Raw genomic sequence first — 72,089 nt, 5'->3', positions numbered from 1 at the left:
GGTTGTCTCATGGTCCTGGCATCTCCAAAATGCTAGGTCCACTGCTGCAACTGGGCTGCTTTCACCAATAGCATCTCTTGGTAGGCTCTCTTCAGGGTGCCAGGCCTCAACTTCTCTCCATGACCCCTTCATGTCTTCAAAACCACTACCACCTGGGTGACTCTTACACATCAAGTTCAGCAGTCAACCTGAGGTCTGGAACACAGCTTCTCTGTGCTGACTCTGAGGAAACACTCCCAGAAAATTTCACCTCAGTGACGCTGGTCTCTTCTTAATCACTGCTATGTCTCAGCCCCAGCCGACCAGCATCAATTTGTTCCAGTAAAGCAAAGGTTTTACTTCAGTGGTTCTGGTCTCTTGTTAATCACAGCTGATTCTTCAGTCCCAGCTAACTGGAACCACAGATTCTCAACTCAATACCAAATGACCCTGACAGAGTCATTTACGTGACTCAAACTTCCCTCTGGAACTTCACAAGCCAGGCCTGCACTGTGTGCACTGCTCTCAACATTCTTATCTCCCAAGAGCCTACAGAACAGCCCACTGAACTCTCAACATTCAATGGCTTTTCTAGCCCAAAGTTCTGAAGCTCTTGCATAATCCTCCCAAAAACATGCTCAGGTCTGTCACAGGAATACCCCACTACACAGGGACCAATTTGCCTTAGGAGGACTATTGCTGTGGTGAAACACCATGACCAAAAGCAACTTCAGGAGGAAAAGGGTTGTTTCACTCATAGTTCCATATTATAGTTCATCATCAAAAGCAGTGAGGACAGGAACTCAAACAGGGTAGGAACCCAGAGTCAGGAGCTGATGCAGAGGCCATGGAGGGGTACTGCTTACTTGGCTTGCTCCTCATGGCTTGCTCAGCCTGATTTCTTATAGAACCCAGGACCATCAACCCAGGGATGACACCACCCACAATGGACTGACCACCAACCCAAGGATGACACCCCCCACCCATCAATCACTAATTTAAAAAATGCGTACAGGAGACGTATTCTCAATTGAGGTTCCCGTCTTTCAGTTAACTCTAGTTTGTGTGTCAAGTTGACATTAGACCAGGCAGCATAGTCTATGCCCATTTGCCCAAGCACATGAAAGGAGAGAGCTCCTCTTCTTTGCTCTTTATTATGGTACTCAGTAGAGGGTCAGTTATAAAAGTCACTCAAATATTTTATACAAGGTGAAATGAATGAGCAAATAAATATTGAGGAAGGTTGAGACTGAATTTTAAGAGATCCATTAGGAAACTATTATTGTTTCTCGGGAGTTCTTAGTGACCTAAAACAAGGAACTTACATTGTCATAAAATAAGACTTGATTAATGGTAGTGCACACAACACTCAAGAAACTAAGACAGGAGGATGGTAGGTTTGAGACAAGCCTGCCCTGTGGGATGACTCATCCCTAACGGGCTTGAGGGCCAGAGGGCCCAAACAAGTAAAAAAGGTACTTTCTGAGCGCCAGCCTGGGTCTGCCTGATGGTCTTAGCAACTGCAGCTGAAACATGATCTGGAGATAACCTGGACCAATGAGAGGCAGCCATGTCACACCAGCTGATGCATATTCATCAGACCTCCCCCAAGGGTGGGGTGGAGGGTATATAAGGCTTGCCTCTTCCTGAGTAAACTGAGCTTGTTTCGACATTCTCCCAGAGTCTGTGTGGTTTGACTCTGCGCCTACTTGGCCCCCACCCCCAAAGGGAACAACAGCAAGGACCCTGCTACACTGCCCTACATTGTAAGACCTGCTGAAGGGAGAAGAGGAGGAAGAAAAGAGAAGGGAACAGGAAGGAGAGGAAGATGAGGAGGAGGGAGGAGAGAACAGAACAGAAACAAAAGATGAAAATTATGTTGTACAGAAAAGTAAAGTGCTTTAAAGTAACTGAGAATTTTCTAATTTGACCAAAAGAGCTTTGGTTCCAAGTAGAAAAAGAGCTAATTACAGATAAAATATTATTTCTAAATGTTGGACATAGAAAATATGCAGATTATGCAAATAAGATAACATGTGACCCCTTTAAAGGGTGTTTATAGCATTTTCAAAGAATTTAAGCATAGCTTACTGAATGCTTTAATCAGCTTAATTAATGACTCAGTATCACAGCAATGAATACTGATTTACTAATAAATTACACCAAATATTTCCTTTTTCCTAAAAAGAAATTATTATGTCTGTACCTTAGTTGACAATCAGAACATTCTAGAGCTCAAAACAGGTTGGATTTTCAAGCATTATCTGCTTCCTCTGAGCCCACTTTTACTGTGCTGACCACTGCTCTAGACCCCCTCATGCTCTTAAAATCCCACTGAAGACAGCACCTTTGCCACCCAGTCTCTGACATGAGAATCCCGCCCACCATTCTGAGCAGTCCTACATACACAACCCAAGTCACCATCACAGCCAGTCAGGAAGGGGAGAAAGACCTTACTGCACTTGTCTAACCAGGAGTAGCTTGGCTGATATGTCCCCAGATCTCTCTGTGGAGAACTTTTGATGTTTCTAAAAAAAACAACAAACTCGTCACATTGAAGGAAAAATTTCTGTTAGTGAAAACATCAACAGTAAGAAAGATAACTAAACTGCCTAAGGACAGTGAGGTCACCACAGAGATCCCCCTGTCCCTACTGACCACTTTGAAGTGGTCACTATGAAGCAAAGGTTCAGGATAGCTGCAGAAGCATAAGCTTCAGAACTTTAGTCTCCAGGTGTTGTGGAACAGAATATTTGTTTAACTATATAAAGATATATTGCATTTGTTTGTGGAACAGAATAATTGTTTAACTGTGTAAAGATGTGTTGCTGTTTCACCTTGCCTGCCTAAGGTACCTGATTGGTCTAATAAAAAGCTAAACAACCAATAGCTAGGGATAGGCAGGGCTGGCAAACAAAGACAAAAGGAGAGCCAGCCAGCCAGGGGCCAGCCAGCCAGGGGCCAGACAAACATGGAGGAAGCAGGAAAGCCAGATGGACAGTATGTAGATGAGGTAAACAAGTCTAGGGGCAGCACATAGAATAATAGAAATGGGTTAGTTTAAATTAAAATAAAAAAAGAACTAGCTAGAAACAAGCCTAAGCTAAGGCTGAGCTTATAATTCATAATTAATAAAAAGTCTCCTTGTCGTGATTTGGGGGCTGGTGGTCCAAGAAAGCCTACTACATTTGGCACCCATGCATTTCTACATAGGGCCTAAGAAAGCTGGGGGGGGGGAGAAAAAGAAAAAAAATGACACAGCCTCCTAGTAGCCAGATGCTCATAGCATACAGAGATGTGGCTCTGCCATACAATGAACACTTGAGCAACCAGCACATTAAGTAGAAACAACAAGCTAAATAAAATTGCCTGCCACAGTGTGGGCACCAACTTCCTAAAGCTGGGGCCATTAATTGCAGCTCCTGGTTAAACACAGCTCTCAGTTAAACTTGACTCTCTGCCAGGCCCACAGGGCATAAAGCTTGGCCCTCACAGACCCAAGCAGGGTGGAGCCAGCCACAAGTGCAAAGCCATGAGAGTTTAAGGTTTGGCTCACAAGGTCAAAGGAAGCTACAGATGCACAGTAAAGCAGGTTCAGACCAAAAACCTCTAAACAGGTTACAGTGTGTTTAAAAATGTGCATAGGCTTAAGAAAGAAGAGAAAATGGGTATAGACAGTCATCGGAAAAAGTAGTTTAAAAAGAATAAAGTCTTTAAAGAGAGAATAAACTAATGTAAAGGGGAAAAGCCACATAAAGATGGGAAATATACAGGGAGTCTGGATCCTGTATGGTGTTGTGTTGACTTCGAATTTTTTGCTTGCTAATGAGCAAATAACAGCTGCTGAGAAACATTGGATTGTAAGAGGGACTGCTGAATTGAACCAGCCTAGATACTTTAGGTATGCCTTAACTTTAAAATGGAAGCCAGAAAATACATTGCATTGGAGGAGAGGTTATGCTTTTGTTTCCACAGGAAATGAAAGATTGTGGATTCCTTCAAGGTTAATAGAGATCAGGTTTGATCAGGGGAGATCTCCTGAAAATCTTGGCTACAGACATAAAGAAATAACCAGAATAACTACAAGACGGTAATGTATATACTGATTCCTCTGCATGGGAACAATTCTGAGAATGGATAGCCAATGTTACAACTAGTTTTCCCAGGACTTGACCATTGCCTCAATTTTCTCAGGGTCCCTTGGGGATGCTGTCCTCCCCCACCCCACCCTCACAGACAACAGGAAACTGTCTAGAGAACAGAATGCCCACATTCCCAAGAGGTTGGATGGGTGATTTTTTGATAATTCGGTGGGTTATGAATGTTTGTCATCATTTAGTGAGGGTATAGGAATATAGGGAAAAAAGACAACTATTAACCTCAAATATTTTACATTGGTATGGATTTTGATATATTGATACAAATTTAAATTTATTTTTGTTATACTGTATGTATGTGTCTACTCTTGTTTGGGGTTTTGTGCTTATGTAGCTCACTTAAAAATGTAATGTATAATTAAGAAATACAGGTTAGTAGTTAGTCATCTATAATAATCACACTTGTAGTCATATTAGGTACATTTTCAAGGTTAAGAAGATAAATTTTATATAGATAGGTGATCTTCAAATGCTTCAAAGACCTACAGAATACAGCATTAAGATGCTTAATAACCTAAGGCTTTTCATAGCAGTGAGACATGTCTGCTCCTGGCAGCACCAATCTACTTCATAAAAGGATGATGGGCATCAAAGAACCTCCATATGGAGTTTGCTTTCATTGTGGCAAAACTAGCCATTTGGGCAAGAAACTGTCCTTGCCTCGACTGCTGACAGTATGCTGTATGACCTGGACCAGCAGGAAACAAAGGAAAATGACTGCTGAACTTTGCCAAGACCAGACAGTCCTTCAAGATTCCTGCTTCACAGAAAAGTCTGCCAGACATTCTAGGCCTGTAGGCCAAAGATGGATACCCTAATGAAAGGAACTTTGGGTGACTGTCCAGGCAGCCAGATGTCTCTGTCATTTCTATAGTTTTAGAAGTGGCTTCACTGCATTTCCTGTTTACTCAGGTAATATTATATCCTTCTGGGGTCTTTGATGGAGTTGAAGACTGGATAGTTAAAGTTACAGTTTTTCTTTGTTATGATAAAAGGTAAATTAGGTACAAAACTTTGGACTCACCAAGATATAATAAATAATGGAGTATTTTCTCTGAATTTACCAAATATAAGTAGATTGGCTGTTGTAAATGTAATTCTTACTTGATAATTGTTCTTATTGTATATAGTTTTACTATGTTAAAGTTAAAACCTTTCCTTTGTATTTAGACAAAAATGGGGAAATGTTGTGGAATAGAGTATTTGTTTAACTATGTAAAAATGTGTTGCATTTGTTTATGTTGCATTTCTTTAGCTATGTGAAGATGCATTGCCGTTTCACCTTGCCTGCCTAAGACACCTGATTGGTCTAATAAAAAACTAAACAGCCAAACTAGCTAGGCAGAGGAGGGATAGACAGGGCAAGTGAGCAGAGAGAAAAGAGGAGCCAGACAACCAGCCAGCCAGGGGCCAGCCAGCCAGAAACCAGACAGACAGGCACAGAGGAAGCAGGAAAGCAGGATGGACAGTATGTGGATGAGGTAAACAAGCCTTGGGGCAGCACATAGATTAATAGAAATGAGTTAATTTGTTTTTTTGTTTTGTTTTTCAAGACAGGGTTTCTCTGTGTAGCTTTGCGCCTTTCCTGGAACTCACTTGGTAGACCAGGCTGGCCTCGAACTCACAGAGATCCACCTGCCTATGCCTCCCGAGTGCTGGGATTAAAGGCGTGCGCCACCACCGCCCAGCTAATTTGTTTTTTTAAAAGGTAGCTAGAAACATGCCTAAGCAAAGGCCAAGCATTCATAATTAATAACAAGTGTCCTTGTCATGATTTGGGGCTGGCAGTCCAAGAAAGCCTGCCACATCCAGGCAGACTCACAAACTTTGTTCTCTTTATGCAAAACCTTGTATTGAACCGGCAGTTGCTCCCAGTTCAGTGTGTTCTGTAACCTTCTTTGGTCCCTTTTCATCATGGCCCACATGACCTTCCTTCTCAGAATTTCTGAACCTAACTGGGCCACAGAATCCCTTGCAATCTGACAAAGCCTACACTACTCCAAACATCCATAAGCACACAAAAGACTTGGAGTTACAAAGCCCGTTTACTTGATAGTGAAATTATTGGACTTTTTCTATGTGTGATATAGTGATGGACTATTTTGTTAAAGTGAAGTGGGAAGGTGCCCAGTACATCTAACAACTACCATAATTTCAGAGTTGTAAATGCCACATTCACAACTTACTGTGGAGTGAAAATACCTGATATTTGTATTAATAAAATCCACAGGTGCAATAAGTGCTACTCTGTGGCTTACTGCTCAATATTTACAATAAATTATCCCTCACTTGACTTTTCACAGGTCACATTTGATCTTTAACGCATCTTACTTTCAATTTAGTGTATGATGCAAACTGCAAATCCAGCTCTGCTGGGCAGCAGTTGTCATGAACGCTGTAGGCACTGTGTAAGCATACCCTTCCCACCCAACGTGATGCACCACACACCCACAGCCCTGTGCATGCCTTCTCTTCTGTTTCTTTTTTCCCTTTTGTTCCAGGAAGCACATCACACGGTTTATTACAAAGCGCCTTTGACTACGTTCCTTCTTGTCATTGCTGTGTCCCAAAAAAGGTAACCAACCGTTCATGACTGTTTGCTTTGTGACAGTTTCTTGAGCTCTTGAGACAATCCAGTTGGGATTTATTGTCAACTGAAACTGCACACAGTGTATAGCCAAATAGAGGAGGACTTGGGCATTTTGTGTTGTTTTTATCTAAGTTGTTCTGTTACCAATAAAGCCTTGGGAGTCAGATATTGGGGTGAAAACCTAATAGATCAAAGAGGCAGCGGAGGAATGACCAGCTGAACTTCCCCTTTTTACCAGAGACCCAGCAAGCATGTCTCTCCACATGTCCCAGACCAAAAAAGACCATGAATCTCTAAGACCTTTCCAACTTCTTTATGTGCATCTCTCTATCCATATTCCTGGGTCATCTCTACTCTCTATGGCTAATTTTTGTCAACTAGTTGCTGGCTCTGCCCCCTGATCCAAGGTTAATTTTATTAACAGTCTCAGAATTTCACAGTGCAATCAAATGTGCCACAACAATTTTGACAATATGCAATCCCACCCATCCAGTCATTTGATTTAGTCTTATCTTTTTGTGTTCCATATTGCTTAATTCCTAGATCTATTCTATTTTCTTGCTATTCTGAATAACATCATTTTAATCATTTCAGAACTGGGTATTGTTGGCCTGTGTAAGTTGTATGTCATATTTGTGAGCTCAAATGGACTGTAGAACCCTGATAGGATTTCTTTGTTAACAATTCCTCCATCTACCAACGGTGGCTGTTTTGTCTCTGCCCTCCCCACTCTACACCTCATTTCTTTTTATTTGTGGTTGTGGTTGGTTGTTGTTTATTTTTCTCTTAATTACACTGGCTAGAAGCACAGGACAATGTTGGATCACTATTAAAACAATCAACCTTACGGATTCCTGGCTTTTTAAAGGAATGGTGTCTTTGTTGAAGACTGATTAAAATTTTCTTGTCTAATGTCCCTTATATCATCAACTTTCTTGGATGCTTCTTGGGATAAATATGATAAAATGCATCATGATTTTCACATGGAAATTAGCAAGTAATTTTTCTCCTTTAGTCTCTTAGTGTAATGTATTATTCTCAGTTTCAGACACTGATGTCGTCCCTGCCTTGCATAGATAAATCTTACTTGACTAGAATGTGTCATTCTATGTTTAGTGTCAGGTCTTTTTTTTGGGGGGGGGGTCCTATTTCATTTAGATCTTTCTTGTGTTTAATCATGTTCATAAGGAAAGCACATCTGTCATTTCTTTCCTCTACTGTATTATCGTGGTTCATAGTCTGCATCACTGCTATGTTAGTCTTAAAGTATGTGGGCGTTCTAAAATGGTTGTCTTATGTAAATTCCTCTTCACTTGTCAACATGATGGGCAATTGTCATTGTTTTCACTCTTAGTTTTGAACAGTTTGTATAAGATGAAGATGTTCTTGTTTCCGAAAACCTGACAGACATCACCAGTAAAACCACCTGGGTGTGGGGCCTTTGAAAGTCACCTGTAAAAACCTGTGGGTGTGGGGGCCTTTATTCTTGAGTAGTTTCCATTATAATATCAGATTACTTATTGGTCAATTTTTCTATTTCTTGTTGGGTTTTTTGTTTTTGCTTTCTGGTTTTTGTTTGTTTATTTGTCTGTTTTTAGACAGGGTCTCTGTCATGTATCTCAGGATGTCCTGGAACTAGATATGTAGGCCAGACTGGTCTCAAACTAACAGAGCTCTACCTCCCAAAAGCTGGAATAAAAAGTGTGCACCACCACACCTGGCCCAAGTTTTCTATTTCTTCTTGAAATAAATCTGACATACTTTTCCAGAAATTTAGTCTTTTCCTTTTCAACATTTTTTTTTTCAAGACAGGGTTTCTTTGTGTAGTTTTGGTGCCTGTCCTGGATCTCGCTCTGTAGACCAGGCTGGCCTCGAATTCACAGAGATCTGCCTGGCTCTGCCTCCTGAGTACTGGGATTAAAGGCGTGCACCACCACTGCCTGTCCTTTTCAACATTTTGATGAACATTTGTTTGTGGTATTCATTTAAAATGAGTTGTTTCTGCAACTGTGACTTCTGTCCTTTGAAAACGTTAGCCTCTCACTCTGTCTCCTCAGCACAGGGCAGAGACCTCTGGACGCGTTATGGTGTTACCGTGGAGATAAAACACTAGTGGATGGAAGGAATTTAAAACAATATACAAGCATCATACAAGTGTAACCACAGAAACAGCATGATGTACGTATTGGTGGCTGTTGTTCAAGTTACTAATCATTCCTTTAGATTTGCTTATTAGGAGAGATCACATGGTTTATTAATTTTGCCCCCGAGTTGACTTTTACTTTCCTTTCTTGTGGTGCTTTTTTCTTAGCATATTCAACTCATCCTTTCCAAATATAAGTTGAGCTATTAGCTTATTAGATTTTATCTGTGTTCTATAGAGTTCCGAATTTCTCTCCCAGGTCCATCTTCACTGTGGAAACAACATTACTGTTTCCCACACTCCTCCTCTGCTGTGTCTTTTACAAATTGTGCTCTGATCACCCTTTCTGGTGATCTTTTCACATAAAAGACGACTTTGTATTTTTATTGCAGTGTAGTCAGAGAACATGGTCTGCATGGTGTCGATCACTACTAAGCCTCCTTGGCGTTTGGCAGACAGTGGAACACAGGGCCCTGCGTGTGCTAGGCAAGTGTTCTGCCATGAAGCTTCACTCCCAGACTCTCCTGAAGCTTATGATGTTTCGTCCTTGCTAGAAAAGGGTTTGTACTCTCTGCTGAGGACCCAGGTATATGGGTGACATGCTCACGTGTATGTGTTGACTCAAGCATGTTACCTGTATTACTTACACCGGGTATCTATCTATACCAGCTTTGCTTAGTTCTCAAAAGAAATACATTACTATCTCATTACTTTGTTCAGTTCTGGTTTTTTGAGAGAGGGTCTCACTACGTAGACCAGGCTGGCCTCAAACTCAGAGATCCGCCTGTCTCTGCCTCTTGAGCACTGGGATTAAAGGCAGTCACCACCACACCTGGCCTTCACTACTATTTTTAACATACCCACTTTCTCCACAGCTTGTTGTCTTTTTCATTATATCTCCCTTTTTTAAAGATTTTTTTAATTATGCATATCTCTGTGTGTCTGTGGGCCTGTAAATGCTGGTGTCCATGGAGTCTAGATGAGGGTGCCAGATTCCCTGGAACTATAGCTACTGGCAGTTGTGAGATGCCATGTGGGTGCTGGGGACCAAACTGGGCCTTCTGTAAGAGCAGTGCGTGCTCTTAAACCAGAAGACATCTCTTCGGCCCTGATTGTGTATGTGTGCGTTTGTACACACGTGAGTGCAGGTGCTCACCAACACTAGGAGTACCAGACCTCCCTGGAGCTGGAGTTACACGTGCCTGTGAGCTGCCAGATGTCCGTGCTAGGAATCAAATTTGGGTCCTCTGCAATAACAGTGCAGGGCCATCTCTCCAGCCCCACAAGCGGTTCTTGTTCTAGTCTTAAATTCCACTGATTTGCTCTTTGGCTAGCTTCACTCTGGTACTCAACTTATGAAATTCTGAATTCTACCCTTTAGTCTTGTGCATTTAAAGCAGCAAGTTCTTCTAGCTTTTCTGGAATGTTCGTGGTTCTGATATGCTCTCATTTCCTCAAGGGTCCTTCCGGTGAGGGTCCTTCCGGTACTTAGTTCTCTAATGTATCGTTCCTTTCTATCTGGTATACACTGTTTATTTTCCTCCTGTGGCAGCATAATCTTTCTGTTCTCTAGTGTTTTCTTCCCATGGGAAATCCACCCCCTGGAGAACACTGTGTACCTCAAGGAGAGGAACAAAAGCCTAGACCGTAATTTCTCCCCTACGTTTAGGGACCTTAAATGGGGAAACTGCCACCTAGCGGACAGTGTTTAGCATTACAGTCTAGATTTGACCGCTTCCCACTGGCTTCCCACTGGCATTTCGTGCTCCAGGTAAGGTCGCTTCAGTAGAACCCCCACCCTTTTGTAGTAAGAGCTCTTGTGGTGTGGGGCAATGTGAAAACATCCGGTCTTTATCTGCTCCCGCCTGGTCCCCACCTGTCTCAGGTACCTGAGGTCACTCCCCGGGCCCCCCGGGTCCCCCCAGTTCCTGGATTTTTACTACAATTGTTCTTTGATGGCAGACAGTACCCGTCAAGGGCTGCTCAAGGCAGTGAGATGGAAAAGTGGCATGATTAGCAAGTGTCTCTGCTATTCCCTGCACTGTACACAGACCTCTGCTGCTCTGGCCACCACTGCTTTCCCCTCAGGGGCTCATCAACAGCTCTCTCTCTCTCTCTCTCTCTCGCTCTCTCTCTCTCTCTCTCTCTCTCTCTCTCTCTCTCTCTCTCTCTTTTTCTCTCTCTCAGATTTGCCACAATCTTTACAGCCTTCTGTGAGATTCAGTGTTCTTCCTTCTTTCTCCATGGCTCAGAGAACCTGTGGTGCATTCTAAGCAGGAGCTCCGCCACTCAGCCACCCCTCCAGCCCTCAGGAACCTTCTTTAAGACTCTTTCGCTGCTTCCGTATTGAGTGCAAGAGAGCCCGTGACACTTCAGGAATGCTTTCTCTTGATTATAAAATATGGTCTTCTGGGAGGAAAAGGCAGCGCCCACATAAAAAGCAGGCATGTTCAGATACACTTCTGAGGTCCAGAGTGCCGCCTCCCTCTGAGGCAGCTCAGGATTGAGTATGATAGCCAAGACAAAGGAGCCACTGAGTCAGTTCTCAAGTGTCCAGTGGTTGTAGACTAGAAAATCAAGAATCATTTGTGTACAGCACCTTCTACCAAAATTCCTAGTTTCGAGACTGACCATATCGTTTGACTCAGGTAATTTAGCTGCTTAAGCTCTCTGTGACTTGGGCTCTGCGGTTACAGAACAGACAATAACAGTTGCTACTCTGCACTTTTGGCTGTTTTAAGTGGCCGTGTTTGGGGCGGTGACACTATACTTCTCAGGCTGGTTCCGAAGTCCTGGGCTTACACAAACACCCCCAACCCTAGCATCCAGCAAACAGTTGTTTTCTTTTCTTTTTGATGCTGGTGCCACTTTCTCTCTGGACCAACACTGCCCCGTTAAGCTGCGCCCTCCTGGTGTTGTTACAAGGTCCAAATGATTTGATGACTGTGAAAGGGTCATTGATAGTAACCTGGATGGTCACAGTCTTCACCCTTGACAAGTGTTACTAATAAATATTTCATTATGAGAGCTTGAACAGCCAAAGAACCCAAAACAAGAATCCAAACCTGGGTTTTTACATCGAGCTCTGGAATTCCTTCTTTTGTAACTTTGGGGAAATCACCTCTCTTAGATAAAATGGCATGGTGGGTCTGAAAGCACCCTACCTACCTCCCTGGCAACTGTATGATTCCAGCTGTACCATGATCCTGACTCTACATTAACGGGGAAACGGTAGTGGAAACACACTGAGCGAAACCAAGTCGTTATTCCATAAACACTTGCCAGGGGAGTTTGCAAAGATAAATAAAAGCATGTTCTGACAGACTAATCAGGCAAAATGTATGGGTTTGGCTAGGAAGTGTCCCTCAAAGGGTTCATTGTTAGGGGCTTAGCCTCAGCTGGTGGCGCTGTTTTGGAAGACGCTGAAAACCACAGAGACTGGGGTGTAGTGGGTAAACGTCACTGGAGGGGGAGTCCTTGGGGTACAGTTTGACTTTCATGTCACTCCACTGCAATTTTCATGTCACCATGACCCAAGTGAGCATCATCCTTGCCATGACGGACTGAGCCCTCTGAGGTCAACCGCAAAGGCAATCTGTCCTCACCCGAGTTGTTTCCACCGAGCATTTAGCCAGTTGTAGTCAAACTCACACAGCATTTATTCTAAGTATTTCAGTATGGAGAGGTTGAACACAAAAGGACAAAAGTCAGGAACCAGGGAGACGGCTCGCTGGGAAAAGGCGCTCGTCACTGAGCCTGGTGACCGAAGTTCGATTCCTACATGATGGAAGGGAAGTAGCAACTCCCACAAGTTCTTCGCTCACTTATATTTGCACGCCAGGGTGGGTACTCAGGGGTGTGCACGCACGTGTGCAAGTGCACACGCACACACACCACACACACACATGTTGCATGAATCTTAAATGTTCTTATTAACAAAATCAAACCCGGGGCCAGTTATTGGGGTGAAATGCTGGATGGTCAGAGAGACAGAATAAGCCACAGCGACCTCACCTCGCCGGATCCTCAGCTGGTCTTGTCTCCTCAGATTGGAGGCCTCTGAGTCCTCATCCAGAATGGGTCCCAGCTGAATTGCTGCTCGAAAGCCTGAACGCTTAACCAGCCAAATGCTTAAACAGCCAAATGCTTCTAGTTTCTGGTCCTCACGTCTTATATACCTTTCTGCTTTCTACCACCACTCCCTGGGATTAAAGGCGTGAGTCACCATACCTGGTTGTTTCCAATGCGGCCTTGAACTCACAGAGATCCAGAGGGATTTCTGTCTCTGGAATGCTAGGATTAAAGGCGTGTGCTAACATTTTCTAGCCTAAGTATCTTGTGGCTTTTCTGTTCTCTGACCCCAGATAAGTTTATTAAGGTACACAATATTTTGGGGAACACAATACCACCACACACACACACACACACACACACACACACACACACACACACTATTTAAAAACAAAATAATGAAAGTGGGAACCACATTCTTTGGGCTGGACTGTGAACTACCAGCCTGAACTGTACACAGAAACGTGAACCCTGACAAGGCCTAATCTTCAGAAAAGTAAACCTGCTGAAGACAAGAATAAACCACATGAGTTCAAGTAATGCCGCCTCTAACTGGTGTAGAAACCCAGAAGACACTGCGTCTCTCAGCCTTAGCTGTTTTACGTGCAAACAGCATAATAAGAGTTCCTGCCACATAGAGCAGTCTCCTGTGGTCAAACATAGTAATAGTTTACATAACACCCGGGGGAAAAGACTTGTGTTCGGGTCATTTGAAGGCATAAAAATTGTCTTAACTCAGAAATCAAAAAGTGTAGTAGACAGGAGAAATTCAACTTCTAACAAGTTTCAGCTTAAGTTGTATCTGGGGAGGTCACAGCGTGGGAAAGCAAGGTCTCCTCAGCTAGACCACTGGTGCCTCGGTGGCCCTCGGCGGCCCTCAGCCTGCTTCCCTCTGATTTCTTCTGAACACAAGGTGAAGGGACAAGACAAGCGTTCTCAGAAGTCTTATTTTGACCAATTTCCTTCTTCTGGGGCCTGGTGGCCCAGAAGATCAGGCTAATGATACCATGGGTTCTTCAGAGTCTCCACACACTACAAATTAGAAACAGTAGACTGTAAAGAGACCCACTTCTCTCTCACACTGGTCACCCCCTTCCCCAGGCATCTCCTGTCTCCTCTGGCACCATCCAGAAAAGACTGGAAAGAACTGGACGTCTTACAATGGTGAGTTGGGTAAAAACTCCAAGAAATCTAAGTTACTGTGAACTATGAAAGTAGTTTCATTTCCCACCCTTCCTCCAGTCCAACAGGAGTCAAGAAACTGAGGAATCGCAGAAGCAGAGATGTGACCAGTTCCCAGACGCATCTTCTTCCAAGAGACAAGTGACAGACTTCAGTTTTCCGGTGCTGGGGATGCAGGCAGGGCCTCAAGCATCCGAGACAAATGTTTTGTCATGGCGCTACACCCATGGACCCACATATTTCTTTTCTTCATATAAACACCAGTCTTCAGAGTGGAGTTAGCCCTCGGGCTAAAAGGTTCCCACCCCTTGAGTTCCTACCCGTCTTCCACAGTAATGGCATCAGATTGGTCTTAGACACGTTCTTAGCTTTTTCTTAAAATGGGCGGCAGTAAACAGCTCAGAGACACATTATCCCAAATAAAGTTTAGGGTCCACGTTCCCCAAGACAGAAACTTGAGTACAAAATTATTCTTTCCAACTTTAACAAAGAGATACCCCTAAGATTTAGGTCTGAAGCCCTTGGAATCACCTTTGAAAAGTAGGGCTCTGCTGCCCTCTGCTGGCCGCTGTAAAATACTGCACAGAGCGGACCGAAATCATCCCATCTGCCGACCCACACCCCCCCTCACTCTCCCCCCCCACCCACACACACACCCTGAAGGACACCGTCCCCGTTTGTTTCTGTTTCCACGCTATGATAAACACCATAACCAAAAATCACCTTAGGGAGGAAGCAGCAGACTTGCCTTAAGAGTCGCAATCGCTGTCAATCACTGGGGAAGCCAGGGCAAGCAGGACCCGAAGGCAGGAGCTGAAGCATAGCTCTCAAAGATTACATAACCCGGCCCACCTGCCCAGGCTGGCACCACCCACAGTGGGCTGGGCCTTCCCACATCAATCATTAATCAAGAAAACGCCCCACAGACACCCAAGGGCTCATCAGATGGAGGTAAGTCCTCACTTAGCTGAGGTTCCTTCCAAGGTAATGTTTATCATGTTCCAACTGGGAAGGTTCAGATCTGTGAGTCCTGCATCATGTATCCAACCTACCATCGATGAAAACCTTTTGGAGAAGATTGCACCTGTACTGAACAGGTAGATGTTTTTTTTCTTATCCCCTGAACAAGAGTCTAACAGCTGTGTTTCATGGAACCCAGTGTTCTGGATAGTCTAGAGATGCTTAAAGCACACAGGTTTCTGTCCATGAGTCACATGCAGATACTCTGGTATGTCAGTGTCCCCCACAAACCGAAGTCGTTACTGTTCTGTATTGCTGTTTTTGTCCTTTGAACCACAGTGCATCAATACTGTTCTGATTTGCTTCTATTCCAGGGATATGCATGCTTCCTTAGATCCTGTGACAGCCTCTGTTGACAAGCCAACTGAACAGTCAGCACCAGACTCTAACCCCATCCCATCTCCCTTCAGGCATCAAGGCATGGCCATGTGACCAAGTGCTGTACAAAGTGGTGTAAGTAGAGATTTCCTGGAAAATTCCCAGCAAAATCCCTGTTTTCCCAATAACAGAGAGATAGGCCCTGGGGATCCCATCCCCAACGTCCCTCCTTCCTGCCTCACCAGCAGGCATGCTACCAGAGCTGTGACAGCATGTTGATATGAGGGGGGAAAGGCCAAAAGAAAGGAGGTGACTCAGATAAACCAGTGAGGAGCCATCTAATGGCAACCAAATGTATACCAAACAAATATTTTACCAAAACTGAGAGTGGGGGGTGGGGAGGGCCCAGAAGTCTACAAGGGATTCAAACCATGCTAAGAATCATCCTGAAACATGCTGATCCTAAGCAGCCAGAAAGACCCACTACAAACCTTAATCCATCCCTGTAGTGGGTAGCCACTCCAGCTTTGATCTGGAAGTTCCAACCCCCATTGAGGCTTTGGTAACTGTCACGCCTACAAGGCGGGGCCGAGAGAGGACCCTGAAGACCCGAGATCCGGATGGGCCGGCTCTCTTGGTTCCTGGACCCAGGATGCTGGAGGTAGACCGAGCAGAGTTCTCCAGAGAACACCGCCGGACTATGCTACGTCTTTCCCAGACCCTGCAACCTATCCCTTCACTTGTAAGTTACCCCACAAAATAAACCTCCCTTTTAACTATGTGGAGTGGCCTTAATAATTTCACCAATACATCCCTTTAGATGCTGAGAAGCCAGAATCCTTGTCTCATGAGCTGACTTCTGGTGAAGGAGACAAGTGATAAACCACATCAAATAATTCTAGATGGCAGGTGATGGCAGAGCAAGAGTGCCCTGCGGAAGCTTCAGCTCAACCCTGGCCAGCGATGAGCACCCGTCCATTGTGCCAGGGCTAGGCGGAAGAGGACATTGCCTCACATCGTATGCAGCCGATGTGAGGCAAAGGAGCACAAAGGTGGACTGTGCAGCCGTGACACCATGAAAGCATGGCGGAGGACAGCTCAGAAGGGTAGTGCCACACGTGTGAACTACCAACAAATGTGGTTCCAAGGAAAGGCACACAGGAGGCCTGAGTCTGTTCAACCGCATTCAGTGTGAGCAAATATTCATGAGCGCACACACATACACACACAAACACACACACACACACACACACACACACACACACACACACACACACGGACCATATCCATCCTACACAGAAAGAAAGGAGGTGGGAACTTCTCAGAAAAAAACTAGCATCAGTCAGTAAATGGGCCACTAGAGGAGAATTTTGCCTATCTTTGTTCCTGGGCCCGCCACTGGTTGGTTCCTGATGGAACAGGGATATATGTGTAACCAAGGGGGCAAGAGAACTATTGTACACTGTGCTTTCCCCCCCCAAACCCACCTTCCTGCACTGTGAGTCCTTAGATTCCTCTGAAGCCCTGTGGTTGGGAAGAGAGCAGCTGGAGGGACTTGTTCCCTCATTACCAATGATGACACCCGCAACACTGAGTCTGAGAAAGGCCGGAAGAAACTGGGGTCTCTGGAAGGGGAGGGAACCCAAAGAACCACAAGACAGGTTTTTTATATGTCTTGGTGTAGAATCCAGTGCTGCCAGACACACCTGGGTCACTCCTGAGTTGTCATTGTCCCTTGTCTTTAAGATTCTGCTTTGGGGAAGCAGAAGTCAGTGAACAAAGGAACGTCCTCTGCAGTCTACACGTGCTCTAACAAGCTTTCAGGGGCATGAGCCTCAGAAGCTCTTGGTAGAGGGAGGGGCTAGGGGAGCCCTGAGATACTTGCCGTAGCAATGAGTCAGGGAGCCTTCTTCTGGCTTTGACTCTGCCTTAGGTAATCCTAACACCTTCAACAGAACACTTAAAGTTCCAACTCCACACTTCTCTTCCTTCTATTACCTAGACCAGTGGTTCTCAGCTGGGAGTGACTTTGCCCCTGGGGGCATGTGGCAATGACTGAACATATTTCTGATTGTTGTAACTGACTTCCTACTCCTGGACTTGGTTAGGGAGAGGCCAAGATTGCTGCCGAAGAGCCTACAATGCACAGGACAAGCTCTCACAACAAAGAGTTATCCAGTCTAAAATGTCAATAGTGCCAAGACTGGACGCCCGTGCTCCAGAATGAAAAATCAGAATGTGGCTGAAGAGAAAGAAGTTTCAGTGGGTAGGAATGCATACTGCTCTTGCAGAAGACCCAAGTTCAATTCCCAGGGCCTAAAGTGGCAGCTCATTACCCCCTGCCCTCTTCTGGGCCCCATGGGCACCTGCTTCTCATACACACACACACACACACACACACACACACACACACACACACACACACACTTATTTCTAATCAGAAAGTACCACACAAACACATTGTTTACTCAAGGTCTCTTTAACGCAATTAACATGATCACAGTGATCATTCAATTAACTGCCTCAACTGCAGGTCAATGAAGCACCAGTACAACTTGTAATAACTATGAGTGAAGTTTTTACACATACACTTCAGATATATTAATCAAGCATATTCCTCAATATTACATATTAAGTCCAGAGTCTCAGGAAAACATTGCTCAATTAGCATTCCAACTGGAAAAATACCATACTTGACTCTAAACTGCGAGGTTTTCCTTTTATCGCTGTGGGCTTGCAGCATGGGAAAGGCTTAGTCTGTTCCTTCTGAGTTTACAATTACACCCATCATATGTTCAGTGGCCCTCAGCCGGATACGTGTGCTCCCTACAGGAAGTTTATAACTTGTAAGAGGAGTTTTATGCAGAATACAAATTGGGAGTGTTACGGGACTACCTCTCGAGGATGCCACGCTGTGCAAGCAGCATTGCTTTATCTGACGTAGTGGCTTTGGATTGGTCTGTCTGTTCGCCCCAGGGCTGACTGGAATGATGGAACAGGGACATGACTGTCGTACCCCAGCTGCTGCAGAAAGCTACAGGAAGGAAGGGAGATTTATGAGTATGTGGGCTACACTGAACCAAGGATGCAGCAGCGACACAGCAGGGGCCTGGTGACTCTAAATTGTAGGCATTATGCAAAAAGAAAATGCAGAGTGAGGTGTCGAGGGAGTCCTCCAACAGCAATAGGGCATCTTCGCAAAATCTCCACAGAATAAATTTAACAGTTATTAAGGAACACCTCCCATTGCTGTAGACACTGAACTTTATGCCACCAGAAGGGATACTGGGATTTTCAGGAAAACATCTGTCATTTAACGGTGACAGTGACCTCAGCACCGACATGCAATTCAAGTCTCAGCTGAGAAGAACGATTTAACCCTTTGTGGCCAGCCAAGCTTAGAGAACCACCATTAGCAGTTACTGATATTATTGTTCACTGAAGATCTTTGATGCCAGAGGAGAAAGACCATTTGCTGTGGGATGTTCTGTATGGCAAATGTGTTGTTAATTAGTCAATAAATAAAACACTGATTGGCCATTGGCTAGGCAGGAAGTGTAGGCGGGACAAGGAGGAGAATAAAGCTGGGAAGTGGAAGGCTGAGTCAGAGAGACACTGCCAGCCGCCATGATGAGAAACAGCATGTGAAGATGCCGGTAAGCCACGAGCCACGTGGCAAGGTATAGATTAATGGAAATGGATTAATTTAAGCTGTAAGAACAGTTAGCAAGAAGCCTGCCATGGCCATACAGTTTGTAACCAATATAAGTCTCTGTGTTTACTTGGTTGAGTTTGAGCGGCTGTGGGACTGGCAGGTGAGAGAGATTTGTCCTGACTGTGGGCCAGGCAGGAAAACTCCAGCTACAAACATTAATAACTAGGATTAACTCTGTTGAACGAGATATTATTTTCTTCCAATTGTATCAAATCAACAGGTCTTGATTTTGTTAGTTTAGAACAAAGGCCTACACAAACCTTGAGAAGAAATGAGTGCGTACAATGTAATCATCAAAATGGACTATGAAAACTCAAGACTAAGTCGATTTTCTTCAGTAGTACAGCCACAAGTAAGATTCCCATGCCCCGTACACAACCTAATGAAACTGTGGGCCATACACAGAGACGTGAAGGCAGAGAAGGCTGAAGGAGGACTGTCTGGAAAAAGGGAAGGAACTGGAGGTGTAGGGGAAACAAGGGGTAACAGGATGGATACGATCAAAATACATTATGTGCATGTAAAAAATGTCATAATGAAACCAATCCTCGTGTATAATTAATGCATGCTATAAAAACATTTTTGACACATAGCTAAATGGTAGGAAATGATTCCAAGGTGTAGAGAACTTTGGATTATTCTCCTGATGAATAATATGAATTATTCTTCCCACAGCAAATCAAAACTATCCTGTTTAACTTTTTTTTTTTAAGTCACAATTGTTTGGCATGTAAATTTTTGTTTTGGCAATATTAGGTTATAATTAATTTAATAAAATATTTTATAAAAGAAAAAAAACATTTTTGAAACTAATTCAAAGTAAGAAATTTTTAAACCCAAATGTCTACATTAATTCTAAACACGGATTTACCAGCCAACACTTGCTTTACTTCTAGCTCTGATAAGAAGTAAGTTCTGGTTTTAGGTAACAGTAGGAAAAGTGAAGCCCTCAGGCACTTGACAGAACGAGGCTCCTCATTCGTCTCGTCTTTGGAGCAATGTTACCTTCTTCTCACGGGTGAGAAACTGAGGCATTTGCTCCAATGCTTTTCTTGAGACAAAACTTTTAAATGACAATCCCGGTCTGGCAAGAATGAAAGATCTGCCAAGTCCCAGGCCAACCAATGCTCCGTGACGTCATCACAGGAAATCCGGTCATCACTACAGAGAAGTATTGCTGCTGCTTGTGTCCACCACGTACTTGACAACACCATTTCAACATCCCAGACGCAAAGCCAACTTTACATGCTCCCACACTGATTCAGCATCTTCCTCCTAAGCCTGGAATTCGGTTTCTCTTACCCGAGGGAGCACTATCAACGTCTAGCTGTGCCTAGAAATAATCAGAAAATATGAAAGGGGTCATGAGCAAATATACAAAAACTGTTAGAAGTGCTCTAAGTTAGTGGATTCTGTTTCTACTTTATTAATTATATTTCTCTGTTTTCAATACACTGTAATGCTATTACAGCCATTCAAAATAAAGCCAGAAATAATAGATTTGGAGAAAAAATTCCCCCATCCAGATGTAAGTTCCCTCATCACAGGTGAGCACTATTTGTTTATCCTTTCAGACACTTTTCCTATAAATAAACTACCTTTACAGGCTGTTATACAAATAGCTTGGACTTTATGTATCTATACATGTATAGAGAATTTCCCAAATGGAATTCTAATATATAATGTAACTTGCTTTTTCTTTCCCAAGTCAGCATTTGCAGGCTCTTTCTTTATGATGACTACAGAGCATGCACTTGTGATACCTGTCCCATAATTTAACCATTATTCTTACTGATAAGTAGATGAGTTTATTTCCAATTTCTTGTCACTACCAGGAATGCTGTGAAGAGCAGCCTCAGAGAGACTTTAGCAGTTTTTTGTTTGGTTGTTTGTTTGGGGGTTTTTTTGTTTGTTTTTTGAGACAGGGTTTCCCTGTGCAGTTTTTGGTGCCTGTCCTGGATCTCACTCGCTCTGCAGACCAGGCTGGCCTCACAGAGATCTGCCTGGCTCTGCCTCCCTAGTGCTGGGATTAAAGGCGTGCACCACCACTACCTGGCTTTAGTAGTTCTTAAATGAAGAGTTTCCCCCCATTTGATCATTTCTGACGCTGGGGCACATCCTGCCACTGATGATGGGGTGGATTTCTTTCATGAAAATCTTTGGGACATCTTCCTGTAAGAACAAGAAAAAAAACATTTGCCTCAGTACAGCCTCATTACCTTTTAGATTAGAAGTTAACAGTTACCTCTCATTACTAGCATTTCAGACCTTACCATTTCAGCAAATGTGTGGCTTTTTAAAGATACAGCTGCTGGAATGACGAGTATATACATTAGATTATACTGCATAAACCCCAATTGCCCACTACATCTTGGAAAGGACATTTCTTCACCAACAGAGGCCATTGCCAATCTCGGAATGAGCTGGAGCTATTGATTTAATATTCTCTTGTCACTTGCATGTATTTACAAACATTTCTTCTGTTACTCTTCCATTTTGTTAGGATAATCTCTCACCCTCCAGTACTCCCACCCCTGCCGGCCTTAGGCCAAACTCAAACTCACAGGCTAGGCTTTGCACTCAGGACACTCCTGCCTCAGCCTCCCCAAAGCTAGGTTTACAGCTGTAGGCCATGTTGCTCAGCTTTTGACTGATTTTCATGGACCACGTCTGTCACTTTTTCCCTAGGACTTCTGGGATGGGTATCTTGCCTAGAAGATTCTCTATTCCAAAACCAGAAGTGAGTTTCTTACCTCTCATCTTAGCACTGCCATGTGCCCCTCGTCTACTTGGAATTCATGTGCCTTGTGTGGTACAGGCGTCTCTTTTCCCAGTGCCTCTAGCTCCTTCACAGGCCATTTTCCACAAATGACCCTAACATGATCTGTCTTTGTAAGTTCTTACTGTACTGTTTTCTAGTGCGAAGTAGGAACTATCTTGTCCTCATTGCTCCGTACACTGTCCTTGCACACGGGTTTCTGAGCCAGTTACAGCTGCCCTAACCTAAGCAGTGCTGTCTGTCCTGCCTATGGACCCTCTTGTGCAGCCACTGCCTCCAAACTGAAGCACCCCTTCCTACGGAGAGGATCTTAAGACTCAGGGAGTTAGGAAACTTAGGAAGCTTAGAATCTTACACGATTCACAAAGCCTCTCCCCAGGGTCACGTGACGATAAACAGTTCCTGGGAAGGAGATTCTTGCTGTAACCAAACTGCCAACAGGTTGTAAAGGAAGCTCCAGGGAGACAGATTTCCTGAGTGGTCACCCATGCTGGGGGAGGGGGGGGGGAGCTATATCACACTTCCTGCTGATGCAGCTGCCTTGGGTTACGCTCTGGTAAGTGACCCCAATGAACTCACTGGTTCCTAAACTAGACTTGGGTGAAATCATTTCTTCGATGTGTCTTCAGTGCCCTGTGTGGCATTTATTCACATCTCCCCAGGCAATTACACAAGAGAAGCCCTGGCTTTCTATCTGAAGCCCTGGCCTTCCTGGAAGCCAACCAGAAGTTCGCATGGCTGCGTTAAACAATAGAACTGATTTAGAGCCGGTCCGGGGCTGCTGTTAAGGCAGAGCCGAGCAGCTTTATTCCTTTTCTCTCTTCACTGGATGGCTGGGGCCAAGGTTTCTAGGCTGCAGAACAAACTAAAGAGGCTCAGTCTCTGACATACTGGTGTGCCCAGTGGCCCTGCACTAGCGGTTTAGACTTCTAAGACTGCCTCCATGTGTGGCTGCCACTCAGTGCTCGGTGCCAGAGGCCAGAGGGTGGTGGACCCATCCCTTGATCTGGAGTTAGACAACTATAAGTCATCGTGGGTGCTGGTAACCAACTTCAGGTCCTCTTCAACAACAGCAAGTGCTCTTAATCCCTGAGACACTTCAGCCTTCCATAAACCACTTATTTTTAACTTTTACCCACAGTCAGTCAATATTCAAACAACTGGAATGTAAATGGATTAATCCACTTTAAAAAAAAAAGACCATATAGACAATCATTTTTTAATAGACAGGAATATAAACCAGGCAGTAGTGACACACACCTTTAATCCCAGCACTCAGAAGGCAGAGGCAGTGGATCTCTGAGTTCGAGGCCAGCCTGCTCTACAGAGTGAGTTCCAGGACAGGCTCCAAAAGCTACACAGAGAAACCCTGTCTCGGGGTGGGGGGGGTGGGGGAGACAGAAAAGAGGTTGTTTTGTCTACTCAAGTATTCCATATTAATTAAAACATGTAGCTTCTTTCATAGAACTCACACTTCAGCTTACTTCTGCAGCATATAGTTCAGATTTCTGTTGTAAATGGAATTTCCATGTAAACTACACTGCAAACCTACAAATTGTGGAAATACATACATTTAAATGTCTAAAAATATACTTTAAAACATTTATCTCTTAAAAATTGCTGCAGGGATTTTATATGTATGAATACATGACTCTTCAAATCTCAATCAGATCTCCAGAGACATTCTATTTAAAAATCTCCAACCTGGGACCAACACAATGGCTCAGTGGGTAAAGGCACCTGCCTCCAAACTCAACAAGTTAGATTCCCAGGCCCACATAATGGAAGGAAAAAAACTGTTCCTGGAAGTTGTCCTCTCACCTCCACATGTACTCACTGAGTAACATGAGTGTACATGTTCACACACACGCAGACAACATACGTATTTACACATACACATTTTTAAACTTAGTGCCAAAAGGACCAAATTATTAACAAATTATTATTCCTTTACCTTAGTTTTCCCACAAATATCTTCAAATTTTTAAAAGAGTAAAGCCAGGCGGCGGTGGTGGCGCATGCCTTCAATCCCAGCACTTTGCAGAGCCAGGTGGATCTCTGTGAGACTAGCCTGGTCTACAGAGCGAGTTTCACGACAGGCACCAAAACTACACAGAGAAACCCTGTCTCAAAACAAACAAAAAGAGTAAAAAAGGTTGATCAAGTCCTAGGACCCTTAAGAAGTTTTCTATGCAGTAAACAGACTAAGTAGGATCCAAATTTTCTAGTTTTCAACTAACCTTCTTGCATTCGGTTCCAAATTACTACAATTAGATCTAAACGCTTACCAGATTTTTCCAACTTAAATGTAAGCTAAACAGTTTATTATTAAAGCATAATGGTCCAGAAAATGCGGGGCGGGGGCAGGGAGGGGGGGGGGGGGGGAGAAACACATGACATGACTCGTGTGGAAGCCTGAAGCTGACTTCAGGCAGCTTCTTACTTGTCAATACAGCTAGTCTGGGCTCACCAACTAGCTCCTGGGATTTCATCCACACCGTCTTCAATGCTGAAATTACAGGAGGCTGCCACACACAGCTGTCATTCACACAGCTGCTGGAAATCTGAACTCTGGTCCTCATTCTTAATGAACATTTTATACACTGAGCCACTTCCCCAGGCCTAGAAAATCTAGTTTCAGAGGCCTTACTTTAGCTGGGCAGTGGCTCAGGAGCTAAGAGTGCTAACTGCATACGCATGGAAACCCGAGTTCAAATCCCTAGAACATACATAAAAATCCAGGCACACACACAGGCCTGTAACTTCAACACTTGGGATAGAGACAGGAGGATCTCTTGGGCTTGTTGGCTACCAACCTAGCTCCAGCTTCAGTGAGATCCTGTCTCAAGGGAATAAGGCAAAGCATGGCAGAGCAGGACACCCAGCATCTTGCTCTGGTCTCCTGAGTACAGGTATATGCACCCACACACAGCACCCACACACATGTACACAAACATGTAATACACACTTCTACAAATGCTCATATATTCGACTTAGTGTTTTTTCATGTAAGTTGCCCATTCAATGCCTCAAATTTCTGGGAAGTTAATTTCATTAAAAAGTTGTCACCTCTTATATAACATGGTCTACTTGTGGGACTCCTAGCAGTGGGAGCAGGGGCTGTCACTAACTGTGGCTGGCTTTTGGGAACCTATTCCTCACATTGGGTCGCCTTGCCCAGCATTAATACAAAGGGAGGAGCTTAGTCCTATGTAGCTAGAGTTTTCCTGCCTGGCCCACAGTCAGGACAAATCTCTGTCACCCACTAGTCCCACAGCAGCTCAGACCCGACCAAGCAAACACAGAGACTTATATTGGTTACAAACTGTATGGCCGTGGCAGGCTTCTTGCTAACTGTTCTTACAGCTTAAATTAATCCATTTCCATTAATCTATACCTTGCCACGTGGCTCGTGGCTTACCGGCATCTTCACATGCTGTTTCTCATCATGGCGGCTGGCAGTGTCTCTCTCATTCAGCCTTCCACTTCTCAGCTTTATTCTCCTCCTTGTCCCGCCTACACTTCCTGCCTAGCCAATGGCCAATCAGTGTTTTATTTATTGACTAATCAGCAACACATTTGCCATACAGAACATCCCACAGCAGTCCTACCTCAACTTGCTAGGCCATACTTTGTTGACACCCATTCGAGGCCCGCCCCTTTCTGAACAGAAACGGGTGTGTGTGTGTGTGTGTGTGTGTGTGTGTGTGTGTGTGTGTGTGTATGTGGCAGAGGAGAGGTGGGGAGGGAATGGGAGGAGAGGAGAGGAGGGAAACTGCAGTCAGGATGTAAAATAAATTAATAAATTTAGTCAATAAAAAACATTTCCCAAACTCAGACAAAACAACAACAAAAAACCCCAGTTGAACCCCATCACAAGAAAAGGGCGTATTAATGACTTAGGAGTACAGCTCGTGCTGATCACTAAGAGGTTTGTGACTGTAAGAACACTGCTTTTCAGTTCTACAGACGGCTACCTGAAGATAATCACGTAAAAGTAGGCCAGTCTCCTGTCCTCTTGATGAAGATGTAGGTACAGTTTATTTTGTTAAGAAAAGTATTTAAAAGAGTGAAGGAGAAACAATTCATTGCTTTTTTTAAAAAAACAGAAAGCTTGATTCTTGGTTCTTCAGGCAAAACAGACACGACAAAAGAACACACATTCTTTGTATTAAATTGTATTTTCAGGAAGATTCCAGGTTTGACATAGGCACAGAGAGAAGAACAAACTAAAACTAGTATAAACAGGATCATTACAGCCTGACCTCTGAAATGTGTTATAAAATACACAGTAGTCACACTTTTTAAAAATAGGATTGAGGAAAAATGTTTTAATTCAAGTCTTCTCAATCACTTGAAATACTTGTGAGCTAAACTCATACATTAAGGCAGATATTGATTTTTAAATACTCATTTAATTGATGAAATGTTTAACTTGCAATCAAGGAGAAAGTTTTTGTTTAGAAAGAAAAGAAAAACATTTTATTGCTACAAAGGTAACTGTACACAATAGCCATTAAGCCATCTTAATGCTAACTGCTACTCAATGTAAAAAAAAAGCAAAACAACAACAAAAACCCCACAATCAGGACAAAATACTTGCCCAATTCATCTCTTCTAGAGTAAGTACTCAAAAACTGAATGCACACTTAAAGGCTCACTCCCAAGAGCAGCACTGAAGTTCAAATGATTTCAACAGATAGAGGAACAACACACATCTAGTATCCTGAACACCAGTTAAGGTAATAAAAATTAAGCTTAAAAATTATACAAACAATTTATCATATCTAAGTTTGGTATCTATAAAAGCTAAACTGAAATCATCTTAACTTCATTTTATTAAACAAGTGCCAAACATTTAGAAATTATATAAAACAAATTTTATACGTGGAATGCATGCAACATGGTATCAATTCATATCATAAGCTATTAAATGTCTTCCCTTCCTACAATAGGACAGAGTGTAAAGCTCCACTCAAGTCTAATGCCCTACACCTGACTGTGCTCAGGCTGCTCAGCAGGACAGCTGGCAGACTCCTCCTTCCCCTCCTCCTCTGCCTCTGCCTCTACCACGTTCTCATCATCCCCTGATTCCGCCACCCTTCCCGCCTCTCCCTCTACTCCCTCCTCTCCTTCTACATCTCCTTCTCCCTCCACAACTCCAGCTTCCTCCCCTTCCTCTTCTTCCACCTCTTCTGTTTCCCCCACTTCCTCTACTTCATCTTCCTCCTCCTCTTCCTCCTCCCCCTCTTCCTCATCCTCCTCTTCTACGGGTTCATCAATCTTCTCTTCATCCTCTTCATCTCCTTCTATCTGCTGATCCTGAGAATGATCTTGAACTTCAAAAGGATTCTCTCCCTAAAAAGAGAAATTGGCATTTAGTCAACACATTTGTTTTTCTATTAGTGATACTTGCTATATCATGGAAAAAATACTATTTGAAGTTCTTTTTACTTAATGGCAAACCTACTAAATATTTTTAAGTATCTACTTCATTCAAATGTGAGTATATATTTTATTAATTATTTTACATACCATAAATTAGGGCACTCAAAAAGCCAAAATTTTTAACTGAATTTTTAAAATCATACATAAAAGTAGAAATGTGTTTGAATACAAAACAGCTGATGCAGACAATCTGCTTAATAACACAACTACTCAATGTGATTCTGTTCTGGGGTTTCCTAAGAACTCAATAAAAACCAAGTACCTCAATTTAGTTACTAGACCCCATGACTTGTGCTTACACTTTGAAAGCTAGGCAAACATTCAGATACAATTTTATCGCTTTTGTTACTTTATCTCCTGTGTGTGTGCACATGCACGTGCCCATGCTGACATGTGGAGGTCAGATACCCGTTTTCTCCTTCCAGAGCCTAAGGCTTGAAGTCTGGTCATCAGGCTTGATGACAAGAGCCTTTATCTGGCTGAGCACCACTGCAGCCCTACAATTTCATCTTAGTAATTATTTATCTGGATTAAGTCTCATATAAACTGGTCAAACTGGAAGTCTATATTAATAAGGGAAATGAAGAGACAGTGAAGCTTATTAAAGCAGACTCTATTAAGGCTGGTGCTACACTTTAAGATGGATCAGACAGGAATGTGTAGAATGAAGTGAAATAATAAATACCTGGGTGGTGCAGGTTAGTGATACAGAATGGGCTTAGAAGGCCCAGTGGTCACTCTCCTCCATAAGAAAGAAAAGGGGAGGGGGACACTGATGAGGACAATTCTAATGGCCACAGATAAGAAAGAGCACTGAGAGCTGCTGGTAGCAAAAGACCACAGGAGTATACAGCAGGTGACTAGTGTGCAGAACCCAGACCCAGGGTTCTGTTGGAGAAAACTATCACACAAGGCATTATGGAATTACTGCCTTTTGAATGAATTGGTTGTTTCTTGTTGTAAACTTCTTGTGCAATAAAAGCTATAGTATCTCCCCATTTACCCTGTATCTCCATGTTAGTATACATGTACTCTCATGACTGCTTCTCAATCTTATGGGCACACATAATTGTGGATAGTCTAGAAGATGGTTTCTTATTTAACTGTACAATTTTTATGAATACAAACATACTAAAATATGCTTCATACTAGGTCTATTGTTCCATGTGGACTGTAGACACTTAGAGGTCTTGTTCTCCATCCTTAGCCACTGAGAAGGCAAAAGTCCTCATAGAACTTTCACAGAGCAGAACTGCAGGTGCCTGGCCTTGCTGGATCAAAATCCTTCAGAAGAATTACAGTGAACCAGAAGTGATAGTGCAGGTGCCTGACCTTGGTATATCTTAGTCCTTCAAGAGATCAATAACACCTATGTTGTCCTAAACTTCCTTCACCGGCACCTCCCTACTCTGATTCAAAAAACAATTAACACTTTGTATTTATTTCTACACCAGTTTTTAATGCAAGATTTTAGGCTCGTTACACTAACTATGCGTATGTCCTGAGATTCAGGTAATTAACAGAAAAGGGCTGTTAACTGACTAACCATGTGTGGATATTATTAATCACATAAAACAGTACATGTATTCTTTGCCTTTTCCATTGGTTTAATTTCTTCCCTTGAGCTATCCCTTTAAGAGACAGCCAGATGCCAGGTGGCAGTGGCACACGCCTTTCTTTAATCTCAGCACTCGGAGTTCGAGGCCAGCCTGGTCTACAGAGCGAGATCCAGGACAGGCAGCAAAGCTAACCCTGTCTCGAAACCCACCTCCCAAAAAAGAGAGATAGCCAGAACTTTTTACAACCTACAGCTGTTGTCAGTCACCAGTTAAGCTGACCAAGTCTTTGTGACTCTTATCAGAATATTTGTCCCTGAGAGTTTACTTTGTAGTTTTTACTAACAAGTTGTTAAGGAATGGACACATACACGCTTGGGGGGAGAACAAGAGGAAGAACTAAGATAGAACAATGAGAAAACAGCAGAAGAAGAGACAGAGAGGAGCTAAGTATGAGAACAGAAAAGAAGCTGTGCAGATAGGATTGACTGAGAAGAATAAAGTGAATGGACTAGAGAGCTCAGTGTGCTCAGATTCTTTTCACTATCCTAGATGATCCTCAGCTGGTTGTCAGGTTCTTGCACGGACCCTAGGAAAAGGCTATTTAGGAGCTGGACCCCAATAGTCTTTATTAAAAGAATATGAAAGATGTGGGACATTAACAGAATATGTACATTAGAATGGGGAGAGAGGAAGTGGGTGGGTACATGCTGCAGACAATCAGAACCTGAGATATCTAAAGGTTTACAGGCACCTATAAATTTTCAGCTCAAATAGAAGAATGCCCAAAGTAAAATATTTACATTACTAGATTACTTGCATTGAGCAGACAGTGGAATTAGAGTCCCACAGGGGATAGCCTAAGGTGGACTACAGGAGCAAAACCCTAGAAGCAGCCTATACAGGGGTGAGAGAAGCAGGACATTATTTGCCAAAAGTGGTAGTTTAAAGAAAAAACGATAAATGGGCAGTGTTAAACAATAAAACAGATAAAAGTAAAAGTATTGAAAGAAATCATTAGCGTCCATCATTACCGAATGAAGAGGGCTCCTAAGGACTTAGGTTCACATGTTTTAAACAAAGGAGCGTTAATTTTTGTGTCTGTGTGTGTGAGTACATATGTGTGTTCAAGGGTATGTGGACGTCAGAGGACAACTTCTGGTGTCATCCCATTCTGTACACCATGACTTTTGAGGCAGGGTCTCTCCTAGCCTGAGGCTTGCCAATTAGGCTAGGCTAGCTTACCAGAGAGCCCCAGGGATGCTCCTATCTCCATCTCCCCAGCACTGGGATAATACACATGCGTCCCCAGGCTCAGCTTTCTTAAATGGGTTCTGGAGCTCACTCAGGTCCCTTCATTTGCACAGAAAGTGGTTTACCAAATGAGCTAACTCTCAAGCCCCAGTATGTTAATTTTAAAGCAGTGGCTGTGACAACTGATCACTGATAATCTTAAGAGAAGTTTTGAGAGGATGATGGAGTGGGAGTTACAGCAATAGCAGCGGTCCAAGAGCACGTCTCTACAATCAATTTCCTATCAAGTTGACAAAAAGCACACTGTCAGGCACTGGAGCTCTTTCTTAAAATACTAATTTCTAGTCATTCTCAGACCTTCTGAATCAAAATTGCCAGGTAGAAGCCTAATAAGAAACACTTCAGGAGCTGGGTGCTGGTGGCACACACCTTTAATCCCAACACTCGGGAGGAGAGCCAGACAGATCTCTGTGAGTTCGAGGCCAGCCTGGTCTACAGAGTGAGTTCCAGGACAGGCTCCAAAGCTACATAGAGAAACCCTGTCTTAAAAAAACAAACAAACAAACAAAAAAACTAGCAAACAAAAAAACAGAAAGGAAGGAAGGAAGGAGGAAAAGGAAAGAAAAGAAACAAAATACTTCAGGATATACTAATCTGAAAAGTTCAGGAAATTAATTCAGAGGGTCATTAAAAGGGCCTGGGTGGTTTCTATTTAACCATATCTTTCAAAAAGACCCTGATTATGCTATTCCAGGTGAGAACTATTCAGTTACAGTAAATTATAGGAAGCGAATAGCCTAACGTAGGGCAAGCGATCTTTTCAAGTATGGTAAGAAGAGGCAGTGAAAAGTGAGTCAATGAAAAACCAGGTCACTTTTTAGTTAAGGGAAGTAATAAGCACTGTCTGTCTGGAGAAGACAATAATAAGGGGGAAAAATCAGATCCAAAAGGGAGCACGAATGATGAAACCAGAACACGGATGAAGGGAAACAGTAACAGAGGTGAGGGACCATCCAGAAACACACACAGAAATCTAAGGTGGAAACTCGTGTTACTCTCTCCTCCCTAGTGGGAAACAGTACGGGAGTGGAGAGGACAGGGATGAGCTGAAGTAGCAACTACAGAAGACACGAGTCAACCAAACCAAACTAGTGGCTGGGCACACAGCTCAGAGAGTGCTTGCCACATAAACATAGGGGCCTCGGTTTGAGCCTCAGAACCCAAATTTAAAAGCCAGGCCTGGTAGCACAAGCTTGTTATCCCAGAGTTGGGAAGGCAGAAACAGCAGCCTTGATAAACATGCAAGCCCCAGACCAATCACAGACCCTGTCTCAAAGACAAGGTGGATGGCTCCTGAGGTGACATGATCGAAGTTGTCCTCTGGCATCCACATACACCATCACAGGAAGCACTTACAATCACACGAACACATATGTGAATAAAACTAACATCTTGATCTTCTCTTCTGAGGGGATGAGAAAGGAATTATTGCTCCCCTGTCCTGTAATCCCAATAATTAAGAGAAACAATGTGCTACCTGTAAGCAAGATAGTAAGTAAAATTCTTCCCGGTATGCGGTACTGTATTTATCTTAGTATCACACTATGACTATCACCTTTAATTATATAATACTTCCCAAAAAGCTTTTGTCCAAAGTCTTACCTTAACGAAGCGTTCATACCGCGCCTTCACAATTGGATTATTTAAGATGCTTGTCGCTGTCAGCACACTTTCTCTTTTTATCTGTTCCTTATAAGCCTATGAACAACAGGACACAGTGAGATACTAGAAAGGATGGCATGAAAAGTCTATAGACATAAAGTGAGTGGTATTTTACACAAGACCCTATATTTAAATGACTTTTATAATAAATTAACCTATGCATAACTATAGCTACCAGGCTTGTCATCTAAATCATTCATCACTCAAGACTACGAACTTTCATAAGCCAATGAAAGTACAGCACTCCCAAGTGCAAGTCTAGGTGTCTAGACATTTGATTCCTATCCTTTTCACTCTACACTTCACACTATCAAAACAGAATAATCCAAAAATAATCAGTCTTCTTCAGGGTTTCTAAGTTATTAAAAGAAGTATTATACAGAAGGGGAAAAGGTAATATAGAGTGTGTACCAGCAAGACAGCATGGCTCAAAGCGTGTCAGAGAGTCTGGAGTATGTGAAATTCACTTCATTCCAAAACAGAAATGTAAGACTCAAGTCTCTTCTATTTAAATTTAAATCATTAATTTTTAAGTTTTCAAATACATTTTACAAATTCCCCACAATATAAACACTCATGTTTTTTGAAGTAAAGCTAACTAGAGAAAGCCCAGCATAAAGAGCAGAAACGTGTACTAAAGAACAAGTAGGCACTAAGCTGTTCAGGGATATCCTGTCCCAAAGTCACAACAGATAGTAAATGCTAATACTAGTTTTAAATGCATTTTCCCAAACCATGAGAAAAATAAGCCAGTTGTAATAAATGCTAACTTTAATCTTTAAATGTATTTTCTTCAACTATCAGAAAAATTGGCAATAAAAACTCCCTTTCTTATTTGTTCTAACACGCATACTCACAAAACCATTTTGTAGCAACTATAAAAGAAAATAACAAAAACTGCTTAACAACTATGATTTACTGAATGCTTACTATTACCAGCCACTGTTTTATTAGGTATTACAAACTAGTTAACTGAATCCTTAAACAAGCACAAAGGAATGGTGCCTGTCTCATCTTACAGACAGGGAAAGTTAGATAAGGAACTCCTTTAACACCAGGATTCAAATCCAGAAAGCCTTGCTCTGGAGTCCACGACCTCAACTGTGACAAAGCTGCCTCCCAGCAGACATGCAGCTGTTCACATTTCAGATTATCAGGACAGTATGTACGAAACAACGGCCAAAGGATGATTAAAAAAAAATGGTACAAATTTAAGAATTTTATAAAGAGATTAAAAACTTACCTGCTTCCCTTTGACATGATCAGGAGACTTGAGGTGCTGTTGAACTGAACTATGAAAAGCAGGGATATACATGCTGCAGGCACCACAGTGAACAGTCTCTACCTTCACCATGTGATCATCTGCAGTAACACCTACAAAAAAGTTCATTTAGGGAAGAAATGCTCTCACATTCTTATTCTTGACGAATCAAGTTCTTACTAGTTTTCATCACCATTTGTATTCCTTACAACAAAAGGATCAGAGCATGTAGGCTTATGTCGAGTTCTTCCACATATCTCCTATCTACATATGTAGATTTTTTGGGTCTGATCCTCCTAGAAGTGGAGTTAAAGGTGGTTGTGCACTACCCAAAGTGGATGCTGTAAACCAAACAATTAACAGTTTCTTAACTGCTAATCTGACTCTCCAGCCCCACATTCTCTCATCATGTTATTCACTCATGCTTAGAGCCCTTTTGGTCCATCTCCTCAAAAAGCATAAAGTAAATGGATGTTATTTTTAGCAAATAAGAATTTCCATTATTATAAACATAGGTGGGCAGGGAAAGCAAAAAAAAGATGCTGTAAGGAACAAAAGCATCCCTTCTCTATCTTCAAAATGATTATTCTAAATGGACCCTGGGCTGGAAACTGCTCATGGGTGGAGCACTTGCCTAGCTCTTACTACCAAATGTAGTGGTTTGAGTGAGAAGGCCCCACACAGGTTCTGGGACCTGAACAACTGGTACCCCTTGGTGGTGCTGTTTGAAGGCTTACCTTTGTTTTAAAAAAGTATGTCACTGAGGGCAGCTTTCGAGTGCTTAAAGCCTGGCCCTGTGCTCAGTTTGCTTTCTGCTTAAGGTACAAGATGTGAGCTCTCAGCCTCCTATTCCTGCCACTATGCCTACCACTTGTTGCCATGCTTTGTGTGGGCCATGCCTAGCAATTTTGGCCTTTTACCGTACAAGACGAAATTACATGACCATACAGTGGAATCCAGTCAGAAAAAAAAAATACTAAAAAGTATTCAGAGAACATGTGACGACTTGAATAAATGCAGTATGTAGATTTATTTTATGTTTGAAAGTTTTGCTCATAAGTATGTCCATGAAGCACATAGGTGCTTGGTGCCAGGGGAGGTCATTACAGGGTGTTGGATCCCCCAGAAGGTATGAACGTTGTGGGTGACCATGGTGGTGCTGGGAATCAAGCCTGGGTCCTCTGCAAGGTTAACAAGCACTCTTAACAATGAGTCACTCCAGCCCCAAATACATATTTAAAGCAGGGTAAAGAAACAGACTTGCTCAATGTGTAAAAATGAACTAGAGAACACAGTGCTGCAGATGAAGAGCACCTGGATAACCCTCACTTCTGCTCTGGTGAACGCAGCAAAGCTACTTTTCAAGAAAAAGAAGTATTTTGAGTTTGTTCCCCTGAATTAATTAAAGAGTGGCAATGGAAATGATAGATTTTAGAGATATGATGGGATTTTTAAATTTAGATTTATCTTTACTTTTTTAAAATTTTTTAATTTTATTTTATGTTCATTGGTATTTTGCCATGGGTGCTGGGTCCCCTGGAACTGGAATTACAGACAGTGGTGAGCTGCCATGTGGGTGCTGAGAACTGAACCTGGGTCCTTTGGAAGAGCAGTCAGTGCTCTTAACCACTGAGCCATCTCTCCAGCCCCTATCTTTACATTTTTAATTATATACATCTGTGTGTCTGTGTGGGTAACGCTAGTGTCCAAGGAAGCCAGAAATGTTAGATCCTCCTGGAAATGGAGTTACAGGTGGTTGTGAGCCACCTGACATGGGTGTTGAGAACCAAATGAGGGTCCTCTGCAAACAGTTCCTGCTCTTAACCCTGATCCATCTCTAGCCCCAAAACATTGGTTTTTATATTGACTACTGAAAAGATGTTAGCAAGCAGGTAAATGAATGAGACAAGATTTCAGAAAACAGATCGATGCTAGATCTACAGATATAAGTAGTTCACACACATATTAAACTCTGTATGTAGATGAGTTCACCTGAAAGAAATATAAAGGGAAGGAATAATGAAGATTATTACTGATGAAGTACAAAGACTAAAACCAAATCAAGGGGATTAAGCGAACATTAGGCCAGTAAGGCGCTGAGACCAAAAAAAAAAAAAAAGGATCACAAGCAAGGGAGTAAATGGAAAATGCTATCAAGATGATTTAAGGGAAACAAACAGAACAAAACTACAGATCATTTTGGGTTGGGCGTGGTGGCTCACACCTATAATCCTAGCACTCAGGTGGGACAACTGCTGCATGTTAAAGGCCTGGCTGTTCTACTAGTAAATTCTAGGCCAGAGGCAATGCAGTGAGACCGTATCTCTAAATGAACTAAGGGACCATGTGATGAGAGTAGAAAGCTGTTTACTTCATCTAACCAATGAGCCTGAAGAAGAACGAGGCTTAAAGAAACATGGTTGTTGGGTTAGGAAAATATAATGCTCAGCGGTGGAGCTGTTGCCTAGAGTTGTTTAAAGATAAAAAGAAAAGGCGAGTTATAGTACAATTAGCATGCTTTTTGTTCCTTTGTTTTTATTTTTTAAAGTAAGAACAGGCTTATAGACTTCAGAGATGGAATCAAAAGAGAAGGAAATTGAAAAACAGAAGAGTTAAACATATGAATTTCAGAGAAACATAATAGAGCTGGAAAGAAGGCTCAGAGATGAACTAGTACTGCTCTTGTAGGGGACCTGGGTCTGGTTCCCAACACCTATATGGGGGTTCTGAGTAACTCCAGCTCCAGGGGATCTGAAGGCCTCTTCTGGTCTCTGTGGAGACTACAGACATTAGGTTAGGCAGTGGTAGCACATGCCTTTAATCCTAGCATTCCAGAGGCAGAGATCCATGTGGATCTCTGTTGAGTTCAAGGCCAAACTGGAAACAGCCAGGCATAGTGACAAACACCTTTAATGCCAGGACTTGAGATCTCATGCCTTGCTTGGGAAAGACACATGCCTTTAATCCTAGGAAGTAATGGCAGGAAGCAGAGAGGTATATAAGACGTGAAGACCAGGAACTAGAGGCTTTTAGGCTTTCACCAGATCCATTCGGATGAGGACTCAGAGGCTTCCAGTTTGAGGAAACAAGATCAGCTGAAGAATTGGTGAGGTGAGGTTGGCTATGGCTTGTTATGTCTCTCTGATATTTCAGAATTTACTCTAATAGCTGGCATTGAGTTTTTTTATTAGTAAGACCATTTAAGATTCGTGTTACACACAACTCCCCCCGCCCATATAATTTAAAAAATAAAAATAAAATAAATAAATAGAGTTAAGAAAGACAGGGCAGGTCGGCGGTGGCACATGCCTTTAATCCCAGCACTCGGGAGGTAGAGCCAGGTGGTTATCTGTGAGTTCGAGGCCAGCCTGGTCTATAGAGTGAGATCCAGGACAGGCACCAAAACTACATGGAGAAACCCTGTCTGGGGGGGGGGGGGGGGGGGGGGGGGGGGGGGGGGGGGACCTTCAAAAAAAGAAAGACAGGGCAAATTAAAGAAGGATCCTTCATCTAAAGCAACCTGTAAGTCTTGACCCCTTTGGGGCTGCCTTTCAGGTATCCTGCATATCAGATATTTGCATTATGATTTATAACAGTAGCAAAAATTACAGTCATGAAGTAGCAATAAGATAATTTTATGGGTAGGGGTCGCCACAACATGGGGAACTGTATTAAAGGGTCCCAGTGTTAGGAAAGTTGAGAACCACTCACTGCTCTAGAGGAAAATTCCTTTCTCATGTTATGAATCGTAATGTAAATATTTTTGGAGACAGGTTTGCCAAAGGGGCTGGAACCCACAAGCTGAGAACTGTTCCTCTATACTGAACAAAAAGAGGTAATACTACTAAACTTGTAAGTATGGAAACAAGAAGTTAGAAGTCTGCTCTGATAAACCAGTCAGAGATATAGCAGGTACAAATGTGAACTACGTCAATCTCAAAGGCCTCAGGGTTATGATATATAAAATACAAATGTAAATTTATAAAACAACTTGACTAAATACTCACCTTCCATGACATCTTTTTCAATTATTTTGTAAGCTTCTGGGTGATTAAGTGTCTGTTGCTTACGAATAGATGCTTTTTTAAATTTATTCACCATACATTCCTGGAAAATAAGCAGAAAGAATACAGACTGTTTCCAAGGTGCACCCAGCATATGCTCAGCACCACATTCATCTTATGGGAACACTATCATTGGCAGGTATTTCTGCTCTGTAAGAACTAATATCCTCTCACAAGAAACCCACAATTTACTTGAAGAGACAGACTATCGTGAAACACTAGAAAATGGCTTCACTTTCAAAATGTCTTCTGGGCACTTGGAGAAAGAGATTAGAAGCTGCACCTTGAGGTGACCTTCTCAAGTAAGTGGGTGAATCATAATGACAGACAGGAACCCATTACGGGAAAGTTACAGGAACAAATTGTAATAAAGGACCCAATTCTGCTGGATACAGAGGTCTGTGAACAGATCAGTGCTGTGCAGTCAGTAGTCCAGCTCCAGCCTCTTGCAGCATCTCTTTTTGTTTTGTTTGTTTTTTCAAGTCCCCAGAGTATCTCTGCAGTCTTGGCATTTACACCTAAACATACTATCTGTGTACCTGTGAACATGTTTTATTTTCAATTACAGTTGGCTCATTAACAGTAATGCTTGCAGTCTTCAAAATAATCTATTAAGTTGACAATTACACAAGGAAAATACAAAGACACCAGACAGATCCTATCTCCCTGGCTCAAAAGTCTGACTCTGCTACCTAGTGACAAGGTCACTTAGCTTCTATGGACATGATCTTTCAATCATCACTTGAAAAAAAAAGAGAGAGAGAGAGAGAGAGAGAGAGAGAGAATGAATTATGAAGGCTCATCTGAAACGAAGAATTAATGTACCAATCATACTTCCAGGTACACGGTAGATTCTGCAGGAACAATAGATGAATCCGAATCAACATACAGTGACTAAAGGATCTCTTTCTGACAACTTTCTCAGAAATAATTATGAAAAATGATTTCTCATATTACAAATTCAAATTTTAAAATAGAATTCACATCTAATTAGTTTTAACAACTTTCCTTAAATGAGTAATTATTAAATTTTTAGAAACATAAAAAGGTGAGAGAAAAATTATAAAAAGTGAAATAAATTCAGATCAAATAAAACGTTTCTCATTTCAAAAACATCTACTTACATGCAAAAACTCCATAACTACTTTATCAAATTTGGTTTGTTTCTGAATGTGATCTAACGTTTCCTGGTGTGAAGAACTTTCCAGATGCAGTTCAATATTTTTTTCTTCAAAAGTTCGAAATTTACAAAATGAACATGTGAATGCCATTCTACAACGAAAAGAAATCTTCTTTAAATATTACCTTATTCATTTAGATCATCTAAAACTAAGTATACTAGCCGAAATAACTTTCTTTCCATTTTAGAACTCTGAAATTAAGGCAGAGGAAAAAATATTTCGTTGAGTACCTATGGACAGCATAGTCATTAAAGTACTTTGTGTTTTAAGCCTCTGGGTATGAATAGGACACATGAGGGGATGACTTCAAGCCTTGGCCATTCGAAAGCTAAGTTAATGTAAAGAAGCACTGAGTTCCAAAATTCCACAACAAATTTTACACTCTGGCCCATCCTCGGGTTTCCAAACCATCAACAAAGCCAGGTAGACACAAACAACTATTCAGTCCCACAGAGCTCTGGGGACGTACTGTCCCCCAACAGCTGTCAGGATGACTGACAGGTCGAGACTGCTGCACAAATATACATTATTTAGAAGATGAAAATCCACCCAGAATGAATTCCTCTATAACTTTCCTACTTTCTATGTATGTTGTTATTTCTTTTTCCTTAAATTATGATAACAGTCTCTGGGTTCTGACTCAGTTTCCATTTCCCAAGGATCTTTTCATACTGCTATTAGACTTATCTGCTGAGTTACTTAGGAGTTAACAGCTCAGTTTATATCATGTGCGATCTTGGGCAGGTTATTTAACTTCTCTGGCTAATGCAGTCTTCTTATGTTAATGCAGTCTTCACAGAGGTATCACATGGAGTCCCTAAGATGGCTCCTGTCAGGGCTGGAAAGATGGCTCAGAGGTTAAGAGCACTGGCTGCTCTTCCAAAGGTCCAGAGTTTAATTCCTAGCAACCACATGGTGGCTCATAACCATCTGTAATGAGATCTGAAGCTCTCTCTGGCATGAATGCAGACAGAGCACCATACCTAAAAAAAAACTACATAAATAAATAAAATTTTAAAAATTTAAAAAAGATGGCTCCTTCAACTACTTAGGTTACGTCCTCTACAACAGGCATTAGCACGTTACTGCTTACATACCTCACTGACTCCTTTAACACTCAAAAACTAAACACAAAAATGCCTTCAGCTGCTACCCAGGACACTTCCTAATCTCTACTCTCTTTTTATCTATGCCCACTAATCTCGTTTAGCAGTATAAAGTACATACTACATCTTTATTAAATGCTTTAATTATGTTACATTTTTAAATCACTAATTCTTTTCAAACCAGTTTTCTATTTTTGAGGTATCAGTAAAACACCTATTTCTTTGCTTTTACCTTAAGGTATATGATCTACCTGGACTGCTTCACACAACTCTTGCAATTCTACCATTCCTAGAGCAGTTCAAATACCATCTCCATCATCACATTGTCTCTGGGATTCACTGCCACTCTGATTTGTATCTCTCTTCTGGCACTTCTTCACCATATACTTTTGCTTGTGCATACCTCTTACATACGCATCTCACCCCAGGTTCTCTTAAGTAGTGTATGTACACAGTCACCTTCGTTATCATATTGAAAGCATTCAAATAACAAGAGACCTATCCAAAAGCAGTCATTTACCATCCATCTCAAATCTTCCTAACAAAAGTAAAACCACTCTGATAAAATAAATGTACACACGACAGCAGATGTAACTCACTTGTAGTGCATTTCTTTAGTATGTATTAGGTCCTGGTTTAATCATCAGTACTGTTTTTTAAGCCTAACATACTGTAGGATATTTTTTAAGACTCATAGTCTAGAAAACGACAATTTAACTGAAATGGTTATGGTATAGTGAAAAATGAACATTTCAGTTCTTATACTGCAATGTTTATTCTATTAACACAGTGACATCACATTCAAATTTTCAAATTTTAATGGGAAAAGTACTCATAGAATAATTAAATACAAATGTTAACCTTACAATGCATAATCATATTTAGACTCATATATTTAACATAAATTGTTTAATTCATTTCCACAACACAGTAACATATCTATTATCTATGCCAAATGGAATTTAAAGAGATAAGAAGCAGGGCAGAGACAAAGACCAAAAAACAGTCCTATGAAAATTATAACCGCACTGCCCAGCCAGACCTCCCCTGTCCTTCTCCCGGTCTGTCCCAGTGAGTCTCCCTGACCCAACCATCCACCCCTTCTCCCCAGGCCCCACAGCTAATGTCCTGGCCTAGGTTTCTGCCAGAACACTCCCTACCCATGGGCTTCTCCATGTCACCTCAACCTTTCCACCCACCCTGATCCACATTCCAGGCTTGGACAAGGTGCACATCCTGTACACCAACCCAGTCCACCTCACTTCATTCCACCTAAGTCATTTCCAACCGTTAGGCCCAATCAATCCATTGGCACATCCTCTCTTCTGCCCCAACCTGTTCTGTCCATATCAGACTTAAAACTAACAAAAGAAGTCCACATGCCCAGATCGCATAGCAAATATAAACAATATGAAAGATCAAGACAGTATCTCCTCTCCTACCAGTTTCGCACAAATACTTGCCAATAAAAGTTACCTAGATGAACCTCAGGACACAGACTTTAAAAGAACAATCATAAACTTCATCAAAGAATTCAGGAAGTTTAAGGAAGACACAAAGAAACATCTCAATGAAATTAAAGAAACAGAATTTAAGGAAAATAAATGCCTGAGTGATGCCTAAGAAAACACAGACAATGCTGAAGGAAATGACGATGCTAACCCAGAACTTGAGAAGGGGATTCAATAAGGAGATAAAAACATTGAAGAGAACTCAAGCTAAAATGAAGACGGAAATGAAATCTCCAGTAACACAACTAGAACTCAGAAGAAAACCTTACAAGTAGAAAGAATCAGGCAGAAGATAATCAGGATACAAAGTAGAGGTCCCGGACCAAATAAACTAAAAATTAGAAAACAAAAACCACAGGAAAGAAACATATCAGAAAAGTGGGACACCACGAAATAATCAAACCTTCAAATTATAGACATGGATGAGGGAGATGAATCCCAAGTCAACGGCATAGACCAGGTAATCAACAAGATTATAGAAGAAAAACTTCCCCAAACTAAGGAAAGACACATCCATACAAATACAAGAAGTACACAGAACACCAAATAGACTAGACCATAAAAGAGACTCCCTATTGGAATATCATAGTTAAAACACTAAGTATATAGACTGTAGCTAGAGTTTTCCTGCCTGGCCCACAGTCAGGACAAATCTCTCTCACCCGCCAGTCCCACAGCCGCTCAGACCCGACCAAGTAAACACAGAGACTTGTATTGCTTACAAACTGTATGGCCGTGGCAGGCTTCTTGCTAACTGTTCTTACCGCTTAAATTAATCCATTTCTATTAATCTTGCCATGTGGCTCGTGGCTTACCGGCATCTTCACATGCTGTTTGTCATCATGGCAGCTGGCAGTGTCTCTGACTCAGCCTTCCACTTTCCAGCTTTATTCTCCTGCTTGTCCCGCCTATACTTCCTGCCTAGCCACTGGCCAATCAGTGATTTATTTAATGACCAAACAGCAACACACTTGACATACAGACCATCCCACAGCAATAGACCTAACAGAGAAAGTGAACTGAAAGCTGCAAGAGAAAAACTGCAAGTCACATATAAAGGAAAACCTATCTGAATAACAGCTGGTTTCTCAATGAAAACTCTGAAATCCACAAGCCTGGAGCAATGCATTCCAAGTCCTAAAAGCCTATGTCAGCCAGCCCAAACTAATATACCCAGCAAAACTATTCGCCATGATTGAAGGAGGGAGAAAAACTTTCCACAATATAAGCACCATAAAAAACATATCCAACAAACCAAACCTAAGGATAACACAGGAAGCAACAGTTTGGGCCAAAGCGAGGAATAAACATAGCAGAGATTGTAGAAAGAAATGTGAAACCATAATTATTAAAACACAAAGTACCACTGAACACAAACAACACCAAGAATTAACAACACAATGACCATAATTAAAACATACATTTCAATAATAACTTTAAGTATCAGAGGCCTCAATTCTCCATTCAAAAGACATAGGCTGACTGAATGGATCAAGAAACAAAATCTATCTGCTGTCTATAAGAAGGACATCTTTAAAGACATGCACTGCCTTAGAATAAAAGCATGGACAAAAGTACTCTAATAAAATGGTACCAGGGAAGCAATCAGGCCATCACTATCCCAATATCTGACAAAATAGATTTCAAACTAAAACCAAACAGAAGAGATAAAGAAGGACACTCCATTCTAATAAAAGGGATTGTTAACCAAGAAGACATTACTATTCTAAGCATACAAGCACCAAACTGTGGGGCATGCTATTTCATTTAAAAAAAAAAAAAAGTACTACTACTGGATTTAAAGACACACATTAACATCAATCCATTAATAGTAGTAGGGGATTTCAACAGGGTTGCTGTGGTGATATATTGTGTACCCTAATAAAAATTGCCTGAAGATCAGAGAACAGAACAAGCCACTAGATTAAACATAGAGGCCAGACAGTGGTAGCACATACCTTTAATCCTAGCACTCAGGAGGCAAAGATAATCTGGATCTCTGTGAGTTGAAAGCCACCCTGGATTGCATGATATTGACTTAGTCTAAGAGAGAAACAGAGCCAGGCAGTGGTGGCACACACCTTTAATCCCAGTACTGGGAAGCACACATGCCTTTAGTGGCTGGGCAGATTAAGGTATATAAGGCATGAGGAGACAGAAACTAGAAGCCTTTTCGGCTGAGGAATCCCTTTCAGCTAGAAGCCCTTTCGGCTAGAGCTCTTTCTGGCTGAGGAGTTGGTGAGGTAAGAGGTGGGAGTTGTGGCTTGTTCCTTTGCCTCTCTGCTCTTTCAACATTCACCCCAATATCTGGTGCCAGGTTTTTTATTAGAAGACCATTCAGAAATTTGGGTTACATCTCGTGGTGACACACACCTTTAAACCTAGCACTTTGGAGGCAGAGGCAGGCAGATCTCTGTGAGTTCAAGACCAGTCTGGCCCTGCAGAGTGAATTCCAGGACAGCCAAGGCTACAGAGAAACCTTGTCTCAAAACACACACACAAGGAGATTTCAATACACCATTTTTTTCAATAAACACATCATCTAAAACAAAAATTAGAGAAGCATCAGATTTAATTAACATTATACATCAAATGGACTTAACAGAAACCTACAGAATATTCCACCCAGACACCAAAGACTACACATTCTACTCAGGAGTACACTGAAACTTTGTTAAAATAGATCATATCCTGAGAAACAAGACAAATCTTTACCAATTCAAAAGTACTGAAATCATTCCTTGTATCCTATCTGAGCACAATGCAATAAAATTTGAAGCTGATAGCAAGCATCCACTATTGAAGATGTCAGAAAGAAGAAATCAAGAAAGAAATTAAAATTTTGCCTGGAGTTAAATAAAAATGAAAACACAGCAAAACCTCTGGGATACATTGAAAGCAGTCTTATGAGGAAATGTGTAACTCTAAGTCCCTACAGTAAAAATTAGAGGGAGCACAGATAAATGATAAAGATGCAAATAAAAAATTTGAAAAGAACAAACCAAATCCAAACCCAATCAGCAGCAAGAAATAGTAAAACGAAAGGTGAAATCAATGAAACAGAAACAAAGAAAACAGTACAAATAATCACTAAATCCAATCTGTTTGAGAAGATAAACAAGATTGACAAACCCAAGGCTCAACTAACCAAAAGAAAAAAAAAAAAGGACCCAAATTAACAAAATAAGAAATGAACAAGGAAGCTTTACAGCAGACACCAAAGAAATTCAGAATATTATAAGGTAATATTTTAAAAATGTGTACTCCCATTAAGCTGGAAAACCTAAAAGAAATGGATGAATTCCTAGATTCTGCCAAAGCATTAAAATTAAACCAAGAAATCAGCAACCCAAATGGACTCATAACAAATGAGGAGATTGAAATAATAAAGAAAAAGAAAAAAGCTTTCCAGCTAAAACAAAAATTTTTTTTAAAAGAAAAGAAAACAAGCAAACAAAAATGTCCAGGGCCAGATGGAGTCGCAGCAGAATTCTAACAGACATTCAAATACCACAGCAAACCCTTCTTCAAAAAAGAATTCGTCAACCCAATTCAAAAGAACAGAAACAGAAAGAGCAGTCCCAAACTCCTACTAAGCCAGTACCACTATAATAGCAAAACAGGTAAAGACAGCACCCTTCAAAGAAAAAACTGCTGGCCACTAAACATAGACTCAAAAATACTCAATAAAATATCTGCAAACAGACTGCAGACATACATTAGAAAGATTATCCACCATGTCCAAGTTGGCTTTACCTCTGAAATGCAGGGCTGGTTCAACATACAAAAGTCAATAGATATTATAAGTCACACAAATGAATATACAGAGACAAAACTTAGATGCAGAAAAACTGACAAAATCCAACATACCTTCAAGATTAAAGTTCTAGAGAATGTAGGGCTAGAGGTGACTTCACCAACATGATAAGAGCTATATCTGAGAATCCCACAGCCAACAGCATCCTAAACGGAGAAGATCTAGAAGCAATCCCACTCAAGGCAGGAACAAGACAGGGATGCCCACTATCTCCACTCCTTTTCAATACTGTACTCCCAGCACTAGCTGGAGCAATAAGGCAAGAGAAAGAAATTAAATGGATACAAATAGGTAAAAAAATCCAAACTATTCTTATTGCAGATGACATGATACTATACATTAAATATTCCCTAACTCCTAGAAATGGGAAATTCAGCAAGGGGGCGGGATACAGATCAACAGCTTTTCTATAAACCAACAACAAACATACAGAGAAAGAGATCATGGATACACTCTCATTCACAACAGCCTCAAAGAAAATAAAATATCTAGAAAAAAACCTAACCAAAGAAGGGAAGGACCTCTAAAATGAAAATATATGTAATTCAATAAAAAATGTAATAAACCACATAAATTGACTTAACAAGAACCACATGATCATCTCAACATATGAAGAAAAAAGCCTTTGACAAGATCCAACATACCTTCATGATAAAAGTCCTGGAGAATGTAGGGCTGAAGGGATCATACCTCAACATAACAGAAACTATACATGAGAAACCCACAGCCGATGTCATCATAAATGGAGAAAAGCTCGAAGCAATCCCACTGAAGTCAGGAAGGAGACAGGGCTGTCTACTATTCTGATTCCTTCTCAATAATGTGCTTGAAGCACTAGCTGAACAGGAAGGCAAGAGAAGGAAACTAAAGGGACACAAACAGGGGGAGAAGTCACACTGTCCCTAGTTCCTAGTTGACATGATACTATGCGTTACAAAACTGTACCAGAAAACTTCTAGAGATGATAAATTCAGCCATGTGGCAGGATACAAAATCAACCTGCACAAATCAATAACTTTTCTATACACTAACAACAAACACACAGAGGGAAGATCATGGACACACGCCCATTCACAACAGCCTCAAAGAAAATTAAGTCTCTACGAATAAACTTAACCAAGGAAGTGAAGGATCTTGAAAATGAAAATTTTAAACCTTTGAAGAAAGAGATAGAAAAGACACTAGGAAATGGAAAGATATCTCATGTTCAGGGGTTGATAGAATTAACATTAGAAAAATGACCATTCTAGCAAAAGCTACTTACAAGTTCAATGCAATCTCAATCAAAATCCCCATCTCATTCTTCACAGAAGTAGAAAAAACTATCCTAAAATTCATATGGAATCATAAAACACTCCTGGTAGCCAAAAAAAAAAAAAAAAAAAAAAAAAAACTAAACAAAAAGAACAATGCTAAAAGGATTACCATTCCAGATTTTAAGATATATTGCAGAGCCAAAGTAATAAAAGCAGTATTGTACCGGCACAAAAAACAGACATGCAGGTCAATAGGACAAAAATCAAAGACCCAAGCATGAGTACACATACCTTCAGTCACTTAATATTTGACAAAAATGCCAAAAACATAAGCTGGAAAAAAAAGCATCTTCAACAGATGATACTGGGAAAATTGGACATCCATATGCAGAAGAAAGACATTAGACCCATATCTACCACCTTGCACAAAAACTAATTCCAAATGGATCAAAGACTTAAAAGTGGAGCCTGGAACTGCTAGAAGAAACATAGGCAGTGCCTACATGATATAGGTGCAGGGAAGGACTTCCTGAATAGGACCCCATTTCCCAGGGACCAAGGACAACAACTGACAGGTGGGGCTTCATAAAAAGCTTCTGCACAGCTGAAGAAACAATCAACCAAGTGAAGAGGAGGCCCACAGAATGGGAGAGAATCTTTGCCAGCTACACATCTGACAGAGGATTAATATCCAGGATTTGCAAAGAACTCAGAAAAACAAGAAGACTCATTTAAAAAATGGACCTGGGACCTGAACAGAGTGGTCTTGAAAGAAGAAAAAAAGGCGGGGGGGTGGGAGGGGTGGAGTGGGGGCTAAGAAATATCTCAAAAAAAAAAATATTCATGGTCCCTAGCAATAAGAGAATGCAAAACAACTATAAAATGTCTTCTTACCTCAGTCAGAATGGTAAACATTAACAAAATAACCAACAACAAATGCTGGAGGGAATGAAGGGAAAAGGAAACCCTCATTCACTATTGGTGGGACCGCAAACTGGTGCAGTCACTATGAAAATAAGTATGGAGAATGCTCAAAGAGCTACAAATAAATCCACCATAGGACTCAGCTGCACCACTCCTTGGCATATGCCCACAGGACTCAGCGTCCTGCTCCACAGATACTTGCTCTGCCGTGTTTGTTGCTGCTCTATTCACAATAGCTGGGAAAGAAAAACAACACAAATGTCCTTCAACTGACAAAAGGATAATGAATATGGTGCATAGACATTATAGAATACTATTCAGCTCCAAAGGAAAATGAAGTCATAAATTTTGCAAGTTAATGGATGAAAGTTAAAAAAAAATCATATTAAGTGAGTTACCCCCAGACTCAGAAAGACAAATGGTGTGTGTTCTCTCTAGGTGCAGTAGTGGCACACAAAGCTTGGCAGTAACCAATAGCTCTCTGATTGGACTAAGAGCTGCTCAACTAGAGAGAAATCATGCCTGATCCCAGAAACCTAGCCAACTACCTAGGGCTAGTGAAGTCATGGATCTTGAAAGAGAAACTTCACCACAACTAGCACCTTACCAAACCAGAATAATCCCCAAGTACACTCTAAATATTTGTCCTTATACCCACAGAGAAGTGTAGTCTTTACCCCTCGTCAAGGAAACTTCTCTCTGCAACTGACAAAGACCATTACAGAAAACCACAACCAATCGAAACGTAGAGCTGTGGAGCCCAGTCCCTAAAGCAACTCCCACACCTAAAGCTTGAGGAACACTGGAGAAGAGGGGAAAGACTGTGAGAGCCAGAGGATCGGGGAATTTGTTGAGAAACTGTGTCTCCTAGTAATGTCAGATGCTACACCCACAGAATCTCACCAACATGACTGCCTAAACATGAGCTGAACGAGAACATGCCAAAGTGGATGGGCTCCACCCTACACAAAGACCTACAGACAACTGAGGAATGCTGAGAGTGGGAGACATAGCTTCCCTAGGGAAGAGCACACCAACTGGTTGTTCAACTCCAAACAATCAGACCTTAAAACACACATACAAGTAACATTATACCTAAATATCTTGTATTTAGGAACATATGTGTAGGTACATATACATACATGCAAGTAAAAATTAATGAAAGAAAGTCCATGAATTTCAAAGACAGCAAGGAAAGGAATATGGGAGGGTTTAGAGGGAAGAAAAGGAAGGAAGAAATAATATAATTATATTATAATCTCAAAAATAAAGTATTATACAAAAACAAACTGTAAGCCCTCTTTATGGAGTAATTTGTAGTATGTTTAATTCTATTGTTTCTCAAATACTAGTAAATTAGGAGCAATAAACCAGAAAAAGAACAGTTTATTAAAGCTAGATACAAGATTATAAATGCATATCCAAGAGCCTAAATTCAAAGACAGAACATAGTTTGCAAATTCAGATGCAACTAACATTCTTTTCTACACCTTACACACATTATAGCAGGTAACAATAGTTTCCTATTTAACATGAATGGAAATTCACACTGTAAATAAAGCCTCCCTCAAGAGATTTCAAACACTATGGGTTAAAGATAAAATGTGAGTTACATAGAACATGGACACTTTTCCTGCTACATACACAACCTAAACTTAAAAAAAACAAAAACATTGAGTAAGAAATTTTCTGTATTTATACTTTAGAAATTTTATATTCTTTATTCTAACATAAGGGGGAGTCTTTAAAATTTTTCATGGTAGCATTCACACCTTTTATCCCAGCACTCAGGCAGAGACAGGCAGATCCCTGTGAGTTCAAAGCCAGCCTGATCTACAGAGTGAGTTCCGGAACAGCCAGAGCTGTTACACACAGAAACCCTGTCTCAAAAACACACACAAAAAAATTTCCTGATAGAGAGGCACATGCCTTTAATCTTGGCAACTGGAAGGCTGAGAAAGGAGGCTCACAAATTCAAGGCCAGCATGGGATACATAGGGAAACCCTGCTCCCCTGTCTTTTTCCCTATAAATAATTTAATTTTAAATACGTATTTTCCTACTTTTATCCTTATCTCCACGTTATTGTAAATTCTATAATCTTCATTTTTAACAATGAGCTCATACAGCAATGAGTCAAAACTTCTATCAACTTCATCATTCTCTGGAACTGATATGTAGTTCCCATTAATACTTTAAGTAAATCATGATGTAATGAGAATTTCTGTAGATTAAACTCTGTGTTTTAGATTATTTCCTTGGTAATATCAATGAATACAAAGTTGCGAACTTTTTTAAATTGCCACCTGATTTCTAATAGTTATAATATTATATCATTCCCCACTAAATTTTGAGTTAATTTGATTATACCTCAGCTAGCAAATCAGTCTTTTTCTAATGAAACAGCATGTTACTTATTTTTCATTTTACTTAAATTACTAAAAGTCTCAATATTTTCCCTAAAGATATTAACTAGCTATATTCCTTCACTAAATTACATATCAGATGTCTTAGTTTTCTTTCTTTAAAAAAAGGGGGGGCTGGACGCACGCCTTTAATCCCAGGACTCAGGAGGCAGAGGCAGGTGGATTTCTGTGAGTTTGAGGCCAGCCTGGTTTATAGAACGAGATCCAGGACAGGCACCAAAACTACACAGAGAAACCCCGTTTCAAAAAAATCAAAAAAAGAAGGGGGTAATTTTTAATCAAAGTTAATGTTTAAATTAGCTATCAGTCACTTCTTACAATTATATTTTCTAAGACCATTTGCTTTCAAGTTTTGAGTCCTACAGCTGGAGAAATGGCTCAGTGATTAAAAGCATGTGCTGCTCTAGCAAAGGACCCTGGTTCAGTTTTCAGCACCCACATGGTGGCTCCAGTTCCAAAGGATCCTATGCCCCCTCTGACCTCTACAGGCACTGTACATATTTGGAGCATATGCATACACGCAGGCAAAGATTCATATCCATAAAATATAAATAAATCTTTTTTAAAAAAGGTTTTGAGTCCTCAAGTAAAATCTATTCATTTTTTAAAATTCATTTTAAGTTTTATTTATGTGTATGTGTGCGTGGGTATCCAAGAAGGCCAGAAGAGGCCACTGGATCCCTTGATGTTGAAGTTACAGGCAGTTTTGTGCCTCGTGACCTGGGTGCTAGGAACCGAACTTGGGTTCTCTGGAAGAGCAACATATTCTTTTAACTGCTGAGTCATCTCTCCAGCCCTTCATCACGTCTTTTATATCTATAGATAACTGATTTTAAGCCCGGGGGAGTATCTTTCAGAGAAGAAAATCCTGTATTTTCTCCTTTCGTTTTCCATTGCTTTTTAAATTTCTAATCTTCCTAGATGGGATAGGAAGATCTAAACTGACTCTAAAATTTAGTTGTTCGACCAAATCTTATTTAGCACATCATTAATAATATATATTACATTTTTATATAAATGCAGTCTGTTCATAGGCTAATAATTCTGTCATTTGCCTATAACCATTTTTTTTTCAGCCCTGGCATCATGTTTAGCACTCATCAGTGTGCTTCATTAGAACCTTACACATTTGTACATCTGTAGGCTCATGAACAGGTTGGAGAGAAAAGTTCTACTTCCTTGAGACAGGCTCTCTCACTGAGTACTGAACTAGGCTGACAGACAGCAACCTCAGCAGCCCTGCTCTCTCCAATCCTGACAGCATGCACAGCACACCCCCTCTCAGTGGGTCCTCATGCTTGTGCAGTGTGCACTAACGCTGCAGTATCGCAAAGGTCAGTACTATTCATTTATTATTCTCTTCAGAATTTCCTCTGGCATCTCTATTGAAATAAGTTATACACTGATAACACTCAAGCTTGCCCAGCCCAGACTATCACTTTGTCTCTGCACAGTCAAAGCTCAAGACTATGGTCTTTGGCCTCCACTGCCCAAGTGCTCAGATTACAGGTATGTGCCAGCATACTTGGTTTATGCATCACTGAGCAGTAGGTAGTTTATACAGGGCTCTGGGTGTCAAGGCAAGCACTCGACCAACGGAGGTACACTCCTAGCACTGTTCCTTTGTTTCTTTAGTCACATCTTTTCTGCTGACTAGAACGTTCTCATATTCTACTTCACAGAGTTCCCATTTCTACGAGACTTTCCTTTTGAAATAGGGTTTTAGTGTGTAGCCTAGCCTGAAGTGCCATAGGCTCACAAGTACAGATTACAGGACGTGGCACCATGCTTTGCAAAGGTACCCAGCTTAGAGAACTGTCTTTTATAAGCCTCATTTTTGATTTTGTGAACACAAACCTGTATCCATCTCCATATTTCTCACTGTTTTTTTCTCGTCTACGTCTTTGCTTCTCTCGTCGAGCCTCAATTCGCCGCTTTTCTTCTTCTTCATTTTTAGGATCAATTTTTGCTAAGATATTAGGGGAAAAAACTTCATTTTAATACATACACTGTAACATTCTTTATCTGTTTCATTTCTTTGTGATTATTTGCTACATATTTTTGTTTAAATCTGCTCATTTTTGCTTATCCTTACCAAAATGGATAGTATCCATAGAGCCTAAAACTCATCTTGAATAGCTCGCATACTTTGAGAAACACTGAAGGAGCCTGACCTGGATAAAACTCCAATTCCAGTAACAGTCAGGCCTGAATACAAAAAAACCTCACATCTATATTATGAGGGTGGTCCCAAATTTTCTTAAAATGTGTATCTACAGATCTCCAAAATAAAAGCAATTTTTAAAAACTTATTCTAGGATAAAATAGACAAAACATAAAATTTCCCATTCAAACCATGTTGAAGTGTTGAATTCAGTAATATAAACAGCATTCCCATGTTGTGACAACACCACCACTATCTAGTTCCAGAATACTTTCATCACTCCAAACTGTAACTGTAGCCATTCAACAGTCACTCCCCACTTCAACTCAACTCTAAGATATTAGTAATTACTCATGTCCTCTCTATACTCACAATATTTGATTTAAATAGAATCAGTAAATCTCTCTTTTTGGTCTTGCTTTTATTTGGCATGTTTTCAAAGTTCATTAGTTATACCATGTATCAGTACTTCACTCTTACAATTCAATACTCCACTGTACAAATAGATATTCATCGAAGAAACACTAATGTGCTACCACTTAATATACCCATCCGTACTGTGTAATGGTTCCTGTTTTTATACATCCTTGCCAACACTTGTTATCCACCCCTCATTATAACATCCTAGTGGGTATGGGCTGGTACAATGGTATCTCATTACTTGGGGCTGCAGAGATGGCCCAGTGGTTAAGAGTACATACTGCTCTTATAGGAGACACAAGTTCAATTCTCAGCAGCTAACAACTGCCTGTAACTCCAGCTCCAGAGAATCTGACACTTTCTTCTGGCCTCCTTAGGCACCTGCACTCAAGTGCATAGACTCACATATAGCCATACAAACCTAAGAGAGGAGGGAAAGGGAGGAGAGGGCAGAGTGGGGACGGAAGGGAAGGCTCTTACTGGGCTAGGATGAGCTTAGTTGGTGAAGTGCCGGCCTAGCACTCATGAAGCCCTAAATTCAATCCCAGAACCACATAAACCCATGTTGTGGCACATGCTTGTAACATTCGTAAGAAGACTGAGGCAGGGAAAAGAAGCTCAAGGTCATACTTAGCTACACAGCAAGTTTGAGGCTAGCCTGAGTTCAGATCCCTAACACCCACTTAAAAAGCTGGGCAGGGTGACAGACACCTGTCATCTGAGCACTAGAGAGGCAGACTGAGGAGAATCTTTGGGGCTTGCTGGCCAAAAAAATCAAACCAAAATTGGTAAGTTCAGGTTCACTGAGAAACCTTGTCTCAAAATAAGTAACTAAAAAAGCAACTGAGGAAGATGCCTAGTGTTGTCCTCTGGGCTCCGCATACATGTATCCCTCGCCTCCCCCACCCACATAAACATATAACACAAAAAATAAATAAATCAGGACCAGTAGCCTGTGTTTATGCTTCAAGCACCTGGAAATGGAGGCAGGAGCATGTCGAGTTTAAGTCATCCTCCATTACAAAGCAAGTTGAAGGCCAGCATGGGATAAATATATTCAAAAATAATTAAATATAAATAAGTAAATAAATAAATGAAAAATGATATGAAGCAAATTCTGTTATGACCATAACATTAGGCACAGAAACAGCTTTAGAATAAATCCTGGCTTTGCCACTTACTGGTTGTTTGACCTGGGAAGGAAATTACTCATTTGCCTTTGTTTTGTCAGTTGTAGAGAGTTGGACACAAATAACTTCCCATGATCAATTTGGCTTGAAAATTATACCAAGTAATGCATGTATGCTCTTTAACACAGTGCCCATGTGCAAGAAGCATTCAGTAAATACTAGGTTACTATTAACACTTAAAAATCTGGGGCTAGAGAAATGGTACTGAATGAATGATCTTCCACAGGGCCTGGGTTCAATTCCTGGCAGTTCACAACCATCCCTAACTCCAGTTCCATGGAAGCAGGTATGCACATAGTACAGAGACATGCATACAGGGAAAACACCCATACACATAAAATAAAAATAAATAGGACTGCAGAGAGCACTCAGTGGTTAAGAGCCCTGGCTGCTTTTCCAGAGGTCCTGAGTTCAATTCCCAGCAATCACATGGTGGCTCACAACCATCTGAAATTGGATCCGATGCCCTCTTCTGGTGTGCAAGTATACATGCAAAGCACTCAAAGGCACCCCAAAAAAGAAAAAACAATTTTAAAAACATGTTTTTATCAAACTGTATACACTTACTAATCCTTAATTTAAATGGAAATAATAAGTTAAGAAAAACAAATACATTGTCAGTATTGCAAACTTATATAATAATTACCTACTTTATTAAAACCATTTAACTGGAAACTACTCTGGGCTTTAGTGTTCCTCTACTCCTTTTGGGAAGAATTCTTACTATCACTTTTCTTTGAAGCAATCCCTTTGACAAGAACACGTAATAAGAAGTTCATTGCAATACAAACAATATCTTATTTTTCAAACTGGACTTAAGAAAATTATAAATTTTTTAACCAAAACAACTTTAAAATAGCCATTCATTGTAATTATGCAACTCTTCTTCAGCTCCAATTCAGTCAGGTAATTGCACAAGACAGATGCTAAAGAAGATAGCAGTTGACAAGGGGGATTACAATACCATCTACCTAGAAACACCAAAAAGAGAAAATCAAAGCAAAATAAATATGAAAAACAAAAACTCAGTATACAGTCAAAAACACACAAAACATTTACTGAATATTTTATGCTTTCTCAGAAAATACTAACAGATATTTCCTTAGCTTTTTTATTTATATTCTTATCCGAATCTAATCTGTTCAAACATACTTTACCCAATTTCTCCCTGTTAAGCCTAAGGAACAGATTAGCTCTTAAAAACTTTGTCTTTCTAAAGTACAATTAATTCATTTAAAGTGTATTATCAAAAAAGAAGTACCAATTTAAAAATGAAAAATCAGTAATGTGCACAAATCCAGTGGTCATTATTACCTCCGATATATGTAAACATCACAATCAACTTTAGAACACTTTTATTGGCCCAAAAAGAAACCTTTATCACCTTTCATGTCCCAAATTCCCATTCCACAGACCAAAATGTTCTCTGTCTCTACCGATTTCTCTATTCTGGACATCCCGAGGAATACAATTATGCAACATGGACTTTGTCATTGGTTTCTTTCATTTATCATCATCTTTTCAAATGTTCATTCAGTTACAGCATGTATGCTTACTTCATTTTATTTTATAGCTAAATGTTCTATTATAGCATACCACAGAATATGGACATACCACATTTTATCTTTTCATCCCTTAATCAATATCTGGGATTTTTCCCCTTTTGACTATTTTGACAAATGCCTTATAAACATTTGTATATATTTGTATCACTTAACACTAGGGCTTTTGAGAAAAGGCATAGATACAGAATATACATATACAAACCTAGTTGACGAGGTCTGTAATACATCTAAAGTATTGCAATTTGTATATGCAATATTGTATATGCAATCCATCATTGGCCAAAACATTTTTCAGCATATAACTATACATGCTTTTGTGTGGACTGCTAGTTTTTTCTAAGCATATATCCAGGAATGAATTGCTGAGTCATATAATTCAGTTTAATCATCTGAGAAATGCCAGACCCTTTTCAAAGTTCATGCCCTGTTCACATTTTTACAACAGTGTAGAAATTTCTCCACAGCTACCAGGCACACTGATGAATGCCCATAATTCCAATGATCAGGACCTAATGCAGGAGGATTGCTAAGTTGGTGTATGTGCTGCCAAAGCTAGCCTGACCACTGTAGTGGTTTGAATGTAAATGGCCCCCATAATTTCACAGGGAATGGACTATTACAAGGTGTGGCTTTGTTGGAATGGTTATGTCCACGTTGGAGGAAGTATGTCACTGGGGGCAGGAGGGGGAAGGGAGGGACTTTGTGCTCAGGATACCACCAAGTGTGTGTCAGTCGATTTCCTGTTCCCTGCAAGATATAGGACTCTCAGCTCCAGCACATCTGCCTGCATGCCACCATGCTCCATCATGATGACAATGGACTGAACCTCTGAAACTGTGAGCGAGCCACCCCATTAAATGTTTTCTTTATAAGAGTTGCCATGGTCATGGTATCTCTTCACAGCAATAGAAACCCTAACTAAGACAACCACCTGGAATTGGAAGCCATCTCAGACTACATAGTCAAATACATAGCCAGCTAGGACTGCAGTGCATGACCACATCTCCAAAAAGGAGGAAAGGGAAGGAGGTAGTGAAATGGCTCAGTAGATAAAACATTTGTTCTCCAAGTCTGGCAACTTGAATTTATCCCTAGAACCCATGTAAAGGTAGAAGGAAAGAACCAACCAAGTTGTCCTATGACTTCCAGATGTTCTCTCTCTCTCTCTCTCTCTCTCTCTCTCTCTCAGTAAATCAATTATTTTTTTGTAAAGCAATTTCTCCACAGACTTGCTAAGGCTTGTTATCAATCTTTTTATTCTAGCCATTCTGGAGGACACAGAGCATCTATTTCTGGTACTTGTTTACATTTATCTGATAAGTGACTTCTGATGAGCTTTACATATGCTTATTGGCCACTGATATGTCTTTTTGAATAAATATTGCATATATTCCTTGCCTAGTTTTCAGTTATTTATGTCTTTTTGTTAGAGAGTTAAAGTTCTTTATATACTCTGGATATAAGTCCTTTCTCAGATACAGTTTGCAAAAATACTTTTTGACATTTTATGAGGGATAGAAGATAGGGTCTTTTCTACCCTAAACTGATTTCAAATTAATTCTCCTGCCTCAGGCTCCCAAGTGCTGAGATTACAGATGTGCACTACCACATACACAATTTCTTTTTACTTTTTATTAATGGTGGCCTTTGAAACACTAAAGTTTTTAATTTTGACGAAATCTAATTTACTCATTTTTATTTGTTGCTCATGCTTTTGGTGTCCTGTGTAAAAATTCCTTGTTAAATCCAAAATTATGAACTAAGCTTTGTGCTAAGAGATTTCTGAGATCTGTTCTTAGGAGCAGTTCTTGCATGGTAATCTTTGTATGACTAGTCAGCTAGCTCAACCACTTACACAAAGACTCTTCTCTCCTCTCAACAGTCAAGCCAGTGGATCATGTCTGGGCTCCTTTCTACAGATCCACACATGTCAGTCACTGTGCCAATACCACTTTGTCTTGATTAGCCTTGAATTAAGACTGCAAATTGTTAAGTGTAGCCTAGTCAGCCCAAATCCTGAGGGCTATGCTGAATCTATAGTCCAAATTCGGAACTAATACCTTCTGGACAACATGCCTTCCAATCTCACCTAGCTCTCCCTGAGTTTAGATTCTCTTTAACCTCCTTCACCGCTGTTCCGTAGCTCACCACGTCTAAGTTCTGCACTTCACACTTCCTACTAGGTGTGTCACTTCCCTCAGTCTGTCATAAATGGTCTTACTCCCATCTTCAGATGGGCTTCAACTTTCCAACAGTCTGTAATAACAGAAATAGGATCTTCTCTAAGATACCATCTCCAGAAGACTAAAAGCAAACTAATTTTCTAGAGGAAACAGTTTTACCTAATGCCAAGACTACAAAAATGTTCTTCCCTTTGCCCTGATACAGAGAATCTTGTACATTATGAGATATATTCCTCCAATAATAAATATAACATCCAAGAAAGGGGCTTGAATCAAAATCATCTGCAAAGCCTTTTAAAAATATATTTTGCTGGGTGCAATGGCACACACCTTTAATCCCATCACTCAGGAGGCAGACAAGTAGAGAAAAATAAACTGACCAGTGCACATTAATTTTAAAAGTACATTTGGAGGCTAGCAAGCTGGGTCACCAAGGAAAGGCATCTGCCACCAAGCTTGATGGCCTGAGTTCAGTCCTGGGATCTATACGGTAGAATGACAGAAGTAATTCCCTCAAGTTGTTCTATGACCTTCCACATGCATGCTGTGGCATGCACATGCCCACATCCATACATATATACAAAAAATACATCTCAACAGTAACAACTGATTAATAACTACACAGAGGATTCACAGATCTAATTTTCAGTTATAATTATTATGTACTTTTCCATATGAACACTAAAAATGATCATAAATCAATGTGTTCTAAAATGTGAAGTGCCCTGACCCACAGCAACAGTCTTTCACTTACCAGGTGATTTGCTGAGGCTCATCTTCTCCATAGGTTTTGCTAGCTTAGGTTTCTTGATAAAGGCTCCCCCGGGTTTATGAAATATTTGCATCATTTTTCTTTTTATTCCTCTTGTGGTAGCAATCGTCACACTGGTGGATTTGTTTTGATAGTCAACAATAATTCCAGGTCTATGAATGCTTCCAAAATCACCCATATGCTGTAAATTTGTGAAATCAAGAAACATTAACATAATGTCAAGATAAAATATGGATTAATACAAATTTCTGTCATCTAGTTACTAGTTTTCACCTTAAAATTCTGTGGAACTTAATTGAATTTTACAAGTCCTCTCTGAGAAAGCACATATAAAAAATTTATGAATTATTACATGAACTTCAATCCAATGAACTAGTATTTGCAATATCACAAGGTGGCTATGTTCTGTTTTCAATCTCTACAACTCCGAATCATGGGAGATCACGAACACCATGTGCCTGTCAGAGGGTCACCACTTGTACAACTCTCTGACAACTCCTCCTCAGAGTTCCTACTTGATGACTTCCCATCAAAGACCTTAAAAGAAATCTTTTATTTTACTAAAACCTTGCATAAAACTAAGATACACAAAGATGATCATATTTGTAGTTTAAAGTAAAAATGATCCAGAAATCATTTAGGATTTCTCACTGTTGAAAATGGGAATGAGAAGGCGAGATGGAACATTAGTATGAAATAGGAGAGTTAAAGCATAACCATGCATCAACTTCCAAGACACACTTCAGATAAAGAATTGCATCTGACGTTCCATTCACATTCTTACCTAAAGAAACATATTATAACCCCAAAGCCCCAAGAAGCAAGTTTACAGACGACGAGTCATACCAGCAAATGACTCTGTGTCCCTTCCTCTTCTCTTGTCATTAACAAAATCCACTCTACCAAGAGGTCATGTCCACAGACATTTATTCTGCTAGTCTTACTTTTAGAAGGTAAAGACTGAGGAGTAATCTGAAGAGAAGGACCCAATGGGAATTGTACAAGTGAAGGTTAAAATGAAGATCCTACCAGTTCATCTATTTGGCTAACAGAAGGAAAGAAAGAGAAGTCCACTCGGACTAGAAGAGCAAATACAAAGTACAGGAATACTCAGTTGTACATCAAGAAAACAAAATTGATACCTGAATCTTCATTAAGAAAAAATCCTTTGCCCAAAATATTACACAGCATGGAAGAGGTTAAATGTTTCCAAATTTTCAAACTAGAAGGTATTTTCAATTTCAAAGCCCAAAGCCTACTACTCCAACTACTTTTAATTAACCAACAATCCTCAAGTATGGTGGACCAACACTGCTGCCTACACATTAATATATGATTAGAAATATCTATCTAACCTAGGAGATTTACATGAATGTCTCCATGTAATTTATATGGACACATCAAAAAATCTTCATTATAAACATTAAAGGTGCAATGCATTTTATGTAAGTAAAGAGTGACTATTAAAAATGCAAAATTTCTATACAAGTAAGACAAACTACACTGATGACCAAAGGCTAATGAACAGTCAAAAACACATGCCCCACTACAGTGTCTATCAGAATACTTTCTTCTACAAGAATAAAAATACAACTGACTTTGAAAAAAAATCTTATATTACAAAAATATAAATATACAATAGTATTTATATGATCAAACTACATAATCCCATAACCTATGCACCCTTACTAGGTAAAAATTTATGAAGTTACCCAAGACCACAAAGCGTAATTGTTACAATGTATATCCTGAAATAAACACCTATAGGCTAATATATTTATCCAGTTAGGCAATAACTTGCAAAATATTACTTCCTAGGTAGGAAGCAAGCAGAAACAAGTAAGAGATTCTTTCTCAACAGAATTAGGGAAAAGAAAACAATCACCAATAGGACATATAATAAGAGAGCAAGTTAGCAAAATAATACTGACCACAAATCATTCTACCATCTGTTATACATATCAACTTCTTCATGTGTAAACATGACTAAGCTATCCTAATCTACACTGACTTTTGATCTCTTGAGTGTTTAACAGGAAATATGGAACTTTGAAGGGATTCTACGTGCTAGAGTTTACTAACAAAGGGTAAATATTTTATTATACATTGCACCTTTAACCTACTCAGAGCTCAAAAAGGGTTCAGTTACCTTTTACAATAATCCAACAACTATCTCACCAGCAAAACTGCTAGTGTTTACAAAGAAAAATGCAACTCCTTTTAACCCCTTTTAGACCAAACCTAATATCCTCACCTTTTTCATAAAGGGAGATTTGACAAAACTTCATGAATGAATCATCTTACACTGCAACTTATTTTCTGAGGTGCTGGAAAACTTTTGCAGCCAACCTAAAGCTTTATGACTCAGCCTCTGCTTAAAACACACTGGGACAAACAGTGTTTGTTCTCGTTGAAAACCATGGTCTTGAAAGGGTTTAAAAGAGTGACTAGTGAAAAGAATCTGAAAAGATTCTGTTGTACTTACTCCTCGGCCTCGGCCTCTGCCTGTTGATGGTCCTCCAAAAGCATCATAGTTTCTGCTTCCAAACGTACTTTCAGGATAAGCAGGCGTTCCTCTCCCCCGAGAGCCTACAGGTGCAGGCTTCATATGGGGTGAAGAAAAACTGCTGTAGGAAGAGTAATTCTCTCTTCCTCTGTCCTCCATAAACCCAGGCCTCAATTTTGAACGGGAGTAAGGTTCTTCCCAGCTAGACCCGCCCTGGTTTCTACCTCCGAAAGAGTCAAGGCTATTCCGGTAGGAGCTCTCAAATCGACCACCATAACTACCTCCGAAGCGGCTTTGTTCGGGTTCATTAAAACCATAGCCAGATCTGTACAGATCTCGCCCACCCAGAGAAGACCTGGAGTCGTAAGACTCATAAGGTCCAAACCTGGAAAAGTTGCACAGTGAGGGAAAAAACAAAAGTAAGCTTACTAATGTTAGACAATTCAAAAGACAAGTTATCAGATGACATTTATCAACTAAAATTCATTTATACCATAGTGGCTTGCATAGTTCTACTTCTGCTCACACTTGATTAGGGCTGGGCAGTTCAACATGAGACCAGACAGAAAGCTATCTGAGTCAGTTTCTAAATATAAATTGATTTTAGTTAACCTTAGCTTTAAACTCTGCTTTTTAGCAGCTTTTCTATTTTATTTTAGTAAGATTTGTCTGTCTAATAACTAAAGCCCAGCCCTAGTCTTAGAAAAGGTTATTTACTAAAGTTCACCAACTAAACTTTTTTTGAATCCTTCCCTAATACTGAAAATTACAAAGCATTTACAATACTTTGGCTTTTTAGGGACACAAAGACTGCATAGATGGGGGGGTCTTTGTGATACTAAGTGATCCTTTGCACCTCAATAATCTATATCACAAAACTGCCTCATTGTGTCTGTAATAACCAAAGCTGAGGAATTATCTCAGGTTATAAAGTTTGACATTCTGTCAAACTTCAGCCAAGGCCAATCCTTAAACACGCTGGTAAGACTAGTAAATCTAACAAATCTAGAAGAATAAACATGTAAAATAGAACATAAAAGTAAAAGACCACCAACATATACCCTCTACATATGAATATTCAAAGCAGATGAGAAAGAATACATTTTATAATGCCTTCAATTATTTGAAAAAGTATTTCCTATCAAGAAATTATCACATTAAAAACTACTCTAAAAGGTAACCACAGTCTCAACAGAAAAAAAAAATCATTTTACTTATCACAAATCCAAAACTTAGATTACAGAAGTTGCTTATTACCTTACAGTTTTTAAAAAGCTCACAATTACACAAGAGATGAATGATAACAACTACAGAAATAGTTTATGCACAATACACTTACAATGTAAGAGGGCAATAACTGATAAACTAAAACATTTAAATGATGTTACATTAGTCAATGATTTACAAGTCACTCAGTAGAAGATACTATTTAATTCTGAAGCCTCCTAGCCATATAAATACTATTCCCTCCCAACTTCGAATTTCAAAGCATTACATAAGGACAGTAAGTAACTGTTTTCATGACTGTACTCTACTGTAAACCACAGTGACACACTTGAAGCACAAAGAAAACAAGCATCGCTCAAGTCCATCCTTAAGGAATCCAGATCCTTCAGTTTATGAAGGATGATGATCTCAAATGTCTAGTTTTACTTTGTATTTAGAAGCAAGTTTTATATCTCAAAAAAAGACCCCTTTAAGGTTATTAAACATGATCAATCCTAAGACCTGTAGTTGTTTAATCAGTTTAAGTCTCAAAGAATATCAACAGTAAAATAGAAAGTCTAGACTGTAGTTAAAGGTGCATGACCCTCATTTTTAAGCAGTGTTTTGGATGTACGCAGCAGCTGCCAGCAAACAACCTGAACATGATTTAAAGAACACTTCTACTATTACAATATGCTCTTCAAACTTGCTTTAAAATTAAAATGAAATGGTATCTATCTTCAATGTTTCTTAGAAACTGAAAGCCGCTAGACTGGTTCAGTTAAAGCCATTCCAGGCAGACTATTTTGCTGTTACACAGTGCCCACATCAGGGGAAAAAAAAAAAATTCTTTTCAACAAGAAAAGTAAGTCACAAATAAATATTTCCAATAACATTTTGTATCATTTGATCAGGACATTTTGACTGATAAATTAAAAATAAAAGAAGTTTTTTTTCTTTTTAAAGTATCCACTGTCAAAGAATGTCTTATTCTATTATACTGAAATAAAAGATAAATGGTGTCCTCCGAAAATAATGTCTGCCAATAAGACTAAGAAAATTTTTATGTCCATTAATTAGCACCTTTAAATATTTCAGGTGATTCAATACCAAACAGCAAAATTCAAGTATCATAAAAACCTAAGGAATACTTAATACATCCAGAATCTTATAGTTCTAATTATTTGGCCAAGTGATTAAGCAATTTACCTGCTACCCCCACCACCACCACTGTGATTGTCCATGCCATAGGACTGGTTTAGGTAGGAATCCATGGATCTTTGACCCCCATAGGATCCATGGCCATAGTCACGATCCAGCCCTATAAGAGTTTAAAAAGAAAAAAATTAAATGATGCTCACCTTTACTGGTACCCAAAAGAAGAATTTTTAGATAAATATCCTGGAATGTCAGACCTCCATAAGATCCAGGGCCATAATCACGATCCATTCCTGGAAGAGTCAACAAGAGATTATGAGTAAAATACACCATTTTCTTCACAAAAATTTTTTATTAAACACAATACTGTCACATAAATCATCTAAAACAATAATTTGCACTAACATTTTAACTCAATATTAAAGATAAAAAGTAACAAATTGAAAACTATTATTTGCTAACAAGGCTTCATATTTCAAGGAAAAATAAACTATCAGCTACAAAACTCTACATTAAAAATATTTTCAGTGTAAGCATATTTAGTGGACTATAAGGCTACTACTACAATGCCCTGAATTTGGAACTTAGTACTACAGCATTAAAAAAAAGATAAGCCGGGCGGTGGTGGCGCACGCCTTTAATCCCAGCACTCGGGAGGCAGAGGCAGGCGGATCTCTGTGAGTTCGAGGCCAGCCTGGGCTACCAAGTGAGTTCCAGGAAAGGCGCAAAGCTACACAGAGAAACCCTGTCTTGAAAAACCAAAAAAAAAAAAGATAATATATAAATAACTTTATATATAACTACTATTTTCAAAAAGTCAGCATCTAATAAATATCAAGAGACTTTTTGTCCTAAGAACACTATGATGTAAATATATTCTTTTTTTGTACTAATTGCTCCCAAATTGTCTAAAAACTCAAGAGCACCTCTATTTTCAATTAGAAACATTTAGTTACTGATACAGATAATTCTAGGAAGTAAAATCACAAACTAAGATCAATCTTTGGGCCCTTTGCCTAAGAATAACAAGGCCTCAACAAATACTTCAATTCTCCAATCTTTTGAATAAAGGAAGTAAGTGTGAATTTTCATAACACAAACACTAAAAAATTCTAGTGTAGGAGTAAACAAACTTATATTAGAAAACTAAAGGTCATAAAATTAATAATGACTATAAAGAAATTATATTATTTAAATGTTTACTATAAAGTCCTTTAAGATGCCTCATTACCTCTCATCCCATATTTTTATTATAAATACAACAGTATACATAGCAAAAACCTTAATCTATATTTTTACAAGCACCAAGTCGTAGTTACAATTATTTAATGTTTCTAGTCTAAACAAAAATGATCAAACTTTACATAAATACTACTCACAATCTTGCCTTTTAAGTCTGAAAGTAACCTTAATCAAATTTAATCTTTTCACTTTTTAGATTTGCAAACTAAAGTCCAAAAGGAGGAAATGAATTTTCCAGTACCATGTAGGTATTTTCTTATTTAACCTCCTGTTTTTTTCTACATGAAAAATTTTTTTCTCCCAAGGATCTAGTTGGAATCTTTTAATTTTTTCACATCTATTTCAACTAGTAAATTATTCAAGAAAACGTTCACTGGTGGTCTCTGCTGAATATCAACTTTCTTCTTTCTATTCACAGAACCTGTAGAGTTTATACAGTATTACAACAATATGCTGTTGTGGCCTCATCTTAAATTTCTAATTTTTAATGCATCTTAGAGGAGCAGTTATCATAGAATGGTTTGTTGATCAGAGTTTCTGAGACCCATGAGGTCAAAACTATTTTCATAAATAACAAGGATGTTATTTCTGTTTTTATAGCATTTGCACTAAAAGTATACAAATGTTGTGGATAACTGGCATTTCAGTACATATCAGGAAATATGAAGCACCAGACTAATCTAGCAGTCATTATACTAAATATCACACACCCAGTGAAAAACAACAAATTTTTACATCACTTTTGCTTAAGAATGCCATTGACGGAGCAATTAATAATTTTATTAAGTCCTGGCCTTTGATTTAATTACATCTTTTTGTTACTCAATGTAATGAAACAGAAAATGCACATAAAGCAATTTTGCTACATACCAAAGTATCAGAGTTCTCTCCAAGATAAGCCACTGTACCATGTTTGGTTTATGAATCAAATTAATTACTTTTTATAAAGAACACTTTTCAGTAGGAAAACTAGAAGACAAATACTATGGTTTTCATGGTACCATAAACTTGGTCAAAAGCCCATGGCTGGGGAGGTAACAGGTCCTAGGAATCTATTGCTTATTGTGGTTTTATTAAATGAACTCAGTGCAAACTCCTTCTAAATATTTATGTTTATACTCATAGGACATCACTGCTCTCACAGCCTTGGTGAGAGAAGCTTCTTTTTACATGGGAAGTAGTAAATGTACAGATTCATAATTGGTCAAAGTACTGAGCAAAAATAACTGCTGAGTGTCCAACCCTGTCAAGGACATCGGTATCATCCCCTCCAAGGCTCAGGGACCACTGTGGAAGCCAGGGCAGAAAGAATGGAGGAGCCGAAGTATCAGGAGTATGTTGTGACGCTTCCTCTGCATCATGGCAGCTGCACCCATCAACTCACAGCAGAATAACTGCTACAATATAAGGCAAATCATGTCCAATGATGTCTTCCCACCTTATGACAACTGAAAAGCCAAAGCCTTAAAATAACCTGTACGATCCTTTACTAGTGTTCGTTCTCTGTGTGTGTGTGCACATGCATGTGTAGGTGCACACAACTGTGCACACATATGGACACCAGAGGACAAAGTCAAGTGTTCTGCTCTATCAGTCTTTGCTTCATTCCCTTGAGACAAGGTGTCTCGCTGAACCTTGGAGCTGGGCTGACAGCCAGCATGTCACAGTGATCCTATCTCCACCCCCACAGAGCACTAGAGTGACAAGTGCACGCACAGCTGTGCTCGGCTTTTTGCTTGGTGATGGGGATTCAAACTCAGGTCCTCATGCTTGCACAGCAAGTGTCCTTACCCACTGAACCATCTCTCCAGGCCCAACTAGTCCTTAACCAGAAACAACTCTCCCACACCACCTCCCTCCTTCCTACACCCCCACCAAGGAACACTGCAATGTCTCTAATAAACATTTCTAGTTGTCATAACTAGGCGGGAGGTGCAACTGACATCTACCACATAGGGATCAAGGATGCTGCTAAACAAACATTCTTCAATAAATGCACAGAACAGACAGACAGATAGACAAACACAGGGACAGACACAGATACACACACAAATTACCCTACAATAAAAATATTAGCTAATCCAACATGGCAACAGTGTCCAAGTTGAGAAACCATATATGTTCTGCCCTATCACCTCTTAACCCACTGACTACCTTACAACCTCATTTGTTTCCTCCAATTACAAGAGGCTCCTTGCTGTTTCAACACATGTACACCCATGTTTCCACTTCCTGCTCCCTCTACCAGGAATGCTTTTTCCTTGTATCTGCAGTGCTCACTAATACATCTCTTCCAGGTCTTCATTTTCGTTGATTCTTACATATAAACAGATTGATTGCCTGTGATTTTTCAATGCCTTCTGGCTATACCTCACCTCTCTAGCCTTATCTTCACACTGCTCAGGAAAAATCACCTGTTCTGGTCAAACCAGTCTTCCTTACCCTCTGTGAAGCTCAGTGTTCTCAGTCCTACCTTCGCTCATACATTTCCCTCTACCAAGAATGTCTTCCTTTTCCATCTGCTATTTACCTAAGAAGGGTTTGAAATAAGGAAAATATGGGAGACACTGGAATAAAAATCCTTCCCAAAACACAGTGTAGAGAAAATCTGTACCACTGCCTTCTACTTTAGTTCAGTAGAAAGACAGGAAACCCAAGGCTAACAATGTATTATGGTCTTCATTTGGAACAACAAATCTTTTGTTAGTATTTACTAAAGTCTGCTCCGTTTGTGTCCAGACTACTTTAAAGTTTGCATCCTTACCTCCTTTAATTCTATGCTCAAATGTTATCTTCTCTTGAGCCAGTGACTCTAAAATCACAGTGCACACAGACAACCTGTCTTTCTCCCTCCATTATTTTTTCTCCCCAACAATTTTTATCTTCTAACACAGAGTATGTTATTTTTAAAACTATTTTCTGCATGTTTATCCCTTTAGACTGGAAATTAGTTCCACAAAGACAGTATTATTTGCTCATTCTGTTCACAGGTTCTCTGTTCCTAGCTCTCAGACCATTACCTAGATAAATAGCAAGTACTAAAAAAGTATTGTTAAATGAAGTCAAAACCCCTGAAATTAAGTTTCTCATTTACAAAATGCAGACAAATAAGACCTCAAAGTATTTTCAAGTAGCAGACATTAGCCAGAGGTAAAAGCCAAAATCTTTTATTCAACGTACTCTGTCCACACAGAAAAGGACCCCCTACCTAAAATTAAGCATCAAAAGGTCTAGGCTACCGCCTGTACAATATTCATGTAGAAAATGTTTCTAGGAAATTCTGACAATATCTTCAAATAAGAATCACTACTGGGCCGGGCGGTGGTGGCGCACGCCTTTAATCCCAGCACTCGGGAGGCAGAGGCAGGCGGATCTCTGTGAGTTCGAGGCCAGCCTGGGCTACCAAGTGAGTTCCAGGAAAGGCACAAAGCTACAGAGAAACCCTGTCTCGAAAAACCAAAAAAAAAAAAAAAAAAAAAAAAAAAAAAGAATCACTACTGGAATTATATTAGAAAAAATTTAAAAATTGCAATATTAGGGATTTTGTAATACATTAGTAATGAACTAAACTTGATTTGTGATTTTGAATTCCAAGTACTATCTTTAGAAATCAACTCTAATTCTCCAGTACAGCTTTCTATCATTCCAAAACCCACTTGCCTTATTTAACTTCAGTTTAAAATCTTGGATTCATTTTATTTAACTCTCTGTTTTCTACCCATTATTAATAGCTTTCACATTCTATTAATTTCCTATAGGAAACATCTTAAAAATTTTTAAATGAGCATTATCATTTCCCTACATTCAAATGTATTAAAAGTTTTCTTGAGCCAAGCACAAGGCCCTGGGTTCAGTCCTCAGCTCGGGGTGGGGGTGGGGGGCGGGAATTAACTATATATATAAAAATGCATTTGGAGCCGGGCGGTGGTGGCGCACGCCTTTAATCCCAGCACTCGGGAGGCAGAGGCCGGCGGATCTCTATGAGTTCGAGGCCAGCCTGGGCTACCAAGTGAGTTCCAGGAAAGGCGCAAAGCTACACAGAGAAACCCTGTCTCGAAAAACCAAAAAAAAAAAAAAAAAAAAAATGCATTTGGAGAGATGGCTCAGCAGTTAAAAGCAAGAGCACCTGCTGCTCTTGCAGAGGACCCAGGTGTGGTTCCTAGCACATCAAGTTGCACACAAGCATCTGTAACTCCAGTTCCAGGGGATCCAATGCCCTCTTCTGAACTCCAATAGCACTGTACATACATGGTACACATATAGAAAAGCAGGCACATAAATAGTATTTTTTTAACGACACAGCCTTTGGTAGTACATTTGCTTTGGTTTCGTAACTATTTGATAAAATAGCCGGATGTTTCTCTGGTAATCAAAGATATTTAACACTGCTCCCTCATGACTTTCATATAATGGTTTGGTTTGGTTTTAACCTCCAAATCATTCTGTACTTTTTTTTCTACTATCATCTTGTATGGCAGGGCCTTGACTCTAATAGCTATCAAAATAATATGCATGGTATTCTGCACGTCTCTTATGATCAACACTAGGCTTTTGTTAACAAGCAGCCAGGGCTCTTCGTGTGTGCTCCTTTGGACAGCTCTTTATCATTCATATGGTCAGTGAAAAATGGCCTCAACAGCAAAGCCAACATGCATTCCAACAAAGGCAGCATAGGACCAAGACTAAGTCTACTTAATCTATGTAAGTGAACACCAATGTCTAATTCAAGAGTAATTCAGCCAGTGTCCTGCCACTGGTCATTCAGAATGAAGACATTAATTAAATAAAAGAATCCTAAGTAAAACAAAACAGATACAATGTCAAAGTAACTTCTTTTTCTGTTCCCAAGTTCAAGTGCTACATAGAGCTGGAGCTATCACTCAGTGGATGAATACTTGCATGACCTTCATGAGATTCCAGCAAGTGTACATGTACAAATACACACACACACACACACACACACACCAGAAAAACACGATATACAGAATGACATTAACACTGAGATTTAGGAATCAAGAGTCAAAACAATATCTGAAACGAAGGTCAGCTTTTTGCATTGATACTTGTGCTTTTATGGGTATGTAAAGAAAAGCTAATATAGTCCCTCAACAAAATTAAAAGGAAATGAAAGAGGATACTTACCATTAAAGCCCTGGTAAGTATTCCTGGAAGCAGAGTGTATGTAATCTACGAAGACATTCAATAGAAAGGAATTAGTGCAATGTTAACAAACCCAAAATCATACTCATCTACTCACAATCAATTTTTAAATGTCATTAACTCAATTACCAAAAAAACTGTGGTACAAATAATTACAAATATCCATTTGAGAAAACACATCACTCCTTCACTGCCTAATGGCAATGTAAAAACAGTTTATAGTCCATATATGTAACTGCCAAAAGAGAAGACCCAGTACTAATTCACACAAAGTAAGAAAAAGGAAAGCAGAATATGTATCAAATGATGCAAAAAGGGAGATATATTTGAGAACTCATCGTATGGAACAGAAATGTTTCAAGGTCAGCATTGGTTTTAGCACTTAATCTGTTCTCTAAAGACTTCAGGAGCTCATCTGAAAAATACACATGCATATATGTATGAGTGTGTGGGCTGTATCCATCCAAACATAATGTTAAAGCCTTTATTTAACTCTACAAATAAAGACAGAAAGAACAGAATTTAATACAGAGCTTCTGGAAATAACAGAACCCTGGCACAAGACACAGGATCAGATTCAGATACACTCAAATTCTATGGCCCAACTGCAGCAGTGGCATCTGAGGATGGGCAGTTAAGATGTTATTATCACTGATATTTGCTGTGGGATGGTCTGTTTGTCAAGTGTGTTGCTAATAAGTCAATAAATAAAACTGATTGGCCAGTGGCTAGGCAGGAAGTGTAGGCGGGACAAGGAGGAGAATAAAGCTGGGAAGTGGAAGGCTGAGTCAGAGAGACACTGCCAGCCACCATGATGACAAACAGCATGTGAAGATGCCGGTAAGCCACAAGCCACGTGGCAAGGTATAGATTAATAGAAATGGATTAATTTAAGCTGTAAGAACAGTTAGCAAGAAGCCTGCCACGCCATACAGTTTGTAAGCAATATAAGTCTCTGTGTTTACTTGGTCGGGTCTGAGCGGCTGTGGGACTGGCAGGTGAGAGAGATTTGTCCTGACTGTGGGCCAGGCAGGAAAACTCCAGCTACAGATATTATTATTTTTATTATAATTATAATGAAAAGCAAACATACCAAGTTTACCGTTACTTTTCAAATCTCTACAGAAAAGGCCTTTCCTTACTGACTTACGGTTCCCACTGCCCTCCTCCCACTTGGCGCACACACACACACACCTCACAAGGTTAACTTCTGGGACACCACGTATGTTGACAGTGTCATCAAACTTTGTTATGAAAACGTAATATATTTTTTCTTTTTAATGTCAACTCTGGCTACTACAAATAGTTGTAATTTAGAGTCACCTATATCAGAATGAGTCACAGCCCAACACTAAAGCACAAACTGGGCAGTACACTATTCTGAAGAGCTGAACTATTTCAAAGCAACTGCAAAGTATACCAAAAGGGTCTCCTTTCCTGTACTTACATTTGACAGCCTTAACTTCTTGCAGCAAATCAAAAATCAAAAGCTCATTCAATATAACATGAGCTAAGGTCATATCTTATTCAATGTTAAAGACCATTTTTTTGTGGAGGCAGAGGCTTCCTTACAAGAAATGAACTGGTTTTATCTAGAAATACCTAGTTCCTCGAGATGACACTCAGTTTCATCCTACAAACTGTCCCAGGTCTCCCTAACACTGTCACTGTGGATCACGTTATCTTGACACTAATCCCTATAAAAGTTGAGCCAAGGTTTGAAGACGCCGAACTAACTGTACTTCACGGCCCTGGACAGAACGGCTGAGGGAACCGGCGCAGGAAGGGCTGAAAGTCATCCCTACAATTTCGTTTATTTATTCAGTAAGTCCAACACGGGCTGCTGTGCACCGATCTATGTGAACGTGAAGGGCACCTGGGGGGCTTGCTGTGGACAGAATTCTAACTGAAGTAGCATTCATACACCAGCCCCACCACCACCCCTAAAAAAAGAAAAAAAAAGTGCCCTGGTCCACGGAACTGCTCCAGACCAGGTATTTCCAAGCAGGTAAATTAGGGGTGAGTTATTAAACAGCCCAGTCTGCTACGTGGTGTAAGAACTTGCAGACTGTGGCTCGGGGGTGGGGGGTGGGAGGTGGGGGGATCGAAGCCCACCCCGATGGAACGCTTTACACTCGCTTCACCCGGGGACGCACCGCCGGAGCCTGGCTGAGGCAGCCCGTGTCCGAGGGTCGGCCGAGCCCGGGGCGAGCCGTGAGGAGCGGCTCCACCCGCCCGCCCGCCCCCCGGTCCGCGCAAGGCCGGGAAGTTGCAGGCGGCCCCGGGGCGAGGCTGAGGACGGAGCCCGGAGGCCCGCGGGGCTGGCAGCGAGGCCCACCCCGTGGGCGGGGGTGGGGGGCAGCCCGGGGGTGGAGGGCCTCCCCGGGCGGCCGCACAGCCGCGGAGGAGAGGGCCCCGGCCCCGGCCCGCCATCGCCGCGCGGCCCGCAGAACAAAGCCACACGGCCATCTTGAGGCGGTAAACAGACCCCCGGCGCAGGCCGCCCGCCCGCCCGCCCGTCTCGGCCGCCCGCCCCGCGCGCCGCGCTCACCGTCCTCGAAGTCCATGCCGGACGCCGTCCACGGGGCTGACGGCCTCGGCGCCGAGCTGTGTGGCCCGCGGCAAGACGCCCGCGACCCGACGGTCTCCACACGGACCGGCCCGCGCGACCGAGAGCGGCGCTACTGGCCGGGAAGCCGCAGGCCACAGCGAGGCTGGGGGGGGCGGGGCCGCCGGGCGCTGCCAGTCGCGGCAGCCCGGCCTTGGATTGGCGGAGGCGGGGCCGGTGGGCGGGCCCTCGCGCGGGGGGCGGGAAGCGAGGCCGCGGTCAGGGCCTCCCGGGTCCCTGACCCTCTGGAGCGGGGCGGACGGAAGGTGAGAAGGGACCGCCGCCGCGGAAGGCTGGCGTGCGTGGCATGTGCTGGAAGGGCTCCCGGGGGCCGGCCATGTTTGAGCCTGGCAAGAGCGACGGGGTCCAGGAGGGACTGCCTTCCTCTTGCACAGACTAATCAGATCACAGAGCGACCTTTGGCTTTTTGGTTGGC

General features: G+C 40.7%; 1 protein-coding gene across 3 annotated transcripts; it reads right to left on the bottom strand.

Moving 5' to 3' along the window:
• Positions 1–26,107: 26,107 nt before the first annotated feature.
• Positions 26,108–71,739, bottom strand: Znf326 (zinc finger protein 326). 3 transcript variants are annotated; one of them, XM_052735630.1, is made up of 12 exons: positions 71,597–71,739; positions 69,028–69,072; positions 62,901–62,936; positions 62,695–62,806; positions 60,259–60,664; positions 57,756–57,954; positions 51,337–51,448; positions 38,384–38,531; positions 37,203–37,302; positions 33,178–33,308; positions 31,875–31,970; positions 26,108–27,312 (listed from the first exon to the last, which is right to left on the bottom strand). In XM_052735630.1, exons 1-12 carry the CDS (start codon positions 71,610–71,612, stop codon positions 26,944–26,946), a joined length of 1,770 nt encoding a protein of 589 aa, XP_052591590.1. In that variant the 5' UTR covers positions 71,613–71,739; the 3' UTR covers positions 26,108–26,943. The 3 variants fall into 3 exon arrangements, with proteins under 3 accessions (XP_052591590.1, XP_052591591.1, XP_052591592.1); XM_052735631.1 differs by lacking the exons at positions 60,259–60,664; positions 62,695–62,806 and having other exon boundaries at positions 62,847–62,936; positions 71,597–71,644; XM_052735632.1 differs by lacking the exons at positions 60,259–60,664; positions 62,901–62,936; positions 69,028–69,072; positions 71,597–71,739 and having other exon boundaries at positions 62,695–62,808.
• Between the last annotated feature and the right edge of the window lie 350 nt (positions 71,740–72,089).

The sequence above is a fragment of the Peromyscus californicus genome, unplaced genomic scaffold (assembly GCF_007827085.1).
Source record: "Peromyscus californicus insignis strain IS unplaced genomic scaffold, ASM782708v3 Scaffold_13__1_contigs__length_99412109, whole genome shotgun sequence".
In the NCBI taxonomy this organism is placed as follows: domain Eukaryota; kingdom Metazoa; phylum Chordata; class Mammalia; order Rodentia; family Cricetidae; genus Peromyscus; species Peromyscus californicus.
The sequence above is the reverse complement of the archived record's forward strand: the minus strand, read 5'-3'. Positions and strand labels throughout refer to the sequence as shown.

What these genes read in the sequence shown, in the direction of transcription:
- Znf326 (XM_052735630.1), bottom strand. An exon ending in AAATATGGAGATGGATACAG is followed by an intron (nt 38,532 to 51,336) that starts GTTTGTGTTCAC and finishes TTTTCGTTGTAG; the next exon opens with AATGGCATTCACATGTTCAT. An exon ending in ATCATGTCAAAGGGAAGCAG is followed by an intron (nt 31,971 to 33,177) that starts GTAAGTTTTTAA and finishes TGTTGTTCATAG; the next exon opens with GCTTATAAGGAACAGATAAA.